The sequence below is a fragment of the Lactuca sativa genome, chromosome 1, assembly GCF_002870075.4.
Source record: "Lactuca sativa cultivar Salinas chromosome 1, Lsat_Salinas_v11, whole genome shotgun sequence".
In the NCBI taxonomy this organism is placed as follows: Eukaryota; Viridiplantae; Streptophyta; class Magnoliopsida; order Asterales; family Asteraceae; genus Lactuca; species Lactuca sativa.
The window spans coordinates 187,144,843-187,216,931 of NC_056623.2; the positions used below are offsets into that span (position 1 = coordinate 187,144,843).

The 72,089-nt window shown below is 37.5% G+C and overlaps 3 protein-coding genes across 4 annotated transcripts; 1 reads left to right on the plus strand and 2 right to left on the minus strand.

The window, feature by feature from the left end:
- Positions 1-19,380: 19,380 nt before the first annotated feature.
- On the minus strand, positions 19,381-24,711 carry LOC111891182 (cysteine desulfurase 1, chloroplastic). The gene is made up of 10 exons (XM_023887259.3): positions 24,423-24,711; positions 22,675-22,811; positions 22,379-22,538; positions 21,848-22,034; positions 21,505-21,650; positions 21,359-21,431; positions 20,715-20,778; positions 20,526-20,625; positions 20,143-20,301; positions 19,381-19,672 (listed from the first exon to the last, which is right to left on the minus strand). The coding sequence occupies exons 1-10, from the start codon at positions 24,639-24,641 to the stop codon at positions 19,502-19,504; spliced, it is 1,416 nt and encodes a 471-aa protein (XP_023743027.1). The 5' UTR covers positions 24,642-24,711; the 3' UTR covers positions 19,381-19,501.
- A 4,773-nt stretch (positions 24,712-29,484) lies between these two features.
- LOC111891185 (uncharacterized) lies at positions 29,485-30,300 on the plus strand. Its single transcript, XM_023887262.1, has one exon. It carries the CDS (start codon positions 29,485-29,487, stop codon positions 30,298-30,300), a length of 816 nt encoding a protein of 271 aa, XP_023743030.1.
- A 1,162-nt stretch (positions 30,301-31,462) lies between these two features.
- Positions 31,463-42,416, minus strand: LOC111891180 (probable LRR receptor-like serine/threonine-protein kinase RFK1). 2 transcript variants are annotated; one of them, XM_023887256.3, is made up of 24 exons: positions 42,066-42,416; positions 41,325-41,505; positions 40,903-40,974; positions 40,748-40,816; positions 40,294-40,365; positions 40,013-40,084; positions 39,855-39,926; positions 38,963-39,034; positions 38,796-38,867; positions 38,458-38,529; positions 38,218-38,289; positions 37,647-37,715; positions 37,352-37,417; positions 37,145-37,207; positions 37,003-37,044; positions 36,216-36,259; positions 35,435-35,820; positions 34,728-34,920; positions 34,420-34,566; positions 34,176-34,294; positions 33,613-33,823; positions 32,973-33,210; positions 32,743-32,893; positions 31,463-32,013 (listed from the first exon to the last, which is right to left on the minus strand). In XM_023887256.3, exons 1-24 carry the CDS (start codon positions 42,157-42,159, stop codon positions 31,630-31,632), a joined length of 3,033 nt encoding a protein of 1,010 aa, XP_023743024.1. In that variant the 5' UTR covers positions 42,160-42,416; the 3' UTR covers positions 31,463-31,629. The 2 variants fall into 2 exon arrangements, with proteins under 2 accessions (XP_023743024.1, XP_023743025.1); XM_023887257.2 differs by lacking the exon at positions 42,066-42,416 and having other exon boundaries at positions 41,333-41,472.
- Positions 42,417-72,089: the final 29,673 nt, after the last annotated feature.

Here is a 72,089-nt window from a genome sequence, read left to right on the forward strand (position 1 = left end):
CTTCTTAGGATAAGTACTTTCCCTTATCTATTGCAATAGACCGATGGGTCATGTTCTAATGACCTCTCATCGTATGAAGCAACGTTTAGACTCAAGTCTCTTAGAGTCAAATTCCATAATCGAATATATCTTCCTTCATATTCTAATGTGATATAATCATATTTTAGCATGTAGCATCTCTAGCTACAATATTAACAACGAGCGTGATTCCATTGATCGCATTGATTTCAATCTTTTGACTTAAGTCAGATGTTACATCGAACTTGGTTCTCTGAACCACGTAACAAAATCGTCGTAGTCGGACTCAATTTGATATGACCACTAGGGTCAGAACATCAATCATCTTCTTAGTCATTACCGAAACAATGGCAACGACATACTTGAATAAAAACGGAACCAATCACTAGCTTCTTGGTAACCTTGTGACTTTCCCTGATCCATGCGTGAGTCTTGTGCTTCCAGTAGTATAGATCTCTACTACTATTCACACCTACTTATACTCGTCCCAAGTATTGTCTCGCAGTCCCCAAGTCCTAAAATCACCAAACAATTTAACACATACTAATGTGTCCAATTAATCATACAAATTTTCCTAGAATCTACTAGGATTTCTTCCATGCGCATCTTCACTCATCAATTCTACTTCAAATCGGTTGGTGATGGAAATTCCAGACAATGGGAAAACTTCAAGAATTACACCAATCGTTCCATCATCCTGCCAATCGAAGGTGTACTTCAGACATACCATACTCCTCTAAACGTTCCGTTATTTTATCAGACATAATCTGAAGGAAAGATACCACTCTTACGATATCTTCCGATAGGTGTCATTCACTATCATAAGCCTTTCATTTCCTCCATTTACTCAATTCTCTATGAGTCTTCACCATAACGTTTTGTACATCCAAGCAGACGTTCGGTGTACCGGGCGAGAATTTAAGATAAGAAAGCTTTATTTACAATAGACGTATAAATCTCCTTATCACTCTAAAACGTTTACATGCTAGTCCTAATAGTATATTTGTACGCTTAGAATCCTAAACACATAAGGTTTCCAGATCCGGTCTGCAACAAACCATAGACTCGGGATAAGCATCTCCAGCATGCTTAGAGCATAGGGCTGAAGGATGGTATTAGTTTTAGTAGTTAGATGATCTTGAAATTTGTAAAATGTAATTCACATTTGATGATAAATAAAAGCTGTTATTTATGAGTAAAGTGTTGCTATCTCTTGTCAATCGTTTACTATTATTTCTTTTTTTGCATGTTTTGACTTCCAGAATAATTATGTTATGGTTTATATCATATTATTCAAACTCTCCACAGTTGGTCATATGTTGGAAGTAGATATGAATCAAGATTGTCATGGGTTGGCTTGTAGAGGTCTTAGATGTTAGACAAAGCGGGGCTACAACACTCATGAGTGCTCATAAGTTCTGAGTATTGGATTCAACCCACGCTCACTTGTATCACTTCATGGAATTTATCTCGAGTGATCGTGAGATGATAATATCATATAAGTCTTCAAACCTAGAGATATGATTTGTTGCCTATGACGTGGTTATGCATTGATTGCTCGAAAACGCATTGGTAACTCGATGTTATAAACCGTGCTTTTGTGTGTAATTCAACAAGTAGTAGAGCAAACATATAAGTCGAAGTTTATCTGTTCCTTCTAGGATTAGAAGCGATATCTGGGCCCCTCGATGATTTTGTTTTGACCTATGTATCGGGCCCGGTCAGAACTAAATTGATGTGTTGAGTTAAGTTCTATGTCAAACAAATCGAAAATCAGGAAACAAATGCTGGACAATAAGCAAGACCACGTTCCATGTATTTTTCAGGCTGGTATACAGAACAGAGGATTATATGATCACTTATCTAAAATGGCGCGTTCTAGTTCAACAGAGTTTAAAGAGCTAAGATTGCTGATCGGTTCCTGAAGTCATACTTGCAACTATAGTTATTAGACTTATCCAAGTGGGAGAATGTTGGATATAGTGTCTAAGTCCATAACTATATTTGATATGTACTTGACCCGACCCGGCATGGTCCATTTGGGTTGCACTTCACCCGAACAATTTATGGATAATCTTTTGAGAATAGTATAAGTTATGATTTATTAATATATTATAAGTTCTAATATATTAATATAAAATCATATTATTTAATTAGTATTGATCTATAATTAATCTAGAAATAATTTAGAGATCAAAAGTATTACTAATTAAATATGGGCTCTTATATTTATATAGTGTGGGCTAATGTTTATTTGGAATGAGCTATGCTTGCATGGAAAGTCCATGGATACTCCATGGAACTTTAACCCATGGATCTCATGGAAATGAAAAGACATGGATATTAGGGTTTACATGGATGTAACCCTAATCCACCACACTATATAAAGGAGGCTTTGGTTCTTGAAATCACACTAGTTGTGGTGAGTAAAGTAAGAGGGCCAATTTCAAGAAGGTGATTACTATTCTCTCAAAGTTCAAAAGTTTGTGGTAATTTGTGATTTCCATTTGAGGCATACACACTATTGGTGCTAGGCTCTAAAACTCCAAGCAATCAACTACAACTACAAGGTAAGTAATTCTACTAGCTTTATTTGATTCAAGTTCCCCATGCCATGCTAGATAGGATAAGAACCTTGGAAAAATAATTATTTGCATGTATCATAGTCAAACATAGATCCAAGGTTTCTAGGATTGCATGTACACCATAGGAGTGTTAGAATGCTCAAAACCATCACGAACCATGTGACTAAATTTGAATATCATCACAATGAATATAAATGAATCATAACATAAACATCACCATGCATCAATATATTACAACTAACATTGTTCACATCAAGTACATTGTTTTAACATTACAAATCCATAACATGAAATGTTTGATAGTTTTCAAAAGCACAACACCCTAACATACTTGGTACTACTCCTCAGCTTACCTGTTACCTGAGAATACAAGTTATTTTGAAAACGGTCAACATATGGAATGTTGGTGAGTTCATAAGCAGGTTTGATATGAAAATGTTTTGTGTAGTTTGTAAGAAAACAACCCAGAAAATTCGATATTTTCTGAAAAGACCATTGTTTATATAAAAGTGTGAAGATCCGTAAATATCATGATGATCTCAAAACGTGTATACTTGAAAAACTTTGTATTAAAAGTACCAGTGAAAAATGTTGAACTTCCCCGGAAAACCCGATGTTTTCCGAAAATAAAAATATCATATAACTGTTTGAATTGTTATCCTATCCTTTGAATGATTTTGATTTACCTTGATTACTTGATTAATATTGGATTTATTTATGTGAGTCATTATAACCATGCATGACAATGACTAGTTCGTCTATCTTGGCACTCTAGTGAACGCCGAAATTGATCTTAAGATTTTGTCACCCTAGACTGGCCGAGTCTAACTGTAGCGAACAGCGGAGGTGTGGGGGGAGTCACCCCCATATAGTTCTATACACAAACTCTCGCTCTCCCTCCAGGCAACTTTGATTATAACTACAGACTACAACCGACACACGTTGGTGCCACCCGTTATTACTCACTAAATCCCAATTGACTTTGATTATTATTGATTATTGACCCGTATTTGTTTACTTGGATTAACGATAGGCCTAATAAATGAGGAGAAGAGGATTACAAGATCCTACTATTCCCGCGTATTATTTATGGCTATTGGTTATACGAAGGACACGCTGGCCCATTTCGCATTTGATTTACTTAGACCTTACTAGCAATGCTAATGGGCCATTAAGGCCCAATAGAACTTAAAAGCTATTGAGGGTCCCTTAAATATGAAATTGGGTCCTAGAAGGCCCAATAACATTTATTATTATCCCTTGGGCCCAAAAATCATGTTAATGGGTCACAAAGGCCCAACAAGCATGATTGGAACTTTCAAGCCCAAAGATTTGAATGTTTACTTGTTTAGGTATAGTTTGGTTGTCGGAATGTTTAATTGAACCATTGTTAACTTTCTATCGGTACGAGACCGGTTGATCATTTATAACGATATTTGGAAATTTATGTATATTCATCTTTTCATTTTTCATAAGTTGTGGTTTGGTAATTTTGACCCAAATATCTTAATAATAAAATAATTGACTCAAAATATTGGTTTGACCCTTTTCAGCCATTCTTTAATAGAATGACAATTTTAGTCCCCTAAATAAAAATAAGACATTTTAGGCCCTAAAACCATTTTCTTGTTATTTTTGACCCGTAGACTTTGTTTAAATGATGATTTTAGCATAAAATTTACTTTTATCAGTTTCAGCCCTTCCAGAAAAGTGATTTTTTGTTAAAGCCCAAACTTTTTGCAACTTTTACAATTTTGGCCCAAAATCCAAAAAGTTTACATTATTATCCTTATTTGGAAAATACATCATTTTAACCCCTGAAATAGTTTTATTTACCCTTTTTACCCCTTTTTTTGAGAAGTTTATCATTTCACCCCCTTGAAAGTTGAGATTTTCGCAAGTTATGGCTTAATGGGCCGAAAAGCCCAAATTTGGCCCAATAAGCTATAATTTACACTTCTAGCCTTTAAAAGAGTATGATATTCATAAAAACACTTATTTGTATTGTTTTGACTCTTTTAACGCCTGAGAAAATTGTGAGTAGCAATTTTTTAACCCAACTTTTGTTTGTTTGACAATTTTAGCCCAAAAATGGGTTTTATGTTGAAATATGTATATTTTAATCTTAGAGGGTAATTTTTCTTGACTTGTTTTAGTGTAATACTTCTTAGATCATGTTTATCTTCTTCTTAGAGTCGTAGATCTCGAATTTCTATTCTTTTTTCTATACATTTACCACAAAAACACATGAAATCACACATAACATACACATACACATAGATCTACACATTTTACTTGTATTATCCCCCATAAAACATATGAAAACCGAAAATAGAGGGGTATCAACTCACCTTGAGATTTGGATTTGGTTTCGATGAAGATTTGAGAGAAGATTTCGGCCCTAGCAACTTATTGAGGAAGTTTTCGAACTTAGATGGCTCTAGGGAGTTAGATCATGAATTTACATGAGTTAAGATGAGATGTTTGATGAAATATAGAAGTCAAGCCATGGATTCAAGTAAAGACTTACCTATAATGATGATTTTTGTGGAAACTCTTTGAAAAAGCTCTTAATGTCGAAAACTTTGAAGGAGAAGTGAAGAGTGTTCTTTAAGAGTGTTTAGAGAGAATTTGTGAGGTGTGTGTGTTTTTCCTTTGTGTTCTCGGCCGAAGAAGAAATGAGAGGGGAGAAAAGAGATATAAGGATGTGATGGATACATGGGAACATGAGATGGTTGCATGGAAGACCAAAATATAATAAGGAGGTGGCTAACCCTCCTTATTTCATAAATTTCCATTTTTTTTGTTTTCCCTCTTGGGCCGAGAATTAGAGAAAAGAGAAGAGAGTTTTGGGCTTTTTTGCTTAAATCCATATTGTGGGCCCAATTTGATGATTTTTTCGGCCAATTTGGCTCCCATGATGGCTTACAGCCCAATTTGTCAAAAATAATGGGCTTCATAGTCCATTACAGTTAATTAGATTAATTATGGCCCAATAAGGTCCATTAGGGTATTTTATTTCATTCTAGGCCCAACATGGCCCAAAATGTTAAAATAAATGGAAATGGTTCCAATTAGAGCCCATTTAAGAGTTCTAAGCCCAAAATAATCAAAACTGGAAGCTTATTGGCCCATTAGGCCCAATAAGGAAATCCTAGTCCATAATGGACTGAAACCGGGATTTCTAGGGTTTCCAATTCTTTGTTGACTATTTGAAGTGCTTGCATAGAGCTTTTGATGGACAATTTGTCGTTATTGAATAAGCATCATGTGTGCTCTCACATTTTTGGTTCACAAATGTTATCATTGTTGTTGTTACATGTTATAGAATTCCTAGTTGTGACAAACTGTGACATCCCCATTTTCACGGCCAGAAAAGACCAATTTGTTTATGCTTTGTTTTATAAAATTACAGTAATCCTTTGATTAAAAGAGTTGCGGAATTTCTTCCCAAAAAAAAATATGATAAGAATTTATCAAAGCATTTCTTTAAAGAAATGTATTTTCAAGTGTCATCTGAAAGGCTCTCACTTTTGGCTTTGGTGGTAGATTGGGCTTTGTTGCATCCTTCCTCTTTGGATAGTCTTTAAAAATATGCCCTACTTCATGGCACTCAAAACATACCCTCTTGTCGGACGGACACATGTTGGCATAATGCCCAATCTTTCCACATTTGAAGCAAGTCACCTCCTCACTACATTTCCCAGAGTGCTTTTTCTTGCACTTCTCACACCATTTCACTTCACCTCCTCCTCCAAACTTCTTGGACTTAGAAAATTTTCTTTTCTTGTTGGAACCTGAAGTTCCTTCAAATTTTCTCTTTTCACCAACTTCGGCCCTCGCCAGACCCTTCTCTCTGATCTGAACCTCAACATTCTTAGCAGCCCAGATGGTGGCTTTCAAAGTGGTTGCTTGCTTAACCATCGGACCAAAGTCCGCTGGTAATCCGAGGGCAAACTTGTTGACCTTAGAGTTCAGTTGGAACTAGATGAGCAACAAGCTTCATCTTTTCCGTAAAACTAGCAGCGTATTCGGTAACGCTCATCTTTCCCTTCTTTAAATTCTGGAACTCATTATTAATTTCCAGAAGATCCTGCTCAGAGCAGTACTGCAATTTCAGTTGTACCACAGAATCTTCCCAAGACATCTTACTAGCTTCTCCCTTGGGCATCGAATCAGCTAGTAACTTCCACCAGCTCAACACACCAGACTTTAATAGAGGAATTGCAAGTGCGGTCTTTTGTTTGTTGTTGCACTCAAAACTTTCAAACATTGTCTCCATTTTGGAGATCCAATTCATGACTTCCACCGGTGTCGGACTTCCAGATAAACACGGAGGTTTAGATGCCATGAAAGCTTTGTATTTGCACCCGCGTCCATCAACTCCTCCATCCTGGTTGTCTTGTCTAACTATCGAAGGGTTGGCTTGACCAAAAGTCCCATTGTAGTTCCCTCCTACTGATTGCCCTTCATTCAATACGAGCTGTTCAACAGGTATCGTAGACTCTTCCCTATGTTGTTGTAGTAATCGCCTTGTCTCCTCCATCTTGTGATCTAACATCATCTGGATCATTGCATGTACCCCAGCCATCGTCATTGGCTCAGGTGTAGCTCCTACAACAGGTACTTGCTCAACTACTTGAGGTTGAGGCTGTTGATCCCTGTTTCTGTTTGCATTTGCAGCTCCACTACGAGTTCTTGCCATTACAATTTATATACCAAATAAGGCGAATTTAGGTCTTTATCCTTGTTAGACATATTAATTCCCTTATCACTCCGAAACGTTTACATGTTAGTTCTAATCTCGTAATCATACGCCTAGAACCCTATACATATAAGGTTTTCAGATCCGGTCGGCAACAGACCATAGATCCGAACAACTAATGGCACACATGGCAAACACATAGCATTTAGCACATAAGGGCATTTTAGGCATCTTTCCTAAAATAAACTAGTGCTCATGTCTAAAATATGGTAGACACTCATCTCATAATCATCACTTAGCATTCTAAGTTTAAGTCTAGAAATTCTATAATTTCTTAGTTCGCTTAAACTAATGCTCTGATACCAACTGTGACATCCCCTAATTTCTCGACCAGAAAAGACCAATTTAATTTATGCTTTTTTAAAATAAAATCACAGGAATCTTTTCAAAAGATGTTGCGGAATTGGTCCCCAAATAACATATGATAAAAGTTTATCAAAACCCTTCATTAAGAAGGTATATATTTTCTATATATATCAAAACCTCGGGATGTCATGTTTCGATACAGATCAAAAGCATAAACAAGACATTATAAGCCTTTCAACAGTTATTTACAACTACTGGCCTATAATCCAAAAATCTCTCGTCGTCCTTCGACTATGCTCAGGGTCCACTACCTGTAACATAAAAAGCTGAGTGGGTCAGGCTTGGGAGCCTGGTGAGCATATAGGGTTTTCAACCCACAGTAATAATAAACTTATTAAGTTCACCAATCAACAATAACCCTGATTACACATTCCCGTTATCCTCACTTTATGTCCCTAAACACTTTTCACAAGGGACCTAACCTAAAGAATATAATCGGGATGGACACTACTGCTAAGGGGTTTCCTCAGCCATTCATGTCCTAAAGGCAACCATGAGGGGGATGGAGTACAGCGAATGAACACTCTTAGTTCATTAACACCTACAGGTTGCGGACCTGCTAATGTTTCCCACTGGACTTGTCTAGAAAGTCCGTGGTCGTCATCCAAACTCCGCTAGATGACTGGATCTCAAAACACATCGAGGCCTCTCATCAATTTTATTTTATCACACATCACTATCTACCCATGTTCTACCCAACATATTTGTAGATAAAAATACTTATACAATTTAAAACTTGTATAAAACATCAACTCAACAGTCACCTCAAATAAACAATTAATATATTTACACATAGCATGTATTATAAGGTAAATACTTCATATCTATGTGTAAAATGAAAATGACTATACACTCACATGATTTGATGATAATCGGGTAGCAATTCGTTTCCTAAAACGATCGTTTCTAATAAAACCGGGAGTTTTATTGAGAAACCGGGCTATGCAAAGGTCGGGCTTCGAAACCAAAAAGATAAATTTTCCGGGCTTCTCGGGCGCTTCGTGGAGTATTCCGGGGCTTATAATTGATACCGGGGCTTTGGGGAATGTTAAAAAGAAGAAAATATGAAGAAAGGGGCTAAATATGGCAAAACTCCAAAAGTAACATAGAAGTTTCGCATACCCCTTGCATTTATAGGGGTCCGAAGTCGGCTCCGGTGGTGGGGTCTGCAGGCAAAGGTGCGCAGATGGCTGCACGTGCGAGGGTCTCGGTGGCGGTTGTTGATTGGACTGCGGTCTACTAGTCCACATGCAAGGTTCGGAGGCTAGGCGGTGCGAGGCTCGGTCCAGCAGCGAGCTTCGGATTGGGCCTCCCTTCGGTCAAATCAGAATCTGCCACGCAGCTACTGTTCACGTGAGGGAAGGCAACACGCTTCGGATCCTCACTGGACCCCTTCGGATGACTCAGCAGCTCGGATGACTCATCCAAATTTCGGACACGTGGCACTTTTTCAGCGAGGGTGACGTGGCAACTCGTGACTATGCGAATTTTCTCGATTTTCACGCCAAAACTTCTAAAATCCGTAACTTTCGCATACGAGCTCCGTGTTTGACGTTCTTTATATGCACGCGTAGCTAAAATTACGCTCTACAACTTCCGTTTAGACTTCGTCGGCTAATTTTGACAATAAGTTTTATATTATTATATTTAACAGACCGGGACAGGAAATCCGTTAAAAAATTCATAACTTCTTCATCCGACGTCCGTTTTCGTCAAACTTTTTACCGTTGTGATACTAATGATGAGACCTTCAATTCTCGTTTAGGTCGTGTCGGCTAAAAATCACTCGATCTAAAATTCAAGTTTTTAGCTGTCTACTACTAAGCTGAAACTTCGAAAAATCATAACTTCCTCATACGAAGTCAGATTTGGGCGTTCTTTTTATCAAACTTCTTGGTTTAACGAATACTACGACTTTCATTGAGATCACTAAGGCTAAAAACTAGTTTATCAAAAACTCACTTTTTACAACATTTAGCACCATGCCGGTTTTGTCGCGAAACTTCGACAGGTCATAACTCCTTCATTATAACTCGGATTTTGGTATTCTTTATATCCCTGAAATCCTTGTTTCGACCACTGTTTCGACCACTACAACTTTATGTAAAGATATCGGCTTATCTCACACTTTAATTTTGACACCTATTTTTATTCTTAATTAATTAAACCCTAATAATTAAACATAAAACACATAATTCACATAATTCCTTTTCATTTCTTCAAAATGAGTTACAAAGGTTAACCTAGACTATCACCTCAATATAAATGCCTAGGCTAGAAACACGAGTGTTACATATTTCAAGATAAATTCTAATACAAATATGAACATTCTTTATGATACAACTCAAAGTATACGTCCATACGATTCCAAAAATATAGCAAACGTCTGAATCTGACTCCGCATGAAGAACTTATGATAAACCGAACACTATAAATCTATATAATAAGAGGAATTTAAAATAGACTTAGAATTACCTATTTAAGTCTAAAATAGAGTTGTAGTACTCTTAAATACCTATGCGTGCATATAAAGAACGTCAAAAATGGAGTTCGTATGTGAAAGTCACGACCTTCCGAAGATTCAGCTGTCAAAAACCCTAATCTGAATGAGCTCACGACGTGAGAAGTCATTTATCCATATCTCGGAATCTAGAAGGTGTGTGACGAGGCTGCGAGGGGATCAGATCCAAACTCACGACATGAGCAAAGATATCTCACGACGTGAGGAGTCAAATGGCCACCTTCCGAAGCTAGGGACGCAAATGGCAAGACTACGGGATGATCATGCAAGACTCACGACGTGAGCTTTATGAAACTCACGACATGAGTTTGTAAAATCCTTACTATAAATAGCAGGTCCGACTTCAGCCATTCTTACACCTAAACTTCTTCTCTTTCTCTCCTTTGCTGAGGCCATTTTGCATCCCGAGCCCCGACGATCTCGCACGCTGACCGTTTTGCTTAGATAACATAAAATCACGCTACTAGGGTGAGTTTCACGGCCCCACTTTCTAATATTTTGGGGGAAAACACATGCTAGATATTATATATATATATGTTATTATTATGTGTATATGATAGTATATAGTTATAATAACCGGGATATGATTGTTCTAAATATAACATTTTGAATACATACAACTATTATCAACTTATCAGTATGTTAATTTATGAATGTAGATCTTGAGTTATACGTAGGATTCTATATATATGTTGCGTGCGATATAATACCGAAGTTATATTCGAAAGGTCTAAATGTTAAGTTATATAGTATGTTGCTATTAATAGTTTTATGTCAAGATAAAACTGGATATGTTATATGTTGTTATTATTAGTTTTATGTCAAGATAAAACTGGATATATTATATGTTGTTATTGTTAGTTTTATGTCAAGATAAAATTGGATATGTTATATGTTGTTATTGTTAGTTTTATGTCAAGATGAAACTTGGTATTGTTATTGATAGTTTTATGTCAAGATAAAACTAGAAACGTTATATGTTGTTATTATTGGTTTTAGGTCAATATAAAACCTGGTTTTACTTCAAGATATAGTTGTTATACTGCTTAAATATTATGAAGTTAGAAGTAATGTTTAAAAGCATAGTCTAGTAACTTAGGGTTTTAGACATGAAGATGCTTTTGTTGTTAGAGCTATAGGAAGCCGTCAAAATCTACATGAGTAATTGTATTCATCAACTAAGATTGGGGATCTTAGCGGAAATCCTCTGGACTGTAACCGTTAATCCCGTGTGAGCGAGGAAGTCGTGTATAATTAGTATATGGATTGACCACCCTACTTGTGACTATTAGCTACAGTCAACCAGAAGCAAGTGATGAACTATCCTTTTATTTGTTATTGTTCCGACGTCGATGAAGCGTACGGTGTTGTTTCTCATGGTAAATCATGAGTGTGTTCTATCAGAGGTATTATGTCATAGCAGCGGTTACAGACTCATGGTAGCAAATTGTTAGAAACATTATACCTTGTCGTATACAAGTATTAATGTTAAGTATAAGTTTTCGCCTACTTATACCTTAGGATTAAGAAATGTTTAGGTATAACACTTAATTGATAAGTATACTATTATACCTAATATACATACTAAATGTTAGAGAGTCAAAATGATACTTTCAAAACTATACTTGTGAATGTGTGACAATGTATTATCTTATGGAGTCAAAACCTGTGGACTCACCAACTTTATGTTGACGTGTTTTTAAAATGCATGTGTTTTCAGGAACTTGAAAAGCTGGTATGTATTCGAACAGGAGAAGTTTTACTATTATATTTATGTTTATTAAGAAGTATGTCATAGTCGGATATTATGTAATAAATACTAGGAAAACAATAATGTAACTTTCAATCATCAATAAAGGTATGTATTTTCTTTAGTATTGTTTAATGTATGTTATATAACCGTGATACGAAAAATGACGTTACACTACTCGGTGTTTCCGCCGACGGCCAGGGTGTGACAAATCTCTCATCAAGTCTACCAACTTGTACTCTTGTGTCATTACCTGTAATGCGAAGAAAACTGAGTGGGCCAGGCTTGGGAGCCTGGTGAGCATATAGCGTTTTCAACCCACGAAAAATAATTATTATCTTTAATCATCAAACAATCAACCCAATTACCCATCTCCATTATCTTCTTTATTTCTTGAGAATTTACCCTAAGAATCAATCATCCTTCACTCGTTCATTCCTAAGGATTGACCTAAGGAATTGACACAAAGTCCATCACTGCCAAGGTCCTCAAATTACAACTGGTAAACACTTAGTTCAACCTACTTAATGAACCCCTAGTCCAAACACTCCTAGTGAACACTCAATTCAAAACATTTGGTGAACACTTAGTTCTAAAATACCTAATGAACACACTCAATTCAACAACACCAAGTGAACACATCTAGTTCAAAAATACCTAATGAACACATTGAGTTCAAAATACCAAATGAACACATACAGTTCGAAAATACCTAATGAACACATTGAGTTCAAAACACCAAGTGAACACATAGAGTTCAAAATTACCTAATGAACACAATGAATTCATAACAACAAGTGAACACATAGAGTTCAAAATTAACTAGAACAAACCTGTTAACTTTTTCATTGAATTGTCTAGAACAGTCTGTGGTCACCATCTCTATTCCACTAGTTAACTAGAACATCAATATCATCAAAACTTCTTAACATTTCGTCTCATATCAACTATTTCATCTACCCATGTTCTACCCAACACATATGTAGATGCAAACACAAAATAGTTAAAGTACGATGAAACAAAATATGACAAAATATCCATTAGTTTGTTCTGCCCAACCTGCTTTAACGGTTTCCTGAGAATACAAGTTAATTTAAAAAGGTCAACATAAAAGTGTTGGTGAGTTCATAAGCATGTCTGAGAAAATGATTGGTATAACTTTGTAGTCACAAGAAAATCTTACATTTTCTTAAAACAGTTTATTATGTTTGTGTCCGATCTAGTATTAATGCATGTGTGTTATTGTTTAATAGAATGCTAAAAGTGATTGAAGAGAATGTAAATAGAATGCCCCCAGACAACCCTATGTTGCCTGTAAAAGAAGAAAAAGAATAGTCTCCCGTAAATTTCATAATGTTAATTCCTCTAAGTGAGTCGTCATAACCATACTAATTAATGACAATTTCGCCTGTCTTGGCGTTTGTGGACGCCGACGGAAAATAGAATAAGGTTGCCATCACCCTAGACTGATGTAGTCTAATGGTAGCGAACAGCTCAGGTGTGGGGTGTCATCCCCGTATAGATCTATACGCAAACCCTCGCTCTCCCTCCAAAAGACTCTGGTTATAACTACAAGCTACGATCGTACACTCAATAGGTGTCAACCGACAAGTCTCACTAGATCCTTAATCAAATTCTACGCGAAGAGAAACATATAAAACTCATTCCGGGCCCAATGAACCATGTCTGCGAACCATTGAGTCTCACTGAACACGGAAGTCATTTTCAGGCTCGAAAGAAATGATATTATATATCATGGGCCCAAAATATATGTAAAAGGATAACTAGGGCTCATTTCACACATAAGGTATTTATAGGCCCGAATAGCACGTAAATAGTATCAAAGGTCCGTCGCGCATGTTAATGGGTCAATGAGGCCCAATAAACAAATAAATAGTATTCAGGACCTATCAAGCATATTAATGGGCCACTAAGGCCCAATTAACATGAGAATGACCTAATTAGCCCGTTTGTTATTATATTGCTAGTTTTAGCTCAATTATTTACCTAAATGATATAAAATGCCCACTTTTTGTAAGAATGACATTATTGGCCCATTAAGCCGTAAATTTACAATTAAGGCCCATTTTTGGTAAAAATAATAGTTTAGGCCCCTTTTTAGAACAAAACTTGCATTTAAGACTAGTTTTAAAGCTTTTAGCATGATAAAAATAATTTCCTTGTTTTTGACCTTTCTGTCTCTGCTTTTAGAAAAAATTATAGAAAAATCATCGTAAGTCGAAATTTGGATCTGTAAACTCTGAGAGTTTGGAAAATGAGTGTACTTTATTCATAATTTTTATTAAGATTTTTAATGGCCTCAAACCAATGTGAAAATGTTCATTTTCACTGACTGGTCCGAAATCATTCCCGAAATGATAGGCAGTTTTGTAAAAATCGCCAAAAATTGTAGAAAAATCGTATGAACGCGTGAGAGTAGTCATTTTAAAGGTATAAACCTGAAATTTTTGCATGTAAAACAGTTTTGAAAAATATTACCATCAAGGTGGTCAAAACAGTCCGTAACTAGACCAAAACTTTTCTGTTAAAAGCTGATTTTTGAGTTTAAGTTATAGATTTTTGAACACAAAACTTGTTTTTGTTATTTTGAGTGTATAAATCTCAGATCTGCAAGTTTACATGACAACATATACCTTTCTCATAGTTTTTATGAAGATCTAAGTGATAAACTTCATATTTTTAACATATTTTTAGATTTATGAAGTAAACAACACATAATCACCAGATAAATCATGAAAAACACACATAGTCATGCATATACACATAGATCTACACAAAACAACTTGTATTCTCCCCCAAAACTTAGTAAAAACTGAAAATAAGGGGTATGAACTCACCTTGGGTTGTTGTTTTCAGTCTTTGATGGAGGTCGAGAAGGTTCTCGGCCCTATAGGTGTTCTTGAGAGGTGATCTTCGAATTCTAAGGAGTTTTGAGAGTATGGTCATGAAAACATGAGTTCATGAGGATGGATCTACCATAAAATGAGATAAATCACTTTGATTTTGCATGATCTTACCATAAGAATGAAGTTGGAAGTAATCGTGGATGAAAAGATCTCTTATGCACACCTTACACCCATACGATCTTAGGAATGTTTTGGAGGATTTTCTCTTTGAAGACTTAGATGGAAATGAGAGGCTTTGGAGATGAGTTTGAAGTAAAAATGGAAGTGGTGGTGGTTCTTGGCCTTAGTCAAGAACATGAAGAAGAGAGGGGAGGAGAGAGTAGTGTGATGGGATGGTTGTATGGATATTTGTGGGATAATTTGCATGGATATCCTCCATGCAAATATGAAGTGTCATGCTTAGAATTTATTCAACATTTCCTTTTTTTTGTTTTAATTGGGCCGAGAATGGGCTAGGAGAAAAAGGAAGTGAGACGGTTTGGGTCATTCCTTGACTTAGTTCGAAACCATGAGGCCCAAAAAAATATTTTTCGGCCCATTGGGCCTTTAGGGAGGTTCACGGCCGAATGAAACCCATGGGAGAGGTTTACGGCCCATTAGGACTAATGAAATCATTTATGGCCCAACATGGCCCATTATAGATAAAATGAACTATTCTAGGCCCAAAGTAGTCAAATTGAATGTTTATTGGTCCATTAGGCCCAATAAAAGCATCCTAGTCCATATTAACTTGAACCGGGATTTCTAGGGTTTTCAATCCATATGAGATGTATTGTATTAGGTTTTGAACTTAGATCAAGAGTTTGGATTCAAATGGATGGTTTTGATTAAGTATAGAGTATGATTTTCATTTAGAGTGCATGCCTTACAATCGATGATGTTTACATGAGAATAGAATTTCCTAGCTAAAAATACTAGTTGTGACATCTTGGTACACTAAACCCTTGTTTTGGTGTATAGATGGGCATGGTTAGATCTCGAAGAGGACTAGGAAACAGTAATGGAAACCAGCAGCCTGAGCCTCGTGCACTCGAGCGTGCACCAGCGGGAATGCCTGCACCTGAACCTATGACGATAGTAGGAGTTCAAGAATTAATGCAAGCCATGTTAGACCAACAAATGGAAGAGACTAGACGACTCCTACGGGAGAATATGGATGAATCTATTGCACCAGTTGTGCAACCTAATCTGAATGAAGAATTGTCTGAGGAAGGAAACTACAGCAAGGCTGTTAATCAAGTTGAACCACGTGCGGTTAGAAGAAACCAACCCGATCGAAGAAATGACTGACATGGATGAAAGTACAAGTATTTCTTGGCATCCAAGCTGCCAAGGCTTTCTGGAAGCCCAACATCAGTTGAATTCATGGACTGGATCTCCAAGATGGAGATTGTATTATGAGAGTTGTGACTGCAACAATAGACAGAGGATTGTCCATGTAGTCCGACAGCAAAAGGCTATAGTATTAAGTTGGTGGAAGTTATTGGCTGATACCATGCCTAAAGGAGAAGCCAATAAGATATCATGGGAAGATTTCCCTGTGCAGTTGAAAAGAGAGTACTGCTTTGAGCAGGATCTTCTGGAGATCAACAATGAGTTCCAGCGCCTAAACAAGGGCGAGATGAGCGTCAATGAGTATGCTGCAAGTTTTATATAGAATATGAAGCTAGTTCCTTACTTGGTTTCTACTAAACTCTCCAAGATTAACAAGTTTTGCTAGTGGACTACTAGCGGATTTTGGTCCAACGGTGAAGTTGGCAACCACTTTGAAAGTTGTCATCTGGATAGCTAAGAATGTTGAAACCCAAATAAGAGAGAAGGGTATGGAGAGAGCCGAGTCAGGAGAAAAGAGGATGTTTGAAGGTTCATCAAGGTCCAATAAGAAAAACAGATTTTCGATGGTTAGCCCCAATGACAAGAATTTTGGGGAAATCAAGGAAGCGAAATGGTGTGATAAGTGCAAGAAGAAGCACTTGGGAAGATGTAGTGAGGAAGTGACATGTTACAAATATGGGAGGACTGGTCACTACTCCAATGAAGGCACATTCACAAGAGAGTGTGTTATGACTGTTGAGAGGATGAACATATTCAAAAGGATTGCCCGAAGTAGAAGGAGGCTACAAAGACAAGTGTATCGCCAAAGCCAAAGGCGAGAGCATTCCAGGTGACTCTGGAAGTAGCAAAGAAAGAAGCATATGTCACTTCAGGTATCTTTCTAGTGAATGAATTGTATGCCAATATTTTATTTGATTCTAGAGCAAACAATCACTTATCTCTCATAAATTTTGTAAAAGACTAACATTGCTTGTAAATAGACTATATAATTCCTTAATAGTCGAGGTTTATAGTGGAAAGTTTGCACTTGTTAGCGAATGCATGCAGCACATCGTCATTGATTTGAATGGGAATAAGTTTCACGCAGAACTATTACCCATTGAGTTAAACATATTCAACATAGTATTAGAAATGGATTGGCTTAGTGCGAAGATCTTCTCAGATTGCCCCCTGATAGACAAGTAGAGTTTCGGATAGACTTATTGCTGAAAACAACACCAATAGAAAAAGCACCATAAAGATTATAACCAACTGAGATGAAAAAGATTATGATGTAGCTTCAGGAGTTGTTGGATAAATACCAATGTTAATCTTGGCCCAATCCAGTTCAAGCCCAACACAGACACTCTTGAAAAACCCTGGTTCGGAAGGTATACAGGAGAAAGAATCAAAAGAATACCATTTTATTAGCTAGGAGAAGAGGAGGCGGTTATGATTGAAGAGAGAGAATGTTGTAGGAATAATATTTAATTAAGCAAATATTTATCTTTTCATGTTCATTTTTGCATTTGAAATTTAGTTTTCTCAAAATATTTAAGCTTGGACAAGAAGCATTCCATCTTTGGGATTGTTTCTCTGAAATCATTTGAGTCTTTATGATCTTTTGAATAGGTCTGGCAATCGTGTCGTGTTCGGGTTGGCGTGTCACGGGTTGACGGGTCAAAATATGTCAACCCAAACACGACCCATTTAAATATACAGGTCACAGGTGGGCGGGTCACGGGTTGGCGGTTTTAGAACATAAACCCATATATGACCCACCAACCCATTTATTTATACGGGTTTACAGGTTGGCAGGTTCGCGGGTTAGATTTGGGTTCGTGGGTCCGAATTTTAGACATTTAAGTCGTAAACATCCAAATGAAAATTAAAAACATTCATAGAAACATGTTACAGACTTAGCTTTATAGGTCACGACTTATGACCTTAGATCATCCACCACGAGTCAAAATATCAAAATAGTCAAATGGTCTATGAATCAATGGTATATATTATATAATACTTATTAAATATTAATACTTGATACATAAATACATTTAAAAATAAAATAATTTTTTAATTAAGAATATAAACGGGTTGGCGGGTCAACCCGTTTATTTTTGAGAAACTCATATATGACCCGTTTAATAAACGGGTTGGCGGGTTAGCGGGTTGAAAAACTCAACCTAAACTCATTTATTTCGTGTCGTGTCGCGTGTCGTGTCGAAAATTGTCAGCCCTACTTTTGAATAAAAGTTTCCTTGTTTCCTTGAGTTTTGAGGTTATTATCTTTTGTTTTTGAGGTTATCTTTATCACAACATTTACAATTTGGGTTGTTTCCTTACACTTAATATGTATATCTTATTGGTCAGCAAATATATATATATATATATATATATATATATATATATATATATATATATATATATATATATATATATATATATATATATATATATATTCAGGTTTATTTGAAACCATGCTAATTTTGTAAGACCAAATCTAAAAATAATTTTAAAATGCAAAATAAAAGGAAAAATCTAAAAGTTATTTTTTTAGTTATTATTTTTAGAACTTTAATTATCTAAAAAAACTAAAAAAAAAATGACAGTTTTTTTTTAAAAATACGTGAAATATTCTAATAGAATATTACACTATAAGTATTTTAATGTGATTTTTAGAATGTTAAAATATTATAATAGACTTCTTAAATATATAAAATATTTTATTATTCTACTAGAATATGTAAAAAAATATTTTTTTAGGTATTTTTTTTTTTGGAAAATATAAATTCCGAAAATAATTTTGAAAAAGAAAATTTAAAAAATTTCAATTATTTTTTTATTTTATCTACCAAATGAATGGCTAGGATTACGTCTCACGGTCTCACAAAATTAGATCGTCTCACATAAACCTAACCTTATATATATATATATATATATATATATATATATATATATATATATATATATATATATATATATATATATATATATATATATATATATATATATATGTGAATTCTAGTGTTTGTATTTCAATATTCGTTTTTTTATTGTACTACCTAAATAACAACGATCATATATACATTCAGTTATTTTCTTTTTATATTGTAGTTTCTAAATAACAAGGATTATAAATTAAATTTTGGGTATCTAGTATAGTCCAATAGATTACCAAAATATAACCACAAATTTATAGATTTCAATATTAATATAAACCAAGGATAAAAGCGTATGTAAGAAATTTAAAATCTAGTTGAAGGAGCTGAAGAAAGCAATTGTGTCAACAAGTGCCCCAACAAAGTCATCAACATCTTGTTTTGTATTATAGAAATAAAGGCTGGCTCGTGCGCTTGCATTTATCCCCAAGAACCGATGAAGTGGCTGAGCACAGTGGTGCCCCGATCTAATAGCTACTCCATGCTGAAAATTAAATTCATCACTTTTTTACTTATTGTACTTTTTACACCGCTTTTATCACAACAGGACAAAAGAGGTTGCATTGTATTTGTCAATGTCACAAATTTGCAACTTGTTGTCCCATCAAAAAAGGTGAAACAAGTTGAGATAGAAACTCGTTCTCGATCTTCAATATGTGCAAAAGACATAAATGTCCTTGTTATCCTGAGCATCAAAAATAGCCCTAGAAGTTTTTCATGTCACGTCCAGTGACAATACTAGGGCTATGATTCGATTAAGGATAATGATGGAATTTACAACAAAAAATTATAATTATTGCCCCATTGACATGGGTCATAGTCCAATGCACGTCAAATATACTACAAGTACAATATGTTTTGTCAAATTATTATTTTTTTTTTTTCTTTTCATGTTATTGGATATTTTGAGGATAAAATAAAATGGAAAATAAAATGAAGATTTTGGTTGAATACCTGTTGATCAAGAAAAGTGGCAATATCAGTGGGATGAAGTCCCTCAACATTGAAGGAACAAAGAGCCGCACGTTCAACAGTTTGTGAAGGTGCTGGTCCATAGATACGAACACCAGGAACCGTATGAAGGTTTTCATAAAGGTAATTACCCAATTCTACCTGATAATCAATTTTCTTTTATTATAATCTTATTATTTGGGTTCTAATGTGCTTTTATAAATGAAGATTCATTTATTATAATTAAACAATGTATAGCTTAAGTAGGGTTAAAGTTAAAACTTGACATTGAACTCATAACATTTATAACATTAAAAAAAAGGTCATATGAAAACTCATTGATGAAGAAATTTAAGAAATAATGGAATAGGAAAAATGAATGACACCTCGTAATCATGAATCTTTTGCATGCCAATTTCAGAAAGATAATCAATTGCTGCCCCTAAACCGATAGCTTCCCCAATTGCAGGTGTCCCAGCCTCAAATCTAGTAATAATAATTAAAAAAAAAATACATATCAATTCAGAAGTTAAATTTATTTAATTTTAATTCAAAATCAACGTTAATTAATTAACCTGGATGGAGGGTCAGCATAAGTAGAATGATCCAAGAAAACTTCAGAAATCATTTCACCACCACCTGCAAAGATATTTAATAAAAAGGAAAGCACTTGTACTTTTCCCATTTTCCAGAATTGGCCCCTTAACTATTTTCTTTACTTTTCTTGACCAATTTAAGAAAACCCATTTTTCCTTTTAATATCACAACAAAATACACAACTACTTTATATCATTTTAGCCACCTATCTACTTTTTTTTATATCAGGTCAAAAATACAAAAAACAAAACTTACTTTCACTATTCTATTCTTAACCATCTTCTTTAGTGATTAAACCACTTTTTATTGTATATTACATCATTTTCCTGTTCCCAGTTTTGAAATCAAGGAAAAATACAAAAAAACACAACATACTTTTACCATTTTATCGAATTCAACCATTGACCTATTGTTTTCTTTATCGATTGATTCACTTAACTTTTATTATAACAATAAAAAAAATTAATAACTTAGTGGCTGAATCAATAAATAATGAAAGTACGTTCTGTTTTTCTTTATTTTTCCTTTCCTCATAACAAGAAAAAATGTTATGTTTTTTCGCCCAAATTTATATATACATAAAAACCAAATATGAAGACTCTATAATGTCCTAAAAGCTTACCTAAGAATGGAGGCATGGATGCCAAAAGCTCACTTTTCCCATACAAGAAACCAACGCCTGTAGGCCCACACATCTGAAGCATGTTTATCTCTTAACTTCATAAACTACCAACAAAAATTGAGTTATATCTATTAAAAGAAACTAACCTTATGAGAAGAAGCAACAAGAAAATCAACACCAAGATTTTGGACATCAACCACCATATGTGGTACACTTTGACAAGCATCTACCAATATTCTTGCTCCAACATCATGTGCCCATTGGGCAATATCTTTAATAGGGAGAACAGAAGCTACACACAACATAATGTTATTATAGATATTAAAGTCACTCCTTTTGTTATGTGAAAAACTAGTGTATGTATACAACTTGCTATAAACATGAATCTTGAAGATATTAAAGTTGCTCTTGTACAATTTAAAATCTTGCTCTTGTACAATTTAAAATCTTTTTGTTGTGTGAAAATACAGTTGTAGGGATAATGCATACCAAGCATGTTTGAAACATGATGAACAACTACTAATTTTGTCTTCTTTGAAAGCAATTCTTGTAGCATCTTGACATCTGGCACTTCATCTTCTGTTAAACTGACAAATTTTAATACTGCACCTGTCCTCTCAGATAAAAGTTGCCAAGGAACAATGGCACTATGATGTTCAGCAATTGTGAGAACAATCTGCAAGTATTTATTAATGCAAGAGTTTAGCATAGGGGATATATGCAAGAAATAATACCATGCTTCCAATTAATTACGTGTGTATTAATTATTATAGTATCCTATTTTCATTTCTTTCTATTACCAGTTTACCACATTCTACTTTCATTTTTCTTTTTTTTTTTCTTATAATTGCAATGGTGTAATTGAAAGAATGAAAGTAGGGTGTTATAATAAACAATTCAATGAAAGTAGATTGATATTTTTAGCATTTAATCCTTAGCAGAGTACAGGTTCAGTATCATAACATTATTTTGTCCACAAGAAAGTATACTAACATTTAATACCAAAATCTATAACCACACCTCATCTTTTGGTTTCAAATTAGAAATGCCCCATGAATAAGCTACAAGGTTAATAGCTTCAGTAGCATTTCTAGTGAACACAATCTCACTCGACTCTGATGCGTTTATAAATGCTGCCACCTTTTTCCTTGCCATTTCATACTCATCTGTTGCCCTTGCACTACAATTCAAATAAAATAGTAGCATCCTTAAAGAAGCGAATAAGTGTGTGTGTGTGTGTGTGTGTGTGTGTGTTTAAAGATGATTATCTAAGAAATCATGAATTGGTGATTGGCATATAAATAAAATAAATTTACCTCAAGAAATGAATTCCACGATGAACATTAGAGTTGTATGATCTGTAATAGTTGTTTACAGCATCTATTACAGCAGAAGGCTTCTGTGAGGTGGCAGCATTGTCCAAGTAAACCAGTTTTGATCCATTGTTTACTTTCTGTAAGATAACATAACACAAAAGGATTTCTTAAAATCTATTGATTATCCATAATAACTTCAACAACATTATTGATTAAGCAACAAATTAGAATTCCCTCTTTGTAGTTTGTAGAACTCCCAATTCCCAAAGTACAAGGTATGTTATATTGGTATGGGCCTTAATCTCAAATTAATTTGATAAATAAACCTCGAATGTAAAATTTGCAATAATAAACTTGTACCCCAAACATAAACTTGAACTCAAAATTTTAGGATCCAAAGTAAAGCACAGCAATGTTTTACTTTTACTCTCTCAGATCCACAGGTTATGAAAGACTTGAACTTTCAAATTCAAATTTACCAGAACTGATATGAAAATACGAATGTAACATTTTTTAAGGTACCTTGTCAACATAGAATAAGGAAATATTTCAGTCAATAAGTTGCTCCTAGTTTTTAGCTAGTACTCCAGTTTTTGAGTTAGGAAGATATTTTCCTGTAGCCTATTTAAGAGGCCTTTCTCCTTCAATGAATGTATCAGTAGTAGAATTAATCTGTTCTTTTCTTTCTTATTATACCTTGTGTTTAGCTTCTTTTCTCCAACAAAAGTGGTATGGCTCACTCCATTGAATGTAAACACTCTTTCGTTTTGTGAAAAGTGAAAACATGGAAGCAAGTTGAAGGTCTCTCAACGTGTCACAACCACATATACCTATCTTCAAAAGAGAATCATACGATGAGGAATGAGGACACTTTTTCAAGTCTCAAGATGTTTGTGATTTTGTGGAAACTGGTGTTGGAGACTATGATGATGATGATCATGCAAGGATCTGTTATGGTATCATTCATGAGGCTCGTATCAACATCAACAGAGGTGTAGCTAAAGAAGAAGAAGAAAAAGCATTTTGGATTAAGGGGGAGATCAACATTCAGGAAGAGGAGGTTTTAGAGGCAGAAGTAAATTAATTCTGTCGAATAAATAAGGACATAAACCAAAAATGGAGGAGGCAAAGCAAAGCAAAGTAGGCTGAAGAAGATAGTTACTGGTTCATGACTTACACTGACATTGAAAGAAAGCTTAAAAGAAATGGGTGACAGGTCCAAGTTGGAAAGGCTTGATGAATCAAAAAATTTGATAAGCAATTGCACTGCACATTCAAAGGAATGGTACAGCCATGAGAGTTGCACAACTGAAGAACAAATTGCAAACCTGATGACCAAAAGGATTGTGTCTGCAGTTAGTTAGGAGGAGTTTGCAAGTTTGAATGAAGACTCGTTTAAACATGTCTTGAGGTTACCTAGTCAACATAGAATAAGGAGAAATATTCCAGTCAATAAGTTGTTCCTGGTTTTTAGTTACTACTCCAGTTTTTGAGTGACTCCTGTAGCCTGTTTAAGAGGCATTTCGCCTTCAATTAATGTATCAGTAGAATGAATCAATCTGTTCTATCTTATTTTACCTTGTGTTTAGTTTCTTTTCCCCCAACAAACCAACATTTAATTTAACAAATGTATTTCTTTTTACGAATTCAAATCAAAGATGATGTTGCTTGCAAATTTACCACAAAACAAGTTGTCGATTTTTTCCAGAATGATATAGAAGCCACAAGGCTGAAGGGGAATTACGTACCTGGTGGAGAATTTCAAAATCGGGTCGTGTCGAGTGTCCGAGAGAAACGGGTGCGGCAGCTGGAACCGAAAGAGAAGCTGTTGAAGAAGAAGAAGATGATGATGATGATTTGGGGAAACCGAAACGGAAGTTTAGGGAGGTCCGATTGGAGAGATGGTTAGGAGAGATGAGTTGAGAAAAAGAAGGAAGCTTTAGAACCACCCCTTCCATGGTCCTCATCGTTATCCCTGCCTCTGCCTCTACCTCTGGAAGCTTAGCGAGCCGGCAATTTCCATCTGCAAGTGCAACCTGACTACACTAGACACAATCCTTTATGTTTTAGAGTAGATTACATGTTTGGTCCTACAACTTTGGTGTTTATAACATTTTTGGTCTACCTATCTAGATTCTAATCGTAAGATATTTACTCCCCTGTCTTTTGTTAAAACTGAACCGGTCATGTGATATACAATGAGAGTTTCAGTATTTTCAACATCAAATCGGATCTTATTCTAATTCCTTCTTATACACAAAATAATGTTGATGACCAGGACCGGCCCTAGAAAAAACATAGGCTAAACGAGGCAATAGAATTTGGTAGTTAAGGTTTAGCTTGATCTATGAGTCTACCACTACTATTAAGTGCTTATTTGGTTGTTGGACCCAAAAAAGATTGTCAAAACTAGAATTTGGGATTCCATTCAATAGATAGAATTCAATTTCGACAGAGTCTTTTAAGTTCTGTGTTAATGAATTTCACTAGGAGTGGGTAGAAGGAATTCACTTATGTTATTCATTTTATGTATTTACTTATTCATTTATTGGAAAACCAAAATGCCCGCAATTATATTGTAATTCCTTTGTCTCAAGACACAAGGGTACAAGGCAAAGGGAAAATTGCTCGAGTGCAAAGAGATTGACCGGTAATTGTGGAAGTTGAGAAAAAAAAATCGTGCAATTCCAAAAGTGCATTAATCAGGAGCCGGTAAAAGGTTTATTTTTTTTATTAATAAGTCAAAATTTATTAGCTTATTGTGTTCTTTTTGCAGGATAAAGATGCCCAATGTATGTATGGATTGATTTTGTATACATTGGATCGACTTTATAGAGCTATGAAGAGCCTTAGATCGACTTTATAGAGCTGTGGAGAGGCATGCAAAGGCAAATAACGGCGAGTGGCAGGGGTTAGTTTTTAATAACAATTTGTTGTTTGACTAATGATAATTTTATTGGAATGGAAAAAACATTTAAGTAGAGTTTCATATGATGGAATTAGGAAACATTGTAAATGAATAGTTCTAATCGAATGAAAAAAAGTTATTTGTCTTATGTGATAGATCATTTTTTTTAAAACATTCCATTTAGGGACTCTAAGTCTTTTTATTCTAACTAAATTACATTATTTTTTTCTCAATATAAATAAAACATATATTTCATTATTTGTTTTGAATGGACTATTATTATGTTTGGTTTTTTAATTTTGTAAATAAAAATCATTAACTATAATTAAGTAGTGTATTATGCCGAGACTTTGGTTTCTATAGACCAACAAATCATAATCCTGGAATGTGACTTGGAAATTTGGCAATGAATTTTGGGGCTTGATAGTTTTTTAAGGTATATTTATAGAATATGCAAAAATGAGTGGAATTATGGGTGATTCCTTAAAGATAATGAGGAGTATTTGAATCTTGAAGAGTTAAATGGATAAATAAATGAATATATTGATCTAGATATAATTGACGATTTTGCTTTGAGTTATTCTTTGTGGCTTTGATGAGTAATGATATATTTGATTTAATAATGGAGGTACAACTACGATTTTTCTCGTAGATTAATTCTAGTTTGCTCGGGGACAAGCAAAGTCTAATTATGGGGTATTTTGATATGGCTAAAATTATATATACTTTGGGCTACATCATGTACTGTATGTTATATTTTTATGATGAGTTTTGGCTAAAGATACCTATTTTGCTTAAAATACATAAATGTGCAGTTATTTCATGAAGATGTTGAAAAGGAGCGGAAATGAGCTCAAATTAGGGATAAATTTTTAAGAATGAGTTTGTTAAGATAAGAAGCTATAAATCATAAAGCACGATGTGTCAATTATGTATTTGCATCGTGTTAACCTGTCAAATGAAGAGCCCTCGAAAGAATCATAGGCTGTCTCACAACTTTCCTATTTACAAGTGATACCTTGTTAGGTTTTCACTACTTCTATAAATAGGTCTTTTCGATTTGACCTAAGAAAATCGATCATCATTAGATTTAATATTCAGAAAGGGTCAGAAGAGTGGAAATTTGAAGACTAAAGCAAAGGATTTATAAGTTGTAATCATTAGGTGATCATTCAGTTTGCTTAATTATTTTTGCATACTTTTTTTTTAATTTCTTTGTATTTAGTTTTTATGATTCTGGACTAAACGTCTTTGTGTTTCGCTTAGATGTAAATGAACTTTAATATCATGTGTTGATTTTATGATTTGGATTAAGAATAGTTTAATTTATTCTTTCTATCCTATATTTATTGATCACTTTTAACTTTTGAAGTATTTATTCTTCAACTTTTACCTTAAATATTTTTATTTGTTTTATATATTACTTGATGATATTTATAACAATGAAAAAACAATCCATTCATATATTTTGCATCAAGTATTATATATCAAAATAAAAAATATTTAAGGTTAATTCAAAAGTCAAAAGTCGACAATAAATATGAGACGAGTGTAGTATTATGTTTGTTTTATAAAAAGATCCATATTTGTTTAGTTTGTTTCTCATAACTTATTACTTAGTTTACATGATCTAGATGACCAATCTGATTGTTCAACAACATATGACAGTTATTACTAGAGAAGAACCAATTCCTACGGTTATGATATTGAGAAGAAAGCTTTAATGTGTATGTTGCATTTAGTGACCATTTGGTGCATATAATTAATTATCATGACCATTAATTACCAGATTAAATCCTATATAATATAAACTAAATAACTTAATTACAAATTACTAGTTAAAATGATCATTTTCATTAAAGTCATTAATCTGATAGGGTTAGCGATTGGACCAAGACAGAGACTGTTTTAAAGGGTTCCCAGTGTGGCACCGGCGACCTCTAATTTTTCTGGCTGTAATGAAAAAAATTTCGATTTTTTGATTTTTTTTTTTTTACTTATTTTTCAAGTATCGACAACACCTATTCATCCCGGCAACACTTACTGCGTCCGTCCCGTAGACCAAGAGATCTAACTAATTGAAGAATCAATGAACTGTAATCAAATATTAATTGCACTTTGTATGAATCAACTATGATGGGTGGGTAAATCAAATCTAAGTGAAAGTACTTTTTAATCTTGTTTTCTATATTTGATGTTTATATTGACTGCTTGCGGTTTAAAATCAAAATCCTCTTTTAATTGGTTTTTCAATAATTAAGTTTCCCCAAGAGTTCGACAATTTGTTCTTGCCTTAACTATACTACGATACGATGAGATACCCTTGTTTGCTTTTGTAATAGTCTATAGTTTCAGTAATAATATTTATAAATTTAAAACTGATATAAATTACACATCACTAGTAATGTTTGGTTTCCACGTAGAGGTGGTGTTGTGGTGGTGAGAGTGTGTTTGGGTAGGGGAGAGACAAACAAAATCAAGTAGGATGAAGGTGGATGACATGAGGCAATTTTCTATTTTATACATTAAATAAATAAATTAAATGTAAAACGTTATAAAATGAATAACTGAAAAAAGTGAATTAGTCATTTCAGTTATGATTCAATTTTGACAGGAAAACCTACAACAAAAACCTCTAAAATGACTAAAAACTTTGAAATTGTCTAAAAAATAGAAATAACAATGTACATCTATATTTGCAATTTTCTCAAAAATAAAAATAACAATGTACATCTATTTATATGTGGTAATACATGTCAAAGACACTCGATCGGGAACTATTTTTCTCCGTGAGGTCGTAGCAAGTCCTTTAAGAAGTTATCATTTTAATAATGTTTGCAACATTTCAAATTAAAACAAGACAAAACTGCAAATTGGTCATTACAGTTTCACAAAAATTGTATATAGGGTTCAAAAAGTTTTCGACTTGTATGGAATTTTTCATGGTTTTGGTCTTAAGATTAATAAATTTTCATGGTTTTGGTCCTTAGGCCGGTATGGTGAGCGGGGAAGGCCGCGGGAAACGTCCCGCATGGAGAAACACCGCACCGGGGGCACGGGAAAGGAAACGCGGGAATGAGGTGGGGGTGGGAGTCCCGCACTCTCTCTTTTCGCTTGATTGGGTGTTTAATTTTTTTTTTCTTTTTTTGATTCCAAACGGCTATATAGCCGTTATATACAAATTTTTTTTTCTTTCCCTTTTCTTAAACTATAAATACTATAACATCCTATCTTTTTTTTAACCCATAACCTATATTTCTCTCTAAAAAATATTATTCAAAATGTCATCATCCGATTCGACGGCTGTAGAGGAGGCTAAGTTTATCGGTTCCGTCATGGCGAAAACGGTTGCATACTATCAAAACTGACTAGGCGAAACATCACGTGCACGATCTAAACCAAGAAAGTCGCGGTTGCGTAGAAATCACAAAGTCGAACACGATCGCCTTATAGAAGATTATTTTGCAGATGACACCATCTACGCTGTAAAGTTTCGACGTCGGTTCCGGATGAGGAATGAACTATTCTTACGTATTGTTGGCGATTTGGAAGGTCGCTTTCCATATTTCCAATGGAAAATGGATGCAAGGCGGATAAAAGGTTTCTCTCTCATTCAAAAATGCACGTCTGCAATTCGTCAGCTAGCATACGGCATGGACGCAGACAAATGGGACGAGTATTTTAGGATGTCAGAGCGTACCGTGCGGGATTGTATGTACAAGTTTTGCAAAGCGATCTGTTTGGTTTATGGGCTACGATATTTGCGCAAACCAACTATCAACGATATCCACCAATTGTACACGGCACATGAAGGCAAGCATGGATTACCTGGAATGCTAGGTAGTATCGATTGCATGCATTGGAGTTGGTCATTATGCCCCAACGCATGGCGTGGTTAGTACATGAGAGGCGACCACAAAGAGCCGACGATCATTCTAGAGGCTATCGCATCACATGATATTTGGATATGGCATGCATTTTTTGGTTCGGCTGGTGCAAACAATGACATCAATATGCTAGACCAGTCGCCGGTATTCAACGATATCTACCTTGGAAAGTCGCACGGTGTACCTTATCAAGCAAATGGGGTTGCATATAAGCGTGGATACTATCTTACTGATAGTATATATCCTGCATTGTCTGTTTTTGTGAAATCGTTTACATGTCCTAATGACCCGAAAAGGAAAAAGTTTAAAGAGGCGCAAGAGTCGGCTAGGAAGGATGTGGAGCGAACATTTGGTGTACTTAAGAGATGTTGGCAAGTACTAACGGTCGGGGCAAGGTCATATGAGGTGAAAAGGTTACAGCACGTAATGTATGCATGTATCATATTGCATAATATGATTCTTGAAGACGAAGGAAGAGCGATATGTCGGTACAACGAAAATGAAGTTTTGCCAAATGATGAAGGAGTAGTCGTTGGTACACAAGAGTATAGGGTGAATAGAAGAGAAGTACATAATCGCAACATTCATCACGCCCTTCGTGTTGATTTGGTGGAGCACATTTATAAGGCTCATATTCAGCCCCCGTTAGAGTTTTCTCACGATGATTTGTTTGACGAATCAGACGAGGATTCTGATATGTTCGTTGAGAGTGAAGATTCCGACGACGAGAGTGACGCTGGGGAGAATATGAAGACAATCAAGGCGATGACGAGGACGATGAGGGCGATAACGAAGACGATAATTCCGAGTGACGTATTTTGGTTTAAATAAAATTAGGATATTAATTATGTTTTCTATGTTGTGGGTTGTTTGATATTTTTTTTGCGTTTTTATTTTTATTTTTCTACTTATTTAAATATTAGGTTTAATGTAATTTTTATTTTAATTAAGGAATTGCTTTTTATTTTTAATTAAATTTTATGTTTAGTATTAATTTAAAAATTATAAATCATAAAAAAAGAATTAATTTTATTTAATAAAAAAAATGAGAGAAGGGTTTTCCATCCATTCCTTAGGTTTTAGGTGAGGGAAAGAAAAGTGAGGGAAATGGGGGTATGGCCCACAGGAAACTTCCCTCTCATACCCTCCGGTCTTAGAAAACCTGAAAAGACGGGTTTTCTCTTTTAATTTTTTTTTCTTTTTTTAATATCATTTTTAATTATTTTATAATTAAAAAATAAAGAAAATCTCTCTCTCTCTCTCTCTCTCTCTCTCTCTCTCTCTCTCTCTCTCTCTCTCTCTCTCTCTCTCTCTCTCTCTCTCTCTCTCTCGTAATCCCACCAGGAACACCGACCATTTCATCTTCTCCGGTGAACTCCCCCACCTCTAGTTGTTTGTTTGTCCCAAAAAATCAAGAACATACCCATAAAACTTCATATTGTTTCTAATATTTTATGAAGATCTTAAGAAAATCAATACCATCTACAATTACAACTTCATACAGAAAATCAATACCATCTACAATTACAACCTCATACAGAAAATCAATACCATCTACAATCACAACCTAATTTTATGGTTTTGGTGGTTCTACAACTAAATCGTCAATGGTGCTACACCTAAATCTCGATCTCCGGTGATGCTACAACCAAATCGTTGTCGATGGTGGTGTCTCCGGTAAACATATCATTGGTTTCTGATGGTCATGTTATAGGAGAAGATGGGGTTGGTGAATGTTTGATTAAATGAGAGAGAGAGAGAGAGAGGACTTATTCTTTTGTTTTTTTAACTTAATAAAGTATTAAAAGAAATATAAAAATACAAAAAAGAAATAAAAAGGACAAAATTGTCCTTTCAACCTTTTTAGGACCAAAACCCTAGAAAATTTTTGATTTTGGATCTTCCATACAAGTTTGAAACTTTTTGGACCCTATCAACATGTTTTTACAAACCACAAGGACAAATTTTGCAGTTTTGTCTTAAAACAAATAAGTGGCCAAATAACTTTCAAAAAGACTAAAACCATGACATAATGTTATCAATACACTATTGACACCTACAAGGCTCATAATTAATATTCGTAACTTACAGAATATAGCAACTTTACCTTTACATGTTGCTACAAATCAAAAAAACACGATCACAAGATGAAATTAACTTTTAGAATGATCTTGTGTCAACAGACACCACTTCAAAACGATCATTTGAAGATGTACTCAAAAAACGTGTATCACTCTTAACAGTAGCCGAATATTGAGTGTTGACGCTACTTCCTGTGTGTCCTCCAGCCTGATTTCCATCCCTCATCGTTTGGAATCTCAAATCTTCAAAATAGCGACCTACTTCCGGGGCTATTTCTGGGATACATGTTATACCTTCAAGCATGCTCACTACCTCAGACATTGTTGGCCTTATTGATGGAGATCCACTTGTGCACAATAACGCCACTTTCACCACGTTTTCTGCTTCTTCTTTGTTGATTTTAAATTCCAACCTCTCATCAAATAGTTCTTCGTACTTTTTACTAGATTGCAAACGATAAGCCTGCAATATCAATAATCTTCATATAATTTTTATTTGTTTTTAGGAGGCTTGTTTTGGAAGGTGGATTATGATTCTAAAAGAGTTCATACCCCACCACTGTTGTCAAACAGAAATGGTTTAAAGCATTGCAACTCTGAATTGATAGGAATTGTTTACTTTCAACACAAGTTAATGATCATGCTAAATGTTCCATGAAAATGTTACATATGCTTTTAGACACTCATCAAAAAGAAAAAAAACAAAGGAATCATGTGGACTTAAACCAATCCAATAATTCTGCTTATAATGATAATGGCCAAAATGGGTAATATTGACTAGAGGGCTAAATGCAAGAAATAGCAGTATACCTTCATTTATATGTTTATTACAACACTCTACTTTCCTTTTTTTTTCTTATTAAGACGTACTTTGAAAATCTATCCAATTATAGCATATTATACATTTATACTTTCAGTCTTTTTCTTATTAGGAATTGTACTTGGAAAAATCAACTCAATTATAACCGTAAAAAGTGTTTTGTATATTTTTTATGACATTGCCTATAACTGTACAACTATTTATAGTATAATGTTGTAATAGGAATAGATAAAAGTAGGATGCTATTTCTTGCATTTATGAAAATTTTCCAAAAAGGAAAAGTAGTAAGTTTCATTTAAGATCCCGAAAACCAAAATTATTGTGATTTTCCAAAACCAAAAAGTGAAGATAGGTAGGGATATGGAGTAGTACCCATTCTAGAAGACAAACACTATCGTTGTTTGGTATGTATTTGTTGTTGTTCTTTCCACTCACAATTTCCAAAGCCACAACTCCAAAGCTGTATACATCCGCCTTGTCACTCAAGTGACCCCAAAGTGCGTATTCTGGTGCCATGTATCCTCTGCAATTTTTTTTTTCAAGATTCAAGAACCATGTTTTGTTTTGCATTTAAGCCATCTTTAAGGAAGAGAAAGAATTACATTGTTCCAGCTACTCGTGTGCTGACATGAGTATGCTCATCCTCATCTAGCCTAGCCAATCCAAAGTCTGATATTTTTGGATTAAGATCTTTATCAAGAAGGACATTAGTAGCTTTGATGTCCCTATGCACAATTTTTAGCCTTGATTCTTCATGAAGAAAAGCTAAACCTCTAGCAATTCCAACACAAATCTTAAACCTTGTTGCCCAATCCAACATTAAACTACTTTTACTCGAACCTGCATATATGTAACATATATCTTGAGTTAATAGCAAATAAACCAATCAAAATTGGGAGCAAGAATAAGTGATGCTACCATTGTTTACACAAATACCTGCAAAAGTTTGGGTTACCTAAAAGATGCATCTAACACCCGTGAAAAATAGGCACATCCATGTGTATCCTTGGATGCAGACTTTTTTTATTAATTAAGTTCAAATAATATGATTAAACCCATTAAGTATTTTATGCATTAAGTCCATTAAGTCAAAAAGAAACAACTGGCTAAAACCATAAGATGATAAAAGAACGTTTTGCTTTTCTGTATTTAGTCATTATATGAAAATGAAAACCAGGTAATGGGAAAACTGTATATTCTAAACAGACAATATGATTATTCTAAGATATATAAAAGACTCACCAAATAGAGCATTTGCAAGGCTATTGTTTTCCAGATACTCGTATACTAGCAACAGTTGATCTTCTTCAACACAGCATCCATAAAGCTTCACAAGATTTGGGTGTTGTAAGCATGATATCACACCAATTTCTGTTAAAAACTCACGATTTCCTTGCCTTGAACGAGAGGAAAGCTGTTTTACAGCAACTACAGTGCCATCACGTAACGTACCCTGCATCATAGAGTAATTTACAGTTTTAGTCCCTGTGTTATATCATTTTTTGGGAATCTTAAAAACTTTTTTCCCTCAGACTTCAAATCCGTTTTAAAAGTAGGTGTTATGTTATGTCCATATAAAATAACAATTTAGACCAAATTTCTAAAGATAGGAAGTAGGTGAGGGCAGAATGGTCATTTTACATGGACGCAAGAATCTTTTACAAATGGCGTCAAAGTCCGGTACAAGAAGGTTGAAAACAGTGAAATATGGATCGAAAATGTATAAAGATTCTTTTTTGGACAAAAACTGTAATCTACAATGATATATAACACCACAAATCCAAGGTGTTTTGAAAGATTATTGCCTTGAAAACAGGTCCGAATCCCCCTTCTCCAATTTTGTGTGAAGCATTGAAGTTGTTTGTAGCAGTGTTTAGTTGTTTATAAGAAAACGATACTGTTTTCAACTCCACCCCTTCAAAATCTGCTCAAGAGAGTATGCAATGGATCATTTACATAAACAAAGATAGCATTTTTATATTACAGTTATTGTTACACAGGACATTCCAATTCTATCCCATATAAAGAACAAAGTAAATCAATTCATACCTTTATTATTCCTTTTTCTTTCTTTTGGAGACCTTTTCCACCACAAAACAGCCAAGATTATCAACACAAGACACAGCCCCGCAATTGCAAAACCAACATATTTAATTTTGTCTGTCTTCTTCCCAGGAATTGAACAAATTTTAGAATCTGCACACAAAAAAGTTCACTAATAAACATGAAAGTAATAAACCACACAAGAATATCAACAGTGCAAAAGTTTATTATAAAGAAACTGGTTTCCAAAATGCTTCATTAAACATGATTGACCTATTTAAACCACATTAATTAAGCAGATAGGATTTACTCACATGGGTTAACAGAGATAGCTGATACAAGGGGCCCATAACGCCCTCTTTTGGGAAAACGTGTTGTCCCTTTACCAGCCCAATAAAATCGTATCTCTAAGATGTTATTTGTCACACTTGCATTGAAAGGTAGAACAAGTGGCATTCTTATTCCAACCATATCTTCTATATTAAAGTCCTTCTTCACAAGTTGTCCCTGAATCACATACAAATTCAGCTACCAATTCTATATATATAAATAACCAAGTGTGACATGCATGTCAATTAATTGGTTAAATGCGAGAAAAAGCAACGTGATTTTATTGACTTGTTTATCACAACATCCTACTTTCATTTCTTCCTATTATAAATTGTATTCGAAAAATCTATCCAATTATAGCAATTTTATCCCAATACAAAGCAAATTTCGGTGCTATAATTGGATGTATATTTCAAAGTATAATTTCCTAATAAGAAAAAAAATTGGAAGTACAATGCTATACCCAGGTAGAGTTTTCAAAATACAATGCTTCAATAAGAAAAATAATGAAAGTAGAAGACAAAATTGTAAAAATGTGAATAAGGACCAACTTTCCAAAGGTTTGGACCTTATCCACATAAAATGACAAGCCACAGGGACCATTTTTGCATTTTTGTCAAAGTAGAATGATATAAGCAAGCCATAAATAATGAAAGTACAATGCTATTTCTTGCATTTATCCGATTATCACCTGAATATAGATATCGAATACCCGTCTGCCAAGGCTTCTATATGTACTATCATTCGTATACTGTATTTCCGCAAAGTGAAGATCAACAATATAATCCCCATTTTCCAAACAATAGCTGATATAAGTAAGTGAGAGTGGTGAAAGTCGAGCTGTTGTGTAAATGGAACCTAAATTTGTTGAATTTTGCAAAGATTCTACATAACGGTTTGTTTGAATATTGTCATCAAGAAAGTCTCCAGAGCTACTCAGTCCCCAATTATTACTGGTCCTGTGAAAACTTCCAGCTCCACCATCAAATGATGCATCTCCTTCAAAAACAACATCCACACCATTTTCTTTTACCCTTACATCATCTCCTCCACTATTAACGTGTAACGAACATCCATCTAACATAAATGAAATAATATCATTAAGGGTTAAATGTTAGAAATAGCAACCTACTTTCATCGACTTGTTTCTTGTAGTTGTAGTATACTACTTTCAAATCTTCCTATAATTGGGTAGATTTTTCAAAGTATATTGTCTTGATAAAAAAAAATCAAAAGTGTAATGCTATAAACGGATAGATTTTAAAAGTAAAATCCTTTCATAAGAAAAAGGTGAAAGTAGCATATTGTAATAGAAAGAAATGGAATTAGAATGCTATAATACATATATAAATGAAAGTACGCTTCCTTTTATTGCATTCAACCCTATCATTAATATCAATATAGAGATAAACATGAATTGTACATAAAAAAGAAAGAGTTGAAAGATTTAGGCTCAAATAGAAAGTGCTTACATCTAGGACATGTGGCATCCCTTATGCATGGCAGTATATCCTGTCTATTAATGAGGTAAATGTAAGAGAGATAAACATAAAAACATGACTTTTCAAATAATATTCTCACGATGCACATAATCAGAAATAGATTAGACTTGCTTTAGAATTATAGTTTCATATATCTATCGACTTACGTCTACACAAACTACAAGTGGATATTTTTATATTTTCTAGTGGGTTTTATATATTTATTTTGTTAAAATGCAAGAAATAGCAACAAACTATCATTGATTTGATTATTATAGCATCCTACTTTCATTACTTCCTATTATAACATTGTAATTTGAAAGATCTACCCAATTATAGCAATGACATTCAAATCCAAATCAAATCTCAGTGCTATAATTGGATAAATAATTAGAAGTATAATATTAGCCCTAAAAAAAACCTTAAAGCACTTTGATTGATTTGTTTACGATAGCACCCTACTTTCATGTCTCCCTATTACAAAACTGTAATTTGAAAATGCTACCCAAATACCCAATTATAGCAAACTTCATATGAATATAAAGCAAGTTCGCTTCTACAATTAGATAGAATTTTCAATGTATAGGTCTTAATAAAATGATAACTGAAAGTATATTACTATAACTGGGTGGATTTTTCAAAGTAAAATGCTTTAATAAGAAAAAAAAATGAAAGTAAATCGTTGTAATAGAAAGAAATGAAAGTTAGATGCTATAATACACGAATAAAGAAAGTTAGTTGCTATTTCTTACATTTAACACAATACAGATAGACTTACAATGTGTTCCCCGAACTCTTAAACAAATTGATGTATAGATTCCTGAAACCAACACAAAGATGGATCAACATTACAAACTTGAGAAATGCAAAAAATGGTATACAAAAGGAAAAATATAAAACTAATTGAGAAGCATTCTCACATGTTTGGTTGGCATGTTGGTCGATCTGGCCCTTGCCATGTGAAATTGTTGTAGGACAGGTCACTAATCAATGTGAAAATAAAACACTTCATGAGCTAATTTGGTGAGGTATTCATATATATAATCATATATGTGTATATCAATATCCTTTTTCCTCTTATGAGCCATATGCATGAGAATGATATAACATCTATGAAAAAGACATACATGGTGGCTCCTTCGATCAAGAGTGTGTTGGGTATGGCTCCACTTAGCATGTTGCCTGTCAAAAACCTATTCACACCGCATCCATCACATGGTTATCAATCATGAAACAGACCAAATGTTAAAAACATACAAAATACTAACAGAGCAACCACAAGAACACATATCACATTATGGGAATAACTGAATAACCCTTTTGCAGATACATATGGATACATGCATGTATGTACATGTATAGTTGTATACATAAGAGGACAAAGTTCAAAACATTCTCAAATATTGACTTGGTTATACTTACACATAACGTAAGCTCCTACCAACAATGTCATTCGATATTTCCCCTACTAACTTGTTAAAGCTTACATCCCTGTTAAGTTCACAACAAAAAAGGATACAAATGAATATATATTGACTTCAAAAATTAGAAGCAAAATGGACAAAATTATAGTACATGCCATCTCATTTTCAAATGGGCAAAATGCAAGAAATAGCAATGTACTTTCATTTAGTTGTTTATTTTTTTCAACTTCCATTTTTTTTTATAAATATAAATCAGCCACTTATAGCAGAGTACTTCCAACTTTTTTCTTATTAAGAAATTATACTTTGAAAAATTTACCAAATTACAGCAATGGCAAATGCTTTGTATTAGGACGACATTGCAATGATATAATAACCAAATTTATGAAAGTACTTTTGCTATTATTGCTTTTAACTCTTTTTGAAAAAAGAGAGAATAATAAAGCTACCCAATTACACATTATATTCCAACAAAATGTTAGTAATACACAGTCTAGACACACACCTCATAATCTGAGTACTATACAAATGGATAGAATCATCACATGTGAATGTGATGTGCTGCTTACAATAATTGAAGATCTCTTCTTTGCCAAATATAAGCAGGTATCTCTCCAGAAATGTTGCAGCCCCTCAACACACTGAACTACAAGAAAAAACAAAGTGTAAATCAAATAGTAATAACAGTAAGTGTTGCATATGTTGTAATTATAAGTTGTCTAATATGAGCTGAGTACCTCACAATATCAATGAATAAAAAAATTTACTAGATAAAATTATGGCAATTATACACCAGAAGCATTACATACACTGTTAGTAAACCGATAGCATTATCTAAAGGAGGGAATCTCTGAGTTGGTCCACTTATTTCAGATATCCTCCTGCAAAAAAAAAATGTCATAGTCACGTTGCATAACACCAAAAAAAAAATAAAAGAAACAGATCATATCCAGAATGGTTAAATACAAGAGATAGTAACGCACTTTCATTTATTTGTTTTTTATAGAATCATACTTTCAAAAACAAAGCAATTTTCAATGCTATGATTGGGTAGATTTTCAAAGTACAAATGTCATAAATAGAAATCACTAGAATGTTATTCAAAAGCAAATAACAGCAGTATTTAGTATTTAGTATTTACACTTACACATCACTTAAATTATGAAGAAGGGATATGTTTGAAGGAATTGGTCCCTGAAGCCCAGTCCCAATCATTTCTCTTTGAAACAAATATACAGAAAAGGTTAATGGAAATAATATTAAATATTTAAATCTCAATATGCATTATGAATTATCAATGGAAATTGATCTTACAATTTACTGAGTTGCCTCCAATTCTGTATGAAATTAGGTATCGACCCACTGAAGTTGTTGTCACTTATCCTACTGTAATATAAGAAATATTTTCTCAGTTAAAATGAAACCTTTGAAATTATTGTGAAAACAAAACTAACCATACCTTTCCAAAAACAAAGTGTTGTAAATTTTACATGAAACAGACGACTTCTCATCTTTAAATTGATGTAAATTTTATAATTTGATACAAAAGTTGCATATATAAAAGGGCTAAATGAAAGAAATAGCAAAATACCTTCGATTATTTGTGTATTAGCATCCTAATTTCATCTCTTTCTACTACAACATTGTACTTCTAGTTTTTTTTTTCATATTAACGAATTATACTTTGAAAAATCTACCATTTATACCATTGTACTTCCAAATTTTCTTATTCGGACATTACACTTTGAAAATTTTCAACCCAATTATAGCAGTGAAAATTGCTTTGTATTTAGAGGACATTATGTCACTTTGGGATTTCTTGAATTTAAGCCTACAGACAATAGTGTTAGAATGCAAGAAAAAGTAATGTTATTGATTTGTATATCACAGCATCCTACTTTCATTTCTTTCTATCACAGCAATGCACTTTGAAATATATTCCTAATTATAGCAATGCCATCTAAATACAAAGCAAATTTCCTTGTTATAATAAGAAAAAAGTTGAGTGTATGATGCTATAAGTTGATAGACTTTCAAGTTATAATGCATTAGTAAGAAAAAAAATAATTGAAAGCACAATCCTTGAATACACAAAGAAATGAAAATATGTTGCTATTTCTTGCTTTTAGCCCTTGAAAATATACTCGTTTGATTGGTAAAAAGATCAATAGATTTGATTTTGAATACACAGGATAAAAGTTTTTACAAATCTGTTAAACTTCTCAATTCAGCAAAGGAAGCTGGCAACATCCCTGTCAACCGGTTTGAAGACAAGATCCTGAAATTATTATCATAAAAAAAAACATATTAAACAAATAGTAGATTAGTTGAAGAACAAAGAAAATGGGAGGAAATCAGTCTTACAATGCTTGTAAATTAATCAATTTCCCAAGATCAGAAGGAATAGTCCCAGAAAAGTTGTTTGCTTCAAGGTTCCTTTTTAAAAATTAAAATCAGTAGTTACAATATAAGTATACATAGCAATACTAAGCAAATGTTTTCCATAAGGTCAAAATGCAAGGAAATGGAAACACACTGTCATTTATTGGTATATTATAATGTAATGATCTATGGAACTTGAATGTAGAATGAGAAAAGAAGAAACACCAAAAAAGAAATTTAATTAATAAATAAATAAGACGTACAAATATGTCAAAGTTGTAATATTCCCAAGTTCCCCTGGTATTTCCCCGGATAAGCGGTTTCCAAGAAGAGATCTGCATCAGAAACTGCGGTCAAAAGCTATGAAAAGATAAAACTTAGGCAGTGACTCTCAATCTCTCATTTATGAAAAAGACTTAAATGCCCTCCTCGTCCTTATCATTAAAAATAGCCCTAGAAAGCTTCTCTTATCATTGAGAACAAGTCCATCTCTCAGCTTTTTCCACTTTTTTTGGTGGGACTCAAAATTGAAACTTTTGTCTTATTGCATCAGTAATCAGTAGTCACAGTCACAGTCACAGTCACAGTAACAGTCATAGACACAGTCACAGTCACAGTCCAATGCACGCCACATACAAAACAAATGGTTATGTTATGTCATGTCATGTGTAGCAAATGAGGCCAAAAAAAAAAATAATAAATTATGTAAAGTTTCACATTGATTGCAACCGTGTTGAGCCCAATTCAGATGGAATCTTGCCACCAAGGTAATTGTAAGCAAAGTCACTACAAAGAAAGCAAGATATTTTAGTTTCACTACATGTCAAATCATATGGAAATAGTCATACCACTTCATCTAAAAAATCACTTACATAGTTTGAAGATAAGGAAGCTTTACAAGTTCACGTGGAAGAACACCATTAAGACTATAAAACTTATGTACGCTGCATTAAATAGAATATCCAAAGCATCTTTGAGAACCAAAACTAGAAGAGACGGTTGTGGTAGATATATTATTATTAGATTATTACTAACAGTAAAAAAGGAAATAATTCTCTTTTAACTTACAGTTAAATGCAATGAAATAATTTTTCAAGATACAATGTTGTAATAAGAAGAAATGAAAGTAGGATACTATATTGAAGTATTAAACAAATAAATAAAAGTAGGTTACTATTTCTTGCATTTAACCCTATTCTAAAACTATGGTAGAACATTGTTTGTGTTTCAAGCTAAAAAAAATACGCTATTATAATATAATTGAAATGAAGAAAAAATAAGACAAGAACATTACAAGCTTACAACATGACAATCAGTGGAGTTATCATTGTTGCAGTCAATGTCACATTGGACCTTCGCATCGGCTTCAGGGTGGGGTTTTGGCATTTCAGAGATCACTTCAAGTTGACATGAGTTGCCATTCAACCTCCAATTTGTTGCACCCATTAAAGTCATAATTTCTTCAAGAGCTTCCACTGAAGGAGAATAAATAATTTGTAAAAAAGGTCATTCCAAGATGGCTAAAATGCATGAATTAACAATTTATTTGTGAATTATAACATTCTATTTTTGTTTAATTTTGTTAAGGGGTTGTAATTTTAAATGTTTTTCTTTTTCGGTTACTTTGAGAATCTAGCTAACCATATCATTGTGCTCTTAATATTTTCTTATTTAGGACATTATATTTTGAAAATTCTACCTAAAACTAAAACTAACTGTTATGATAATTTATCAACAACCCACTACCAACAGCTTACTAAGAGCCTCAAAATTCATGCTCAAAAGTCACAACTCATGTGGGACCGGAAAAATTACATGGATCAAACTCGATAGGATTTTAGGTCAAAATCAATGATGAATCCACTCATTTTTTGGGGTAGTCAGCATGGGAATTGAAACACATTTGATGATTTAGACTAGTTATATAAAATCACTAGCAAAAATACACATACGGATCATCATTATCGTAACAATCATTTCATTTCAGTGCCGATTGAATAAAGTTATAAGAAAATTCTTCCAAAATCTGATCTACCTTCGTCCTGTGGAACCACGGAGTCTGCGAGTCTAATGAACAGAGTGAATTTCAGTGCTAGAAGAAACATGAACTCTGTTTTCCTCGTCGCCATCTTCTCTTTCGTGTGATGCGTAAGTGTATCCAACTCTAATTCATTGAAAATACGAAGACAAAGGAGTCAACAAAGAGTGCAAGTGTGCCTGATTTAGGCCTACAAGTTTGAATAACAATAGCATTCGTTTTGAGTTTGGCACGGGTCTTCTACAAGTGGCTGTTATTCAAAGTTTTGGTGGGTATTCCACGATTAGACTAATACTGCTGCTAGACGACAGTGTAAAAGCCATTGTGTTACTGTCTGTTGTTCCTTGGGATGGATCGTCGGCGTAAACCATAACATGCCAAAAATGGTTAGATAAACCAAAGCTCGTCAAAGAAAAAAGGTATCTTTTAAACTATAAATTAGATTTGGTCTTAAACAATCCTTGGTAGATTTTTTTCGTCAACTTTTATTCATTAAATATGTTTTTTTTGCTGTTTTTATTATGGTTTTCGTCAATTTTTAAACATTAAATATTTTTTTTTGTTACTTTTAAACTATACGAAGACAAATGGTCTTTCTTGTTTGCAAAAAAATATACGTTTTGTTTTTTTCTTTTGTGTTACATGTTGGGCATCCCTAACATTTGATTTTTTTCCACGTTTGGTCCCTCCGTTAATATACTGTTAGCCATCCCCGTTAAAAGAGTCCACATGCTTGGCATGCTAGTGGCAATTTTGTCTTTTTAATTCATGGCGCCTAATATCAACTGGAGAAGCTCGATTATTTTTTTTTTCACGTTAAAAACATCAAAGAACGACGATCACTCTCGGAAAAACCCTAAAATCTAAGTATTTTCTACTCCGATAAACTCTTTTGAAGAAGGCGAGGATGGTTAAATGGCAAATTAGAGCGGATATGGATGAAATTGACCTTAATGCAGCATATGGTAACCAATTTATCTTGTTCGTTACATCCATTTTAATTAGTAATGTAAGAGAAGAAAACTTAGATTTTGTTTCTCCACAGGTGCATATCTGGCAGTGTTCTCCATCAAGTTGCACTATAGTGGGAGTTCACGAAGTTTCCTGGTAGAAAATACATCAAGGGAAAAGTCAAATATATATATATATATATATATATATATATATATATATATATATATTGATTTGCTGGATATGGATACATTTTGTGTTCACAACATTAATGAAATAATGGAGTCGCTTGATTGTGTTGAGGAGGGTAAGTTGTTATATTATCACTTCAAAAAACCATTTTCAAATTTGGACATTGGTTTGTATGCCTTAGCCAGTGACCGTGATATTCATCATTTGAGTACATTCATAGGTAATCATAAGTTGATTGATGTTTATACTAAGCATGGTAAAATTATGTTACACACGCACTTTGTGTCCCCCAACCCAAATAAAAATAGGATACAATAAATTATTAAGACCCCTTATCTTGTAAAAGGCTTTTGTTAGAATGGACGGACTAAAAAACAGGGGATCGTGGTGAAGGGAGTAATAAACAATTTAAAACAAGGGATGATAGTGAAGGGGGTAATGATCTACTTCAAAAAGGTGATTGTAGTGAAACAAGTAATGATCAGGTCCAAACACCAACTGTTGCAAGTAATGAAGTAGATAAAACACCCCATTATGATCAAGTCTAAACAAGGGTTTTTATTGAAGGATAAAATGATCAATTTCAAACACCACCTGTTATAGTTGGTGGAGTTCAAACACCCCATTTTATAGTTACGGATTACTTGAATATGGAAAACTTTATTGATGGAGTACCAACACCCCCTAAAGTTTAATTTTATGAACCTCTTTTGATTTTGATAATAATGGACATGATGTGGAAGAGAGCATTCAAAGTGAAAATAGTGGATGGTGTAAGGTCATACTGTATCACCCTGCTTCGAACCATTTCGTAATTCGAGCTCATGACCTGAAGATCAGCTATCGTAAGGCTTCGGGTCTTAGAGGAAAAAGATATTTAGACCCTTTGGATGTGGGTAATGTAGATTAGGTGATCTGAGAGCTCGATTGGTGCTTTGGAGTCGAGGGTATAACCGTAAAGTGATAGTTCGAGCCTTTTATGAATTTTGGATTTAAGTTCAGAAAGTTTTAAGGCAAAGGAGAGTTGATAGGATTGTAGAGCTTCTCATTACCTTTCCGTGGATATAAAGTGTTGGATCTATATTCTCAAAAATCATTATGGAATGATATTGCTAATAATATATGATCATATAGGGTTGTACCTTTATCAAGTTGGCACATTTTGTATATTTATTATTAATGTGATTATTAGTAAATAATATCGATTTTTGTATTTTAATTAGGAAATAATTATTGTTTTATGAAAATAATAAGTATAAGAGAGTATAACTAGTTATTATTTCATATGGTATGAATTAATAAGTCATGCACAATATTTTGGACTAGTTGGATTCTTTTGTCTTTTACCTAAAGACAAAGTTTATATATTAAAAACTTTGAGTTTATAAAAAAAATAAAGAATTATCCTATTTTCAAGAGGTATGGCCAAAAATATTAAAATATGGGGGTTGCTTTTCAACCTCCATGTTTTGTCTCCCATGTCTCTAAAAGCTACCATTACGTTAGATTATTTAAATGGTTAGGCCTTATCTTTAATGGACTATATAAGAGATGCATGAGGCTTGCATTTTAGTTAAGTGAAACACTCTCTTCTTCCTCCTTTTTCTTCTCCAAAACCATGAGTATGAAGACCATTCTTCTTATGAAGTTTAGTGCTTTACTTTAGTGGTTTAGAAGATCTCTTGAGTTGTATCCTTTAGTGCTTATTTGAGCTAAGCACTTAAAGGCTTAAGAGACTCAAGAATACAAGAAAGAACTAGCATTCCAAGTGCCTTAATCTTGATGGTGGATATTTGTAGAGAAGATCATACTCTTTGATCTTTACATATTCATCAACACCCTAAAACCAAGTGGGTTCAGAGGTTTCAAAGGTTATCTCTAAACCATCCTATGGTTGTTTTTATTTGATTCTAACCTCTATAAATGGATCCATGATGGTTTGGTTTTGTTATGACTAAGAATAAAATTGTTATTGGCCCTTTTATCCCTTCAATAAAAGAGTTGCGATGTCTTATTGGGTTAAGAACTTAGGGTTTTGGACATTAAGCACTTTATAGCCATGTAAAGTCATAAAGTTTCCAACTTTATGACTTAGGACATCACTTTGGGCTTGGATCTGATTTTTAGGCATAATTGCTTAATGGAATAAGCTCTTAATGGAGTTTTGGGATGGGGTTGCATACATTGGGCGTACATGATGGTACGTTGCACGTACGCGGTCAGCTCCTAGCTTTTGGTCAACATCAGAGTATGTTGGGCATACTCTCTTGGTATGCAGGGCGTACTTTGCTGGGAAGAAATATTGACTTTTGTACCTTCACTGTTGACTTTGACTTTGACTAGGGTTGACCAATTTTGATCTAAGCGCATTTTGGGTGATTTGATTTATAGTATGAGATTTGGGTTCCTGTTAATTGTATAGGTGATCGGTAGAGACAACTTTTAGATCAATGATCGGTACAGCTATTCTTTCAGATTGTGAGGTGAGTCTCTTAACTATACTTATGGGTCGAAGGCAACAATGTTGGCCCAGGATTATGTTTGAAGGATAATGGTTGTCTTTGTGACACTTGCTGATATGCCCCATGTTCTTGTTATCTTTGTGACTCATGTTTCTATACTTGTATGATTTATGTATTGAGCTATATAGGCTCGGGGTCATTACGGACTCGGGGTTTATATGGACCTGGGGGTTGATACGAACCCAACACAGCTACAAGCGGTTATATAGAGTCATTATGGACTCATAATTGATACGGACCTAAGGGTTGATGATGGATTTTGAGCATAACAACATTCCTATGAGTTCATGCAACCCTAATTGCTCTGTATCTAAGTTTTTCTCTAATTATACATGCAAATAGAAGTTCCAAAGCAATAACATAATACTAGCATACAAAATTCGAGATCTATATGAAACCTAGGGTTTGATTGTTACCTCTCTTGTTATCTCGTAATAACAAGTAGTCCAATGGTTCTCTTGACTCTGGAAAGCTTGAGTGCCTCATGTGTTGCACCTCTAATGGAATCACAAACACCAAGAGCAAGCGGTGAGTGAGGGAGGGGCAGAAATCGGTTAGGGTTTCTCCTTTTGATCAGTAGCCAATTTCAAGAGGTCTAAGGGTCATTATATACTTGTGGCTGCTAGGGTTTCCAGGTAAAACCCTAATTCCTTACTTAGGCTCCAAGCAATCCATAAACCACCTTATATAAGGCCTTGGACGATTTCTATAAGGCCTCCTATATATAAGGCCTTACCTCGATCCCCTGATTTACCTGAAACAATAAACTGAAACTATAAGCCTGAAAACTTAGTGAGTTCCCCCAAAATACCCATACTCATAAATATACATATTATCATAAACACAGTATACAATGGATCCAGTCAACCATCGGGTTGGAATACCCCAGGCCCTCAACCAACAGGTTGGAATGCCCCGATCTATTGGCCTCCGCACGAAGCAGATAAACCTCAACCACCAAACAGACATGTGCACATATAACAGATAATCACATAACGGTCTACAAACAATACTGATCTAACAGATCCTACCACATAGCTCATCATATCATCCTATCTATCAGGATACCGATCTAACAGTTCATACCACATATCATATAATATTATCCTACCCTCTAGGATACCGATCTAACAGATCATACTAGCATAACATAACCAGATACATTCCAAAGGGCCGACCTTGGTGCCTTAGACCCTTGAGTATAGTGAGGATAGCTCACATTGCAATGACGACTCGCAGGAATAAGCTCAAACTCTCGGATCACTAACACGAACACCACCGCCTATATTTATTACGAACCATACTCGTAAATCTCCAATCTTTCCAAAACTGTCCTCAAAAGTCAACGGGTCAACTCATGGTCAAAGTCAAAGTCATCAGTCAAGGTCAACAGTCCATGTTGACCTTAACTCGTCGAGTACTCTCAGCTGCTCGCCGAGTTTCTTTAATACTCTCCCACCCGTCGAGTCACCAGAGTGATTCGTCGAGTTCCTAAGGCTCGCGATCCAAGCTCGGAGACCACTCGTCGAGGTTTCCCGCATGCAACCCGACAATTTTATACACATCTAACGATTTAGGAAACCCTAAACGACTTGCCGATCCGCTCTACAGGCTCACCGAGTCTAAGGAAATCTTCATCAGACTCGTCGAGTCCATAACCATCTTCAAATGACTCGCCAAGTCGACCATGCTACTCGCCAAGTACCTTAAATACCTCATCCATACAGAATGTGACAACCCAAAAATTTACATTCAGTGAAACCAACCACGTCAATAGAAGCCAAGTCTGTTTCTGCTAACTTTCAAACTTTTGGGATAAGTTTGAGCAATTCAGGATTTACACTTAAGGAGATATCAGGAGAGAGGTTGCACTTGGGTTTTGTGCAACTCTGTTATTCCAAAACTCTATGATATTAGAGTTCATTCCGGGAATAAAATATTTTCTGCCAAAAATCCCAGGACTATATATAGGATTCTGAACCAAATCTATTCATTAGTTACAATTCCAACTAAAGAAAAGTCAAATTCTCTCTCAACGGATCTTCGGGTTTTCATCCCAAATCGTGAGTATCTTTCTCTAGTTGTATTACATAGTCTATTAAGTGCCTAAAAACACAAAAATCATGTCAAAACCCCAAGATTTGGGTGTTTACCGCCCAAGAACATCTTGGGGAGTAAACTCTCTTATAAGGGACAAAGTGTGCCCAAAGTCCCCCTAAACCTTGGAAACCAAACATGGGACAAACCTTGACATGTTTAGGAATCAAAATCATTAAAAATCAAGGACCAAAAGTGAGTTCACAACCAAGGAAGTTTTTGGGTCGTGAACTCCATTTTAGGGTGCCAAAATTCCCTAAATGCCTTCCATAAGCCAAGAGACAAGCATAGCCCTTTACCATGATGTGTCTAGGACCCAAAACAATCAAAATATCATCACCCATAAGTGTTTACGGCCGCAAACACATGACCAAATGGTCCATGGGCCGTAAACTCAAGATAGAGATGTTTTGATGCCACAAACACTTCCAAGGGCTTAGGCATGAAATTAGAATGCTTCTTTATGACCTTTAGGACCCTCATAAGTATATTTGGCCATGAGTTCAAGGTAGTAAACTCAATTGGGCCGTGAACACCCCAAAAGTGCCAAAAGAAGTGGTCTTTCTCATCTTAGGGTAGAACTAATGTCCTTAAATCACCCCCTAGCCTTCAAACTAGCACTAACCCATGAGTAACCATGAGTTTACGGTCGTAAACTCCCTTGGGCCGTGAACTCATGGTAGTAAACTCATATGTGTGCCTTATACCTTCCTATGTTGAATCACATGTGATTCCAACACTTGGTCAAGGTGTTTCCTAGTCCTGGAATGTGTTATCTTTCATATAGTTGTTTATAAACACTATATTCATGTCATTATGTGTCCTGAAATATCATTTAGGACTTATTGTGTCTCAGGACTTCATTCGTGGAACTTCTCATCCTTACACGCATTCCCGTTTGAATCACCCACATCAGGTGAGTTCATACCCCGTAATGAATCTTTTAACTATTTTAATTGTTTTAAGGGGGGAATACAAGTTGAACACAATGATAATTGTGTAAATGTTTGTTATAAACATCTTTCAAAATGTTACTTATGTTATTTATAAGTTGTTAAAACAGGTCAAAACTCTTTTAAAGGTTATGTTACTTTATAGTTATACAAAACTCCATTTTTAAAGTATAAGCATAACTTTGTAGATAAATGAGTCTTTTCAGTAACAGTCCAGTTAGAGCATTAGTAAACTATTATAGGTATAGTTTAAGAGAATGATATTCATTACTTCTAGTACAATGAAGCACACACAGAACAGAACAGAACAAAACAGAACAGAACATAACAAACAGTGAAGAGAATCAAACAATACCAGAACAGAACAAAACAAACAAGTAAAATTGGTATAGCATGACAACACACAGAGAGGATCTAACTTTAATGTGAATTACATGGCTTGCATGGATTTGCTCGGTTCGCGTTTGGTTCCCTCAATCTCCATACATGAGAGCGGTTATTAGGGGTTCCAGCTTTCACATTATGACCGTAATAAAACAAATATGTTTTTAGGATTGATAGTACCTCTGTATGTCATTATAAACGACATCAGGGTACTCATTTCACCCATTACTTTCATAAAGTGTTGGTAACACTTGAAGGTTAATCTATTCTCTATTCGAGATAGGTTATAAATTAGGGAGAATGTACTTTACAGTTGACAAAGGAATAGTAGAGTCTTGGTAGAAGACTGCTTTCAAAACAGTAGGGTCTTGGTAGAAGACTGCTTTCAAAACAATCGAGTCTTGGTAGAAGCTACTTTTTAAAAGCCAGGACCATGATGCTAACCTTATGATTTCGTAATGTATACATTATAGGATACATATATGCTAAGTAGATTCCGACAGCTAATAGGATGTGTGTTCTTCGTTGTACGTCCTGTTCCTGTTGGATGTGGGTTTACACCGTGGTCACCCAATCTATTATCTACCCGAATCTATATATATTTATGCTTAGTATACACTAAGTCATAATAAGGGTACCAGGTATGGATCAGTTCATAGGACACTAGAGTCAATGGACGGTTTTTCTAGTACAAAACTTTCATTTCAAAGTCAGTACTTTTGGTATACAAAACTAGTGATTTCCCAGTTAAGGGCTTAATCCATTTTATTAAGCTAATACAGTTTTAAAGACTTTAAGTGAGTTAACTCTATAACACCTTAGTTTATACACCATGTTTATATATAAAACTAATATCCGACACCTAATAGGATGTGTGTTCTTCGCTGTACGTCCTATTCCCGTTGGATGTGGGTTTACACCGAGGTCACCCAATCTACTATGTACCCGATACCAAATTATATATAGCAGTATAAACAAAGCTATTATAAAAGTAATCACCATAGTCAATATTTTACTATCAGAAATATAGGTTTTCTTAAAAGGAACTCTCCATTAGATATAAAGGAACCATTACAAATAACTCCATGAGTAACAAGTGAATACACCAAGGTTATATATGACAACTTTCTAATAACCAATGGAATGTGCGCTATCCACCTTACTTACTGTACCCTGTTGGGTTGTGGGTTGAGGGCAGATGCGCACAATCGATTGTTTGTTTACTCCAAGTATATATAGCTTGTACCCACTTATTACGCATAGAAAGGCTTGTAGTGTCATTTTACTCAACTCCCATTTTAAGTAGGAAATATATGATTTTCTAGAGGAACAGGAAAACTTTACAAAACAACACCTTACAACTTACAGTACTTTACATATACATTTTCAACCACGTTTTTATAGCTTACTCACATCACTAAAATCTTATGAACTCACCAGCTCAATTGTTGATCAACTCTTTCAATTAAATTGTATTCTCAGGAGACTATTAGACATGTGCTCATGCTGGGACTTCAGAAGATGGAGCATTATAGCTTCAAGTCTTGTTTTGTTATTTGTTTATGACTTCTATGTTTTGTGAACACATACATTCTAAACACTTTATTTCTAAATGAAATGGTTGTTCATTACTTGCTTACCATATACATATCTCGTGATACTTGACATGACGTCCTCCACCCCCGAACGTTTCCGCCGTTCCGGTTTTGGGGTGTGACACAGAAGCTTTTAAGTCATGCAAAGGCTCCAAACTGTAGATCTAAGCTTCTAGGGCATGATTATCACGTAAAGTTGCAAACTTTACGTGCATGCAAGATGATATGACCCAAAACAAGCTAAAAGGAGTGGCTTAATGCAATGGGATAGGTCATAGCTTGGAAAATACTGAACTTTATGATAAATAGAGGCTAAAGGAGCCCAGATCTGAGGTTGCAACCTCAGATCTTGACCCAACATTGAGAATCACCACAAAACCCTAAAAAGGCCTCTAAACCCAGCTATGAGGGGTTTTAATCAAAGGAGAATCAAGGTAACAACTTGTTGCCTTCAAAATGATGCCAAACCAAAGAAGAATTCGGATCTACAACAACCACTAGCTCCAACTTCTTGCACCCCAAGCTCTTAACTCCAAAGGATCTTCTTTCAAGGTCAAGAACACACACAAAAGAGGGCAAACATGAATTAGGGTTTCTATATTCAAGAGAGGCAGTAAGATAGGCTAAGGGGAATATGTGATCCTTAAATAGGGTGCCAAAACCCCGAGATTTAGCGTTTCATCTGTCAGCTCTTACTCATCGAGTCCCTACTTGGACTCGTCGAGTAGATCACTAAACACGTGGACCAACCTGCTGCTACTCGACGAGTAGGGCTACCAACTCGTCGAGTAGACCTTGAAATCAAGAAAGTTCTTATGTAAGTCAATTACCTGAAGATATGGGCGTTACAATTTCCCCCACTTGAACTAGACCTCGTCCTCGAAGTCTGCCGAGGCAAACAATGTCGGGTGATGCTCCCGCATCTCGGCCTCCATCTCCCACGTCCACTCGGATCCTCTCCGGTGTTCCCACTGCACCTTCACCAATGGTATCTCCTTGTTCCGCAGTACTTTCATATTCCTTTCTAGAATGGCCACTAGCCTCTCCGCATAATTTGAGCGCTCATCAACCTGGATATTATCCAATGATACCACGCCTCCTGATCCATGATGCACTTTCGCAGTTGCGAGATGTGGAAAGTGTTATGTACCCGACTGAGCTCCTCCGGTAACTCTAACCTGTAAGCTACCTTGCCGACCCTGGCAATGATCCTGAGCGGCCCAATGTAATGGGGACCCAATTTCCCTCTCTTCCTGAAGCGGATAACACCCTTCCAGGGTGAGACCTTTAGGAGCACCATATCACCCACTTGAAATTCTAATTCACAACGGCGTCTGTCGGCGTAACTCTTCTGTCGGCTTTGGGCGGTCTGCAATCGCTGCCTGATCTGTTGGGTTCTTTCGGTAGATTGCAAGACTACCTCCATCTGCCCCATCACCTTGTGTCCGACCTCACCCCAACAAACTGTAGTGCGACATCTCCGCCCATACAACAACTCGAAAGGCAGGGCGCCGATGCTGGAATGATAGTTGTTATTGTAGGCGAACTCTGCGAGGGGTAGGTGGGAATCCCAGCTCCCACCAAAATCAATGATGCATGCCCTCAACATATCCTAGAGGGTCTGGATGGTCCTCTCGCTTTGGCCATTGGTCTGCGGATGAAACGATGTGTTAAGGTGTAGCCGTGTGGCCAGTTCCTCGTGGAACTTTTTCCAGAAACAGGAGGTAAATCTAACATCTCGGTTTGAAACAATGAAGACCGGAACCCCATGGTGAGCTATGACCTCACGAACATTCAAGTCGGCCAGCTTTTCGACTGAAGAACTCTCTCTTATAACCAATAAATGGGCACTCTTGGTCAATCGATCTACAATGATCCATATGGCATCCAACCCCTTTGCCGTCCTCACGAACATTCAAGTCGGCCAGCTTTTCGGCTGAAGAACTCTCTCTTATAACCAATAAATGGGCACTCTTGGTCAATCGATCTACAATGATCCATATGGCATCCAACCCCTTTGCCGTCCTCGATAGTTTGGTAATGATATGCTCCCATTTCCACAGAGGAATCTCAATAGGATACGACAGACAATGCGGCCTCTGATGCTCGGCCTTGACCATCCTACATGTCAAGCACCTCTCGACATACCAAGCGATCTCTCGCTTCATACATGGCCACCAATAACTCAAACTCATGTCTCGGTACATCTTGGTGGCTCCCAGGTGTATAGAGAAATGAGACTTATGAGCCTCCTCCATAACTGTCTGTCTGACCCCACCAGACATCGGAACCCAAACCCGACCGCATCGGGTCAATAATCCCATCTATCCTGCACGGGCGTTCTCACCCTTGATCCTTTCCATCTTCCAATTCTTCGATCGCATGTCGTCGATCTGGACATCTCTGATCAAACTTATAAGTGGAGAATTCACCGTTATCCTCATACATGTTGCTGGGGTGGAAGACCCAGTTGACTTGCGGCTTAAAGCATCTACAACCACATTCGCTTTACCAGGGTGGTAAAGGATCTCGCAATCGTAGTCCTTAACTATGCGCTGACTCATATTCAAATTCGACTGGTCCATGATGTGTCTCAAGCTCTTGTGGTCCGTATATATGGTATAGCGGACCCCATACAGGTAATGCCTCAAATTTTGAGAGTGAAAACCACCGCTCCCAACTCCAAATCATGTGTAGGGTATCTCGTCTCATGCGGCTTCAGCTGCCTCGATGCATAAGCTATCACTCGTCTTTTATTCATGAGAACCACCTCCAACCCTGTGATGGATGCATCACAAAATACCACAAAATTCTCAACTCCCTAGGGAGGTGTCAAAACTGGAGCCTCGCACAAACACTGTCGAAGGGTCTCAAACGCCCTCTTTTGCGCAGGGTCCCATCGGAAATCCACCCCCTTCCTCGTCAAATGAGTGAGGGGTCCTGCAATCTTGGAAAAGTCTCGAATGAATCTCCAGTAGTACCCTGCTAACCCTAGAAAACTCCTGATATCCGAAGGGGACCTCAGAACCTCCCACTGCATAACTGCCTCGATTTTGGCCGGATCGACCAAAATCCCCTCCTGGTTGACAAGATGTCCGAGGAACTGGACCTCTCGTAACCAAAACTCACACTTTGAGAACTTGGCATATGGTCGTTCTCGCCTCAGAACTCCCAACAACTCCCTAAGGTGCTCCTCGTCCTGCTTTTTGGTCTTGGAATATACCAAGATATCATCTATCAACACTATGACCGAACGATCAAGCATCGGTCTGCAGACCTGATTCATCAGATCCATGAACACTTTCGGTGCGTTGGTGAGCCCAAATGGCATCACCATGAACTCGTAATGACCATAACGAGTTTGAAAAAGCGGTCTTCTCCACGTCCTTATCTCTAACCCGGACTTGATGATACCCCGACCTCAAATCAATCTTGGAGAACCAAGATGCACCCTGCAACTGATCAAAGAGATCGTCTATCCTCAGAAGTGAATCGGTGCTCCCCATGGAGAACTGCTAGGTCGAATGAACTGCTTGCCCAGCAGTTCCTGCAGCTGTGACAACAACTCCTGCATCTCAAGCGGTGCCAACCGGTACGATGCCTTGGCGATAGGGGCCGCACCAGGCACCAGGTCGATCCTAAACTTGACCTGACTCTCCGGAGGTATCCCTGGCAACTCCTCTAGAAACACGACTGCAAACTCCCTGACTACTGGAACCTAGAAAACTGAAATTTGATCCCTGGCTTGCGTATCCACCACATACGCCAGAAAACCCACACACCCGTGCTGAATATATTGTTGAGCCCTAGCAGCCGAACAGAATCCCGAACCCACTCTGGTGCCTTCCCCATATACAATCAGTTCTCCCCCACTTGGGGTTCGAACTACCACCCTCTGGCCCTCACAATCTATCATGACACCAAAACGACTAAGCCAATCCATCCCCACGATCACACATACTTCCCTCATGGGAATCGGAATCAAATCTATCGGGAAGGACACTCCAAAGATCTCCATATTACATCCTCGGAAGACTGAAGAAGCAGAAACGCCATGTTCGTTGGCGATAGAGACTCGCAACAGACACTCCAGCTCGCCTACTGGCGCACTAACCTCCCTACTAAAAGCCTGGGATACGAAAGACCGACTCGCTCCCGAGTCAAAAAGAACCAAATCGGGCAATGAATTCACTAAGAACGTACCTAACACAAGTACAACAAATAAGCATAATACAGGCGTGATAAATAAGGCATAGGATAGAAACATGCCATCAACCACATCAGGTGCTGCCTTGGCCTCCGCAGCCGTAAGCTAAAATGCACGTCCCTGAACCTTCGGAGGCTACACCTTCACTGGCCTCCTATCTGTAATCCTTAAAGTGGTCGGCATCAGAGTCTGCACCGACTTGGCGGCTAATAATGGACCCGGGCCTTCATATGGCCCACCCGCTCACAATGGTAACAAAGCCTGACCCCGGAAGCTGGTTTCTGTTGCCTACAATCCCTGGCCAAATGGCCCTGCTTGCCACATCGGTGGCACCCACTCCCTGATCGAAAGACCCCTGAATGAACCTTTCTACACTTTCCATAAGTGCAGCCTGGCTGTCCTCCAAACCTGGTATCAACAGTCTTGGACCGCTTCGGCGCCGGCTGCAATTGTGTCGGGACCTACCGCTGCTCCTTCAACTGCAGCTCGATCTCCAACTCACGTCGCCTCGCGGCCTCCTGTAACTCCAGAAGAGTACCACATCGTTGGGTAGACACAAACTGTTGGATATCAGTCTTGAGCATGCTCGGATAATGAGTCATCTGAGCCTGCTCGGAAGCAAACTCTGGGCAAAACATCACCCTCTCAGTATACATGTGGGTGATCTCCATCACCGATTTCCCATCCTGTCTCAAACTCAAAAACTCCTGAGCCAATCGTTCCCTATTGACTTGAGGAACGTAACGAGCTCAGAACATATCTCTGAATTGCTCCCAGGTAACAGCAGCTCTCTGATCATCAGTTGTAACGACCCAATTTTCACGTCCAAAAATTTCGTTTTAAAAAAACATTAATTTAGGAAACATCAACAGTTAAAAACATTGTTTGATCAAACCATAACACAACGTAGACCATGTCTAAAAGTCAAATCATACAAACCATCAAAATATCAGAGTATAAATCCCAGAGAATCTCGTAAGTGCGGAAACCAGTGTGTGTGCATGATGTGCCGCTACCGCACCGGCTCTTTCCCTTTTGACGAAGAGGTACCTGAAACCAAAACTGTAAACTGTAAGCACAAGGCTTAGTGAGTTCCCCCATCGTACCACATACCATACAAACACATAACACACATACTGCCAGGCTATTCTGGGGTGCCTGACTACCCGGTATGGCCATTCTGGGGTGCCGACTACCCGTGTCAAGCCATTCTGGGGTGCTGACTACCCGTGTCAAGCCATTCTGGGGTGCTGACTACCCATGTCAAGCCATTCTGGGGTGCTGACTACCCATCGGTCCTAACAACCGATCCTCAGGGACTAGTCCCCTCCTACTACCTTTATCGCATACAACATAACAGGCCAGCATGCAAACATATCATCACGTACTGTCAGACATTTCTGGGGTGTCTGACTACCCTCCGGTCCTAACAACCGAACTCTACTACTGTCACATATAACATATCATGCTAGCATATAACATATCAGGTAGTAGCAACCTAGATGATATCACAAAGACAATCATCTAACATACGACTCCTACTGGTGGGTCGACATTGTGGCCGTAGACCCACCGCTACTGGAAGGTAACTCACCTCGAAGTAGCTGCTGATCTGATCGGGAACTGATTGCCTACTGCTGCTGCTGCTGCTCCGGAAATCCTCCGGCTGCAATTCCCACAACATACTCAATCAAACACTGCTAACTGTCCTTTGGGTAAAATGACTATTTTACCCCTGATCATGCCTTAAGTCAAAGTCAGAGTCAACTTTCAGTTAACCCGACTCGCCGAGTTGGCTTTCCAACTCGCCGAGTCCCTACCCAAACGTTTGCCCTGAATCCCGTTTCTACTTGTCGAGTTAGGCGACGACTCGACGAGTTCTCCTTCTAACTGATATTTAAGTCCTTCATCCTACTCGCCGGGTTGTATGAACAACTCGCCGAGTTCATCTTCATCCGATGAACACTTATGCTAAGACTCGTCGAGTTGTATGAACAACTCGCCGAGTCTGTTCTTGATCTAAGGAGATTGCCTTGAACTCGCCGATTCAGGGCATTGACTCGCCGAGTTCCTCCATAGATGAGTTCAACTTCTAACTCACTGAGTCACACCCCGTGACTGACTGCACACTCGACACTACGAAAAGGGGACAAACTCGGAGACTCGCGAGCAGACTCGCCGAGTCGTTGCCATGCACCCACTAAATACACAGATCTGCTCGATTCCAGTCCATGCCATTCACAGATCTGGACTCCTAGAACACGAATCACACGTAAAGTTTCCAACTTTACGTGTAGATATTCACCAATACGGATTTTAGGGTTCAAAATGTACTTAAAATGGTAGATCCAAGGTTTTCAAGCAATGAGGGTCCATAAAGGCTACAGATACGAGCCCTTAGAGCCCAAACATGCCTAGATCCGAAGTCCCTCAACACTATAAGCTCACTACACAAGGGTCAAGACTAGAAGAAGCCTTGAAATGGCTATCACAAGCTCTCAACAAGATAATAATGAAGGGACAGAGAGGGTTTCGAGTCCAATACCTCTAGAAGTCCTGAAATGGCACAAAGATTCTGGATCTTCTTCCTCTCCTCTTGATCTACCTTCTTCTTCTCTCCAAAACTTCAAAGAAATGCACCAAAATCACCCAAAATACCAAAAGAGGGGTTAGAGCTTCGAGAGGGAATGTTCTGGACGCAATGGGGGCTGGTATGAGGCACAAAACGTCGTTTAAATAGGGTGCAACCCCTGAAAATTAGGGTTTCATCCAACAGCGGTGACTCGCCGAGTCCGGAATATAGACTCGCCGAGTCTCCAACTTAAACATGTCCCGGGTCCCGTCCTTACTCGGCGAGTCGGACCTATGACTCGCCGAGTCCAAGGCTAAAAAGAAGGAAAATTCTCAATAAGATTTACATACCAGGAACCAGGTGCTACAAATCTCCCCCACTTATTTTAGACTTCGTCCTCGAAGTCTGCTGGTCGATCTTGAAACATCTCGGGATAATGCTCCATCATCTCGTCTACCGGCTCCCATGTCCATTCCGAACCCTTGCGGTGCTGCCATTGCACCTTCACTAGCTCCACCCTCTTGTTTCTCAAATCCTTCGACTTCTTTGTCAAGGATTGTGACTGGGCGCTCAATGTAATTCAGGCTGTCATCAACCTGAATATCCTCCAAAGGCACTACTGTTGAATCGTCCACTAGGCACTTCCGCAGCTGGGAAACATGGAAAGTGTTGTGGATCGAGCTGAGTTCGACTGGCAGATCCAGTCTATACACCACCATGCCCACCCGGGCTACGACCCTGAACGGTCCAATGAATCTCGGGCGCAACTTGCCCCGCTTCCTAAATCGAATGACGCCTTTCCAAGGCGACACCTTCAGGAGAACCATATCCCCGACTTGGAACACCAAGTCGGATCGACGCTTGTCGGCGTAACTTTTCTGCCGACTCTGAGCAGTCTGAAGCCTGCTCCGGACCCACTGGATCCTCTCGGTCGTCTTGAGCACCACTTCGGTGCTCCCCATGAGTCTCTGGCCAACTTCACCCCAGCATATCGGGGTCCTGCACCTTCGTTCGTACAACATCTCAAATGGGGGACGGTCAATACTCGTGTGGTAGCTGTTGTTGTATGAGAACTCGGCCAGGGGAAGATAGGTATCCCAGCTACCACCGAAGTCTAGCACGCACGCCCGCAACATATCCTCCAGAGTCTGGATGGTCTGCTCGCTCTGACCATCCGTCTGCGGGTGAAAGGCGGTGCTAAAATGCAAACAAGTGCCCAAATCGTCATGAAATCAATTCCAAAATCTGGAAGTAAAACACACATCCCTGTCCGAGATCACCGATACCGGCACCCTGTGCCGCGCCACGATCTCCCTGATATAGATGTCGGCCAATTTCTCGGCCGATATGCTCTCCTGAATCGGAATAAAATGAGCACTCTTGTTCAATCGATCCACGATGACCCAAATCGAATCCACTCCACGCGCGGTCTTGGGAAGCTTCGTGATAAAATCCATCGTGATATCTTCCCATTTCCACAGTGGAATATCCAACGGCTGCATCTTGCCATGTGGTCTCTGATGTTCGGCCTTGACCTTCCTGCAGGTCAAACACCGCTCAACGTACCATGCCACATCCCGATTCATGCAGGGCCACCAATAATCTAGACGAAGATCCCTATACATCTTCGTCGCCCCGGGATGAATAGAGAATCGGGACTTGTGCGCCTCCTCCATCAAAATCTGGAGCATGCCTCCGTGATACGGCACCCACACCCTACGGTGTAATGTCAATAGCCCTCGGCTATCATAATCAAAGGAGGAAACCTGACCCACCACACGCTCGCTCTTCCGATGTTCCTCCTTGATAGCCTCCTGTTGAGCCTCCTGGATTTGCTCCAACAGGGGAGTCACCACGGTCATCCTCATGCAAACGTCCCTGATCGGCGCCGCCTTGCGGCTAAGCGCATCGGCCACCACGTTGGCCTTCCCCGGGTGGTAGAGGATCTCGCAATCATAATCCTTTACCACGTCCAACCACCGACGCTGCCTCATGTTCAGATTAGGCTGATCCATGAGGTACCTCAGACTCTTGTGGTCCATGTAAATGGTACATCGAACCCCGTAGAGGTAATGCTGCCAAATCTTGAGGGCAAAAACCACCGCCCCCAGCTCCAAATCATGCGTCGGGTAGTTCGCCTCGTGAGTCTTGAGCTGCCTCGAAGCATAGGCAATGACATGCCCCCTCTGCATTAGTACCGCGCCCAACCCTGAAATGGACGCGTCGCAGTATACCACAAAATCCTCTACGCCCTCTGGCAGGGCTAAGATCGGTGCCTCGCACAGTCTCTGTCTCAGCGTCTCGAACGCAGCCTGCTGCTCGGGTCCCCACCGAAAGACCACGACTTTCTTCATCAGCCGCGTCAGGGACACGGCTATCTTGGAGAAATCCTGAATAAATCTCCGATAGTAACCTGCTAAACCCAGGAAACTCTGAATCTCAGATGGAGACTTCGGAACCTCCCACCTCATCACGGCCTCGACCTTGGCCGGATCGACCAGAATCCCGTTCTGGTTGACAAGGTGTCCGAGAAATTGCACCTCGTGCATCCAAAACTCACACTTGGAGAACTTGGCATACAAGCTCTCCCTCCTCAGGGTCTCCAACACCTCTCTCAGATGCTCCTCATGCTCCTCCTGAGTCTTGGAATAAACCAAGATGTCATTGATAAAGACTATCACAGACCGATCCAGCATCGGTCTGCATACGCGGTTCATGAGGTCCATGAACGCGGCAGGAGCATTGGTGAGCCCAAACGGCATCACCACAAACTCATAGTGGCCATAGCGCATCCGAAACGCGGTCTTCTGCGTATCCTCCTCCCTGACCCTCATCTGGTGATAACCCAAACGCAAGTCAATCTTGGAGAACCAAGATGCTCCCTGAAGCTGGTCAAAGAGGTCATCAATCCTCGGGAGTGGGTAACAGTTCTTCAGCGTTACCTTGTTCAGCTCCCGGTAATCTATACACATCCGATGCGACCCATCCTTCTTTTTCACAAATAGGATTGGGGCTCCCCAAGGCGAACTGCTCGGATGAATAAATCCCTTGTCTAGCAGCTCCTGCAGCTGCGTAGACAACTCCTGCATCTCGGGAGGAGCTAACCGATACGGTGCTTTGGCTATCAGAGCCGCACCAGGAACAAGGTCAATCCTAAACTCCACCTATCGCTCCAGAGGTATCCCAGGTAGCTCCTCCGGAAAAACATCTGCAAAATCTCGAACCACCGGAACCTCGCTCACTGTCGCCTTACCCGCCTCCCGGGTATCCATCACATACGCGACATATCCTGCGCATTCCTGCTGAAGATAGCGCCTAGCCCTCGCTGCTGAACATACAGTGGGTCCACACTACGGCCTCTCGCCATGAATCACTAACTCTCCCCCGCTTGGGGTCCTGACTCGCACTAGCTGCTGCGCGCAATCTATCACCGCCCCATTAGGGATCAACCAATCCATTCCAATAATCATCTTGTTCCCGCGCAACGGAATGGGAACCAAGTCTACCAAGTAACGCTCCTCAAACAAACGCAGGACGCAATCTCGAAACACCATCGATGCTCGCACCGATCGATCATCAGCAATCTCTACCTCTAAAGGGCAATCTAACTCGCCCGAAGTCTCATGAAACTTCTTGCTAAGCGCAAGAGAAACAAACGATCGGGATGCACCCGAGTCGAACAATACCTGAACTGGGATGTCGTTCACATGGAACGATCCTAATGCATACATATACATACGGAGCACATATCAATATCATAACATCATAAAAATAAGATAGAAGGAAAGAATCATACTCGTCACCACATCGGGTGCGGCGCGTGCCTCCTCGGTAGTCAACTGGAATGCTCGGCTCCTCACCACCGGAGCCTCTGCCTTGCCCTGCCGGCCATCCGTGATCCGCAGGGTCGCTGGAGCTGGCGCCTTCACCGGTGCTGAAACTGTCAACTGGGGGCAATTGGCCTTCTTGTGGCCCCTCTGGTTGCAGTGGAAACACAGCAACTCTGATGTCTGAATAACTGCTGCCGGAGCAGTGCAATCCCTGCTGATGTGCCCAGACTTGCCGCACTTGTAGCAGCCCGATGATCCCAACCTGCACGCCCCCTCGTGCGGGCCTGCTGCATTTCCTGCAGCGGCTCGGTCCTGACTGGCCTTTCGGCCTACCATCTGATCCCTTGGGCTTCTTCCCCGAAGCCCCTCCTGCCTGTCCCTCCTCTAATTTCCATTTCCAGATGTGCTCCAAATCTATCTCCCTCTCCCTCGCCCTGGCAATCATAGAGTCCAAGGTAGGGCAAGCCGAAAAGCTAACATGCTCCCGGATGTCAGCTCGTAGCATATCATGATAACGAGTCCTCCTCATATCCTCGTCACCAGCATACTGAGGCACCAACAAAGCCCTCTCCCGGAACTTGGCGGTGATCTCCGCCATAGTCTCCGTCGTCTGTCTCATGTCTAGAAACTCCCTGGCCAGCTGCTGAAGCTCGACAGCCGGCGCAAACTCTGCCCTGAACCTGGTCACAAAGTCCAACCAGGTCATAGCCTCGATAGCTGAGGCTCCCAACGAGTCACCCACTGACTCCCACCAATCTCGGGCTCGGTCCCGTAAACACCCTGCTGCATACCTCACCTTCGACCCCTCAGGGCAGAAGCTAGTCAACTGTGCAGACTCGATGTCTGCAATCCATCGCCTGGCAGCAATGGGGTCTTTCACCCCATGGAAATCCGGCGCACCACTGCCCCTGAAGTCCTTGAAGGACATTGTGCGAGATCCCGACTGGCTAGATGCCATATCACTCCTGAATGCCCGAAGGCGATCCTCCATCAACTCCATGATCCCTTCCTTGATCGACCCAAAGAGGGTGGGGGTCGACTCAAGGATGCCTCTGGTGATCTCTGACGCGATGAACTCGCGTAGTCCCTCATCTACCGGCTCGGAACCTGATCCCGAACCTGACCCCTCTCCTGAACCGCCATCTACCGACCTCGATCGAAGTACCACCATTCTGCAATACATCACAACAATCATTAGAGATACTGATACTTCCTGAGGGATCACAACTACTTACAAGTTCCCTGGTCTTGTCTTGGCCTTCCTTGGTTCGGGTACGGATCCTCTGCTTTCAGTAGTACGGGTCCATACTACCTTCCACATCTATCCGTACCTTCTTCAAGGACTGCCTCGACTCCACCAGATCCCTTTCACTATTGCTGATCACTACTATACTCATCCCAGGCTCGCCCTAGGGAAATCTCTGACTCTACTCGATCCAGTCTTCAGCTGCTGCAGACCTCCTTGTAATGCCAATTAGCCATCACCCGAATACCATCACACGCGACGAGACTCAGATAATCCTTCGAGTACTCGACTTTTCCCTACAACGGTTGGACTCAAACAAGAGTTGCGCAGTAGGATCAAAACCGGTACTCTAAGATATTCAACCTTGATCACATGTGACGTGACGTATTCACCTAATGGCTAATTCCCATTATTTGGAGTCCCACATAGCACGAAGCAAGCAGCATTCAGACAAGGGAAACAACCTCAAGCAATTCCGCTCTCATAGAGGGAAACTGAACTAGCACACAGTGCTAACTCATACTATCGGGCACAACCCTAACAGGCTACTTTACTGCTGTCTACTCGATACTAGCATGCAATTCTCATACAGCTGGAACACATAAAGCAGGCACATAAGGCATCACTCCTAGATCCTTAGTCCTATTCTAGCATGCTGTTCTACAAAAGCTGATAAACATAACATAAACTTGTATGGGTACTTTCGGAAATACTTACTTGAGCTCGGCCGGTCGCGCACATCACACACTTCGTTCTTTCTTAAACTCTTTTCTCAATTTTTAGAAAACATTTTCTTTTAGAAATTCTTTTAATCCCTCGATTTGAGTTCAGACACCCCCGAAGGTGAGTCCGAATCCCTCAAACCAGGGCTCTGATACCAACTTGTAACGACCCAATTTTCACGTCCAAAAATTTCGTTTTAAAAAAACATTAATTTAGGAAACATCAACAGTTAAAAACATTGTTTGATCAAACCATAACACAACGTAGACCATGTCTAAAAGTCAAATCATACAAACCATCAAAATATCAGAGTATAAATCCCAGAGAATCTCGTAAGTGCGGAAACCAGTGTGTGTGCATGATGTGCCGCTACCGCGCCGGCTCTTTCCCTTTTGACGAAGAGGTACCTGAAACCAAAACTGTAAACTGTAAGCACAAGGCTTAGTGAGTTCCCCCATCGTACCACATACCATACAAACACATAACACACATACTGCCAGGCTATTCTCGGGTGCCTGACTACCCGATATGGCCATTCTGGGGTGTCGACTACCCGTGTCAAGCCATTCTGGGGTGCTGACTACCCGTGTCAAGCCATTCTGGGGTGCTGACTACCCATGTCAAGCCATTCTGGGGTGCTGACTACCCATCGGTCCTAACAACCGATCCTCGGGGACTAGTCCCCTCCTACTACCTCTATCGCATACAACATAACAGGCCAGCATGCAAACATATCATCACGTACTGTCAGACATTTCTGGGGTGTCTGACTACCCTCCGGTCCTAACAACCGAACTCTACTACTGTCACATATAACATATCATGCTAGCATATAACATATCAGGTAGTAGCAACCTAGATGATATCACAAAGACAATCATCTAACATACGACTCCTACTGGTAGGTCGACATTGTGGCCGTAGACCCACCGCTACTGGAAGGTAACTCACCTCGAAGTAGCTGCTGATCTGATCGGGAACTGATTGCCTACTGCTGTTGTTGCTGCTCCAGAAATCCTCCGGCTGCAATTCCCACAACATACTCAATCAAACACTGCTAACTGTCCTTTGGGTAAAATGACTATTTTACCCCTGATCATGCCTTAAGTCAAAGTCAGAGTCAACTTTCAGTTGACCCGACTCGCCGAGTTGGCTTTCCAACTCGCCGAGTCCCTACCCAAACGTTTGCCCTGAATCCCGTTTCTACTCGTCGAGTTAGGCGACGACTCGACGAGTTCTCCTTCTAACTGATATTTAAGTCCTTCATCCTACTCGCCGAGTTGTATGAACAACTCGCCGAGTTCATCTTCATCCGATGAACACTTATGCTAAGACTCGTCGAGTTGTATGAACAACTCGCCGAGTCTGTTCTTGATCTAAGGAGATTGCCTTGAACTCGCCGAGTCAGGGCATTGACTCGCCGAGTTCCTCCATAGATGAGTTCAGCTTCCAACTCACTGAGTCACACCCCGTGACTGACTGCACACTCGACACTACGAAAAGAGGACAAACTCGGAGACTCGCGAGCAGACTCGCCGAGTCACATGAACGAATCGCCGAGTCGTTGCCATGCACCCACTAAATACACAGATCTGCTCGATTCCGGTCCATGCCATTCACAGATCTGGACTCCTAGAACACAAATCACACGTAAAGTTTCCAACTTTACGTGTAGATATTCACCAATACGGATTTTAGGGTTCAAAATGTACTTAAAATGGTAGATCCAAGGTTTTCAAGCAATGAGGGTCCATAAAGGCTACAGATCCGAGCCCTTAGAGCCCAAACATGCCTAGATCCGAAGTCCCTCAACACTATAAGCTCACTACACAAGGGTCAAGACTAGAAGAAGCCTTGAAATGGCTATCACAAGCTCTCAACAAGATAATAATGAAGGGACAGAGAGGGTTTCGAGTCCAATACCTCTAGAAGTCCTGAAATGGCACAAAGATTCTGGATCTTCTTCCTCTCCTCTTGATCTACCTTCTTCTTCTCTCCAAAACTTCAAAGAAATGCACCAAAATCACCCAAAATACCAAAAGAGGGGTTAGAGCTTCGAGAGGGAATGTTCTGGACGCAATGGGGGCTGGTATGAGGCACAAAACATCGTTTAAATAGGGTGCAACCCCTGAAAATTAGGGTTTCATCCAACAACGGTGACTCGCCGAGTCCGGAATATGGACTCGCCGAGTCTCCAACTTAAACATGTCCCGGGTCCCGTCCTTACTCGGCGAGTCGGACCTATGACTCGCCGAGTCCAAGGCTAAAAAGAAGGAAAATTCTCAATAAGATTTACATACCGGGAACCAGGTGCTACATCAGTGTACAACCCATTCGTCAATCTCCATCAATCCTTGGCCCCAGACCTCAGCAGGTTCAGGGCACACTTGACCTTCTGGTTAATAGGGCATGAACAAGTTTAAAAGCGCCACTCTACATCATAGATCCATCTCATGGCCTTGATGGGGTCGTCAGTCCCATTAAAAGTAGGGTGATGCAGTTGTCGCGGCAGCCATCTCAGCAAGGGCTGCATATCTTTCGTCAAAGTACTCCATCATAGCGGACTTAATAGTCCCAAACAGTTCCAGAATCTCGGGCACCACTGGGGCATCCTAGTCACTCTCACCCGATCCCGATCCAGTTATGAAACGCCTAGTAACCACCATACCAAAAATACAACAGGAAGATATCAGACAATCTGCGAAATGACTGGGAACCAACTCCCTACAAAATCCTTGGGGTGTGACTTACTTGCTACGTATATGGGTCATGTGCTTTCGGTAGTACGGTCCCATACTACCTTCCACACCTACCCATATTTATCTCAAGTATCACCACAACGCCCTAACACTAAACATACACATGGCGGTCGCTCAACCTTACCCCTAGAGGAAGGCTAATTGTCTCATAACTGACCTACTAGTCTCACACAATCACACGACCATGAAACTTCCACCAACCCTGTAGCACTGATGTATGTTAGCCATACATAACGCTAGACCCTATAGACTTTCGAATATCCAATCCTACCCTAGGCCCTAATCAATAAGAACATAAGGCCAGATCAAACATTCTCAGACTATAAGATCTTAATTATATACGACTGTGATGCATACACAAGTAACTATAGTAATGATGTCAATCTCATATAAAGAAAACCCTAGGCTAGCAGGCATCATGATATCAGGCAATCCTATCATGCAATTCCTGAAGAACCCTAGCCTAATACTAGCTTGTTGTGCTAACTTATCACATAATCAAATAATTGGTATGTATTTTGGGGTTTACTTATTAGCTCCGGCTGATCGTACACTCTGCCTCCTCCTTAGTTATTTTGAAAACCATTTAGAATTTTATTTTGAAAATCTTTCCTTGATTTGAGACTGGATTCACACGAGTGTTCCTCTAATTCTCTCAAACCAAGGCTCTGGTACCAACTTATAACATCCATAAAGTTTAAGCCAAATTTAAACTTTCTAAAAACATTTAAAACCCAATAGTTACTACAAATTTGTTTCTAAAATAGTCTTTTTCAGAGTTTTCCCAGAATACATATCAAAATGTGAGGAGCGGTACGATCACGCCTTTGCCTTGCCTCGATCCCCTGATATACCTGAAATAATAAACTTAAACTGTAAGCCCGAAAGCTTAGTGAGTTCCCCCAAAATACTCATACTCACAAATATACATATTATCATAAACACAATATACAATGGGTCCAGTCAACCATCGAGTTGGAATACCCTAGGCCCTCAACCAGCAGGTTAGAATGCCAACACACTATGGGTCCAATCATCCTCGGGGTGGAATACCCCAAGCCCTCAACCAACAGGTTGGAATGCCCCGGTCTATTGGCCTCCGCACAAAGTAGATAAACCTCAACCACCAAACAGACATGTGCACATATAACATATAATCACATAACGGTCTACAGACAATACTGATCTAACAGATCCTACCACATAGCTCGTCATATCATCCTATCTACCAGGATATCGATCTAACAGTTCATACCACATATCATATAATATTATCCTACCCTCTAGGATACCGACCTAACAGATCATATTAGCATAACATAGCCAGATACATTCCAAAGGGCCGGCCTTGGTGCCTTAGACCCTTGAGTATAGTGAGGATAACTCACCTTGCAATGACGACTCGCAGGAATAAGCTCAAACTCTCAGATCACTGACACGAACACCACCACCTATATTTATTACGAACCATACTCGTAATTCTCCAATCTTTCCAAAACTGTCCTCAAAAGTCAACGGGCCAACTCATGGTCAAATTCAAAGTCATTAGTCAAGGTCATGTTGACCTTAACTCGTCAAGTACCCTCAGCTGCTCGTCGAGTTTCTTTAACACTCGCCCACCCGTCGAGTCACCAGAGTGACTCGTCGAGTTCCTAAGGCTCGCGATCGAAGCTCTGAGACCACTCGTCAAGGTTTCCTGCGTGCAACCCGACAAGTTTATACGCATCTAACGATTTGGGAAACCCTAACCGACTCGTCGAGCCGCTTTACAGGCTCGCCGAGTCTAAGGCAATCTTCATCAGACTCGCCGAGTTTTTCATCCAACTCGTCGAGTCCATGACCATCTTCAAATGACTCGCCAAGTCGACCATGCTACTCGCCGAGTACCTTAAATACCTCATCCATATAGAAGCTTTTAAGTCATGCAAAGGCTCCAAACTGTAGATCTAAGCTTCTAGGGCATGATTATCACGTAAAGTTGCAAACTTTACGTGCATGCAAGATGATATGACCCAAAAAAATCTAAAAGGAGTGGCTTAATGCAATGGGATAGGTCATAGCTTGGAAAATACTGAAATTTATGATAAATAGAGGCTAAAGGAGCCTAGATCTGAGGTTGCAACCTCAGATCTTGACCCAACACAGAGAATCACCACAAAACCCTAAAAAGGCCTCTAAACCCAACCATGAGGGGTTCTAATCAAAGGAGAATCAAGGTAACAACTTGTTGCCTTCAAAATGATGCCAAACCAAAGAAGAATCCGGATCTACAACAGCCACTAGCTCCAACTTCTTGCACCCCAAGCTCTTAACTCCAAAGGATCTTCTTTCAAGGTCAAGAACACACACAAAAGAGGGCAAACACGAATTAGGGTTTCTCGATTCAAAAGAGGTAGTAAGAGAGGTTAATGGGGAATATGTGATCCTTAAATAGGATGCTAAAACCCCGAGATTTAAGGTTTCATTTGCCAGCTCCTACTCGTCGAGTCCCTACTTGGACTCGTTGAGTAGACCTTAAAATCAAGAAAGTTCTTATATATATATATAAATATATATATATATATATATAAGTTCATATAAAAACTCCTAAAGGTTAAGAACCCTAAGAACCACTAATTTTTGCATTATATATTTCTTTTTTATAATATTTTGATTGTTTTTTTGTTTTTATAAATTGAAAAACTAATAAGTACGAAAAAGCATTCTATTAGTTTAGATCTAACATCGTTTCTTTCATTATTCTCCAAAAAAAAACATATATTTTCACATCCTTCAACCACATTTGATGAACACCACCACCATTGACGACGACTTCACCATCAACGACGGCCCCTCTGTTACCACTTTTCTTGCATTGACGTAGCCTCCGACCATCATCAATAACACCTACATATGTCTCCAGAGATCTTAAACCGCTGATGCCTTGCCTCCATCACTGATGTAGTGAACAGTCACTGCTGACGACATCAAACCACCACCAGCAACGCCAACCGCCTTTTGTTTCATTTTTCTCAGATCTTTGTGAAATACAACCACTGCCAGTAACCTCCGACAACTTTCCACCAACCTCTTCCACATTAGATTTGTTACACGATTGTCGCCTCCGTCGATATCCCTAGATCTAACCTTCTACATCTTCAGATCTGAAACTTCCGGTGACTCTAAGCCATATCCGACCTTCTACACCTTCAGGTTTATTATGAATCACAATTTTCACAGCCGAAAACACCAGATTTGACATTCCACACCTTCATATTTATGATGTGTGCTTCGTCTCTGACCTCTAGCCTCGCCAAAACACCAAAAAAGTATTATTATGGCCAGATCTTATGAGAAATGACAAAACTCACCTTCTCCTAGTGACTGGTGGTGGTTTCACCGCTTTCTAATGTTTTGTGGTAAGATCTGGTTATTTTTCTGATGAGAACTCACCTTCTACTGGTGGCTAATGGTGGTTCCACCATCACCGCCTCCTTTCTTTGCTCTTTATTTCTCGGATTTATGAAATAAACATGCACATGTGGTGTTTGATGAAATGTCTCAATGAAAAGAATATATGTTTTAAGTTGTGAATGATATGAATGAGTATTTGAATTAGTCTATTAAATTATGAATTAGTCTATTAAGTTATGAATGGATTTATGAAATAAACATGCACATGTGGTGTTTGATGAAATGTCTCAATGAAAAGAATATATGTTTTAAGTTGTGAATGATATGAATGAGTATTTGAGTTAGTCTATTAAGTTATGAATGGATATATGAACTAGTATTTTAAGTTATGAATAAGTGTGAACTAATATTTTAAACAGTAAATTATAAATAAATTAGTATATTGAATTGTAAATTCTGATTTTTAATCCATTTGTGATGATTTTGAAGCATGGTAAGAACTTTAGATTTGGTTGTGTTTGAAAAAAAAATACTGTAAATAATATGTTTTAAGTTATAAAATTATGTTTATTAAGTTGTAAATTTTAGGTATTAAATTGTGAATTATATTTATTAAGCTGTGAATTTTTTGTATAAATTTGTAAATAATATGTATTAAGTTGTGATTTGTGTTTATTAAGTTGTGAATTTTGTGAATTGAAATGTGAATATATTGAATTACACTGTGAATTAACTCTCTTAAATTATGAATGTTGTAGTAATTTGTGTGTTAGATTGTGCATAAATAAATTAATTGTCCATATAATATTCTAAATTCTTACTTTTATCTTCAAAGATGGTTGTGGTTTAAAAAGTAATAATTTTAGTAGTATATGAGGTTTTTATGTTTATTAAGTTGTGAATTTTATGTATTAAGTTGTGAATTATGTTTATTAAGTTATGAATTTTGTGTATTAATTTGTAAATAATATGTATTAACTTGTTAATTATGTTTATTAAGTTGTGAATTTTTGTATTAATTTGTGAATTATGTATTAAGTTATGAATTTTATGTATTAAATTGTGAATTTGTGGATTAAAGTATGATTATATTAAATTAAACTTTGAATTTACTCTCTTAAATTGTGAATTTTGTATTTATTTTTGTGTTAAATTGTGAACAAATTAATTATTTGTCCAAATAATATTCTAAATTCATATTTCTATCTTCAAATATGTTTTTGGTTTAAAAAATAATAATTTTAACAATATACGAAAGTTTTAACTATTGGCGCTGGTAAAACCAAACTCTGTTTTCAAGAAAGAAATATAAGTATAGATGGAGGCCACATTAGACATAAGTGATCCATGAACAATAATGATTTTAAAACTTCTTTATAGATTATATAATAATTTTAATATGGACTTTCATGAATAAACAAATATGTGCTCAACAAAAAAAAAAGTAAATAAAAAAGAACAGAAGTTTATTAACAAAACATTTATATAGTTAAAGAAATCAATAAATTTTATATAAAGAAAATAGTAGTTATAAGTCAAAGTCTACAAGTTAGTCTAAAAGTAAAAAATACCTACCATTGTAATAGAAAATAGGTATGAGTCATTAAATGTATTGAATCTTCTTTTGACATGAAATAATTGATTTTTAGCATAATTTTGTTCTTTTTGATCTTTGTCAATAAATCAGAATTACTCGAGAATGGTTGGATATCTGAGATTACAGTGATTCATACATGTTATTCGATTTAGTTTTGAATAATCAGGAATCCTATCTCCTTTTTTATTTTTACTAGAAAAATACGAACTAACAAATTTATGTCTCACTTGATTATTAGTTGTTGAGGGTTATATCATGGTTTGAGAGAGAGAGAGAGAATAAACGTTCATTTGATTTTGATCCTTGTGGATCGAACAAGGGCCTAAATTGTATCTTTAGGGCTCCCTTAATAATATTTATAAATGACTTGTTTTGGTTTCTCGTCTCAATTATTTAATATTATTTTATTTTTTTAGCATATTTTCATTTGTTTAGCATTAGTCATCGTCAAGTGGAACCTAAAACAAGCAAAAATAATAAAATTTACTAATAATAATTTTTTTGAGGGGTTGGTGTGTGTTTGTATGTTTGTGGAGGTTGGTGTGTGTGTGTTTGTATGTGAGTGTGGGCTTGGGAGTGAGGTTAGATAGATAGGAGTACGGTAGGTTAAGAGTGTTAAGATGATAGTAGGTAGAACGGAATGAAGTGGATAGAAATAGATGTGTTTATATTTTAGACAAAATGTAAAATTAAAAAAATATGAAAAACAATGATTATAAGTGTTACAAAAATTTCTAACTTCTTTGTAATTTTAGAAAACATAAAATTTTCATTTTCCATGAAAAATGTAAAAAAATAAATGAACTAAACGCATTTCCAAAATTCTCATACTATCTTAAATTTTTTTTTTTTTTTTTTTTTCAGATAACGACTTATTTTTCCGCAACTAAACTAAACGCAACCTAAATACTTAGTAATTTCTTGTTTGTTTTACTTTTTTGGATATGACAACTTATAATTTTTTTTTGGTAGACTCACAGTACAAAGCAAGTCAAACACC

Excerpts from the sequence above, each read along its gene's own strand:
- LOC111891182 (XM_023887259.3), bottom strand. The coding sequence starts at position 24,641 with ATGAGGACCATGGAAGGGGTGGTTCTAAAGCTTCCTTCTTTTTCTCAA. Across the intron at positions 21,651-21,847 it reads TCATGTTTCAAACATGCTTG|CTTCTGTTCTCCCTATTAAA; the intron begins GTATGCATTATC and ends TGTTGTGTGTAG. Across the intron at positions 20,626-20,714 it reads TATGCTGACCCTCCATCCAG|ATTTGAGGCTGGGACACCTG; the intron begins GTTAATTAATTA and ends TATTATTACTAG.
- LOC111891185 (XM_023887262.1), top strand. The coding sequence starts at position 29,485 with ATGAGAGGCGACCACAAAGAGCCGACGATCATTCTAGAGGCTATCGCA.
- LOC111891180 (XM_023887256.3), bottom strand. The coding sequence starts at position 42,159 with ATGGCGACGAGGAAAACAGAGTTCATGTTTCTTCTAGCACTGAAATTC. Across the intron at positions 38,530-38,795 it reads CTTCATAATTTAAGTGATGT|GAGGATATCTGAAATAAGTG; the intron begins GTAAGTGTAAAT and ends TTTTTTTTGCAG. Across the intron at positions 32,894-32,972 it reads ACACGAGTAGCTGGAACAAT|AGGATACATGGCACCAGAAT; the intron begins GTAATTCTTTCT and ends AAAAAATTGCAG.